The sequence below is a fragment of the Scomber scombrus genome, chromosome 8 (assembly GCF_963691925.1).
Source record: "Scomber scombrus chromosome 8, fScoSco1.1, whole genome shotgun sequence".
Taxonomy (NCBI): Eukaryota; Metazoa; Chordata; class Actinopteri; order Scombriformes; family Scombridae; genus Scomber; species Scomber scombrus.
The window spans coordinates 3,046,313-3,118,401 of record NC_084977.1 but is presented as its reverse complement, the minus strand read 5'-3'; the positions used below and the strand labels follow the sequence as shown (position 1 = coordinate 3,118,401).

General features: G+C 40.2%; 2 protein-coding genes across 2 annotated transcripts; both read right to left on the bottom strand.

The window, feature by feature from the left end:
- Nucleotides 1-28,102: 28,102 nt before the first annotated feature.
- Nucleotides 28,103-48,941, bottom strand: LOC133984709 (desmoglein-2-like protein). Its single transcript, XM_062424165.1, has 12 exons — nucleotides 48,894-48,941; nucleotides 37,277-37,405; nucleotides 34,075-34,227; nucleotides 32,804-32,945; nucleotides 31,634-31,803; nucleotides 31,343-31,477; nucleotides 30,976-31,161; nucleotides 29,694-29,808; nucleotides 29,240-29,408; nucleotides 28,716-28,858; nucleotides 28,322-28,543; nucleotides 28,103-28,164 (listed from the first exon to the last, which is right to left on the bottom strand). Exons 1-12 carry the CDS (start codon nucleotides 48,939-48,941, stop codon nucleotides 28,103-28,105), a joined length of 1,674 nt encoding a protein of 557 aa, XP_062280149.1.
- A 24-nt stretch (nucleotides 48,942-48,965) lies between these two features.
- On the bottom strand, nucleotides 48,966-66,185 carry LOC133984708 (desmoglein-2.1-like). Its single transcript, XM_062424164.1, has 15 exons — nucleotides 66,138-66,185; nucleotides 63,293-63,421; nucleotides 61,936-62,094; nucleotides 61,375-61,516; nucleotides 57,360-57,520; nucleotides 56,739-56,873; nucleotides 56,447-56,632; nucleotides 55,704-55,941; nucleotides 55,284-55,538; nucleotides 55,075-55,233; nucleotides 54,236-54,457; nucleotides 53,676-53,924; nucleotides 51,835-51,965; nucleotides 51,416-51,718; nucleotides 48,966-50,264 (listed from the first exon to the last, which is right to left on the bottom strand). Exons 1-15 carry the CDS (start codon nucleotides 66,183-66,185, stop codon nucleotides 48,966-48,968), a joined length of 3,816 nt encoding a protein of 1,271 aa, XP_062280148.1.
- Between the last annotated feature and the right edge of the window lie 5,904 nt (nucleotides 66,186-72,089).

The window sequence follows — 72,089 nt, the reverse complement described above, 5'->3', positions numbered from 1 at the left end:
AGCCAGACTGAAATTGGTCATAGAGATTATTGTCAGACAGGTGGGTGTGGAGCTGGGCTGCAACAGTTCTTTCTAGTATTTTGGAGAGAAATGGCAGGTTTGAGATGGGTCGGAAGTTGTTCAAATCATTCGGATCAGCGCCAGGTTTCTTGAGTGTTGGTGTTATTGCAGCAGTCTTTAGTGATGATGGGACAACACCAGAAGTCAGTGAGGAATGTATGTGGGTAGGTAGGGGGTCTAACTGGCAGGTAGATGGCTCGGATTTATGAATGAGACCAATTATTTCAGAGACAGTTGGCAATATGAAGCTGGCGAGCGGAGAGCTGAAGGACGATGTAGGCCAAGAGTGCAGAGAAGATGCAGAGTTATTTGAAGCAGTCAGTGTCTGGTGGATATTTTCAATTTTGGCATTGAAGAAGGTCATGAAGGCTGTGTAACTGTGAGTGAGTGAGGTGGTAGAGCGTCAGGAGGTTTCAGAATATTATTGAGACTTGAAAATAAGGCTTTAGTGTTCGCATCAGCTGTCCTGATTAAGGTTGAGTAGTATGTGGTCTTGGCTGAAGAAAGAGCATCCTTGTATTGAAGTATGGGATTATAATACATTTCTTTGTGAACTGCAAGGCCGGTTTTTGCATAGAGGCGCTCCAATCGACGGCCTTTGGTTTTGAGCTGGCATAGTGCTGGTGTGAACCAAGGAGCAGAAATGGGTAAAAGAAACAGACCTATTTTTCAGAGGTGCAAGAGTATTTAGCAGTCCATGAAGTCCATCATTGTAGTGAGATACCAGTTAATCTGTGGTGGATGCATTTTCTCTGCTAGGGAAGTCATCAATTCCATTGGAGAGGGCCGACAAGTCAATATTCTTAATATTTTCGGAATGTGATAGAGCGATATATGTTAGTCTTGGATAATCTTATATTGAGATTGCAGGATATTAACTTGTGGTCTGAGATAGGCAGGTCTGATGCACAACAGTTATGAGGGGTTGCACCAGAACAGCAGATTAGGTCAAGAATGTGTCCTTTGGAGTGTGTCGGAAAGTCAATATATTGCTGTATTCCAAAGCTTTCAAGGCATGAAGTAAAGTCCCTTGTAAAAGCATTGTTGATGCTATCCAAGTGAATATTAAAATCTCCCAGTAGTAGCAAATTTGGGGACACAGAACATAAGGTTGTTAAGAAGGCAGAGAATTCCTGTAGGAAGGCATTATTCGGCTTGGGTGGTCGGTAAATAGTGGCGAGGATGGTAGGAGTTGAGCCCTTGATTTGGAGAGCAATGGACTCAAATGAAGGGTACACAGGCACAGTTATAGAGGACACTTTCCACTTTTCACTGTATAGTATTGCCAAGCCACCCCCTCTGCCAGAGGTACGGGGTTGTGATGTGTAGACAAACCCAGGAAGAATAGTTTGGTTAAGGTGTGAAAAGTCATTAGGTTGCTGCCATATCTCAGTCAAGCAGAAGAAGTCGAACTTACGATCATTCAGTAGATCATAGAGCAGAGGTCCCTTGTTGGTCAGCGAACGGATGTTAAATAACCCAATGGTTAGATTGCTGATGTGAGGTTTGGTGTTAGCTGACCTGGCTGGTTTAACTAGGACACTATGATCAACAGTTCGTATGCTCCTGCACGTGTGCATTGATTTGCGACGTGAAATAACAACAGGAATTGGGAACCACTTAATCACAGCAGTGGCAGTAGCTTTATGACAGCTAGTAGGAGATAGTGGACCATGGTAAGGGCAATGGACCAGGGGAAGTGTCAGTACTTGGGTTGGTCGCCAGGGGGAGCTTGTGAGAGACACAGTACTGTGTGTTACCGGAGTAGGCAGAGAAGAAGAAGGCTCCAGGATGGGGGCGTGGCTGGAGAACAGTCAATCACATGGGGGAGCGGTCTGGACAGCATGCCAGGATTAGGGAAGGACAGTTCCAGAATAGGTTGAAGTTATAAATGAAACCAATATTGTGGCCTCTGCAGGCGTACTGGAGCCAGGTGTTAAGATAGAGGATTCTGGAGAAGCGCCCAGCTCCACGGCCATCAGTTGGCAGAGGTCCGCTGAGCCAGACATCCTTTCCACAGCTGTTTAAGATTCAAAAAAGGGCACTGAAGTCCTTTTTAGTCAGCTCTGACTGCCGGCGAGCCGTGTCATTGGTTCCTACATGAACTAGAGTCCGGTTAATGGATGATGGGAGAGAGCACAGCATGTCAGGAAATTCCAGGAAAGCAGTGTGTGGCTGCGTTGAAGAAGCGCGAGTGTTCCTGATAATTGAGTCTCCTACGATGAGTGTGGTAGGAGTGAAGAGAGGACGAGGAGACAATGGTTGTGGGCTTTCAGTGCTCTGTGCCTGAGCAGGGGAATGCTGTGGCTGGGCCGCGTACGTACCTAGGAGAGGTATCGACAGCTGGCTCGGGGTGAGCAGGAGCCCCGGCAGCAGCTGCGTACCTAGGAGAGGTATTGACAGCCGGCTCGGGGTGAGGAAGAGCCCCTGCAGCAGCTACATACCTAGGGGAGGTATCGATAGCCGGCTCGGTGAGGAAAAGCACCAGATCGGTGCATCACAGCCTCCCTCAGGCTTGAGGGCAGGTCTTGGACCGGGATGAGGGTCGCTGTTTCGCGCCCGGGCGAGGAAGACTCTTGGGCGGTGCTGCAGAGTCAGCAAGCGTCGTCACTGGGCGAGGAGGAGCCGCAGGAGGATCATCTGGGTGAACCAGGTTGTCAGTGGACAGGGCTGTAAAGCGGTTTGAGAGGTTCAGGCAAGGTGGAGAGGCAGTCGAGTCCCTTTTGCGGACCGCAACCTCAGTCCATGGCGGCTGCTTGGGTGTTGAGCAGGAGGAGAGTTGTGGACCGGAGGCAGGGTCCCAAGCAACCGTGTCCCGGAGGATTGTACTGAGCAAGGCGATCTCTTTGGATTGTACAGATGCTACATCCATGAAGTTGGACAGCAGTGACTCTTTGTTCTGGAGTTCATCAGAGAGCCGTCGGATATCTTCCTTGAGGTCAGGTTTATCTGCTCTTTCTGTGGCTCCATCGTGCCTCAGAATAGGGGGATGGCAGCTCAGCTGTCCTGTGTCCGAACCCAGCTTTTACTCCTAAAAGCATCACCAGTTCGTTTAGATCACGAGTGATAACGCTGGAGGGGTTCTTCCCCCCTCCTCACAGATTGGAGGAAGAAGCCATGTCTCATCTTCTCTGTCCAGTGCGTGCGCTATCATGTTATGTAGCGCGCACGGCTTCTTCACGCCGCTCTCGGTTTGAGGTTTGTTGCTCCACACCCTGCTCTCTTGCGCACCTTCAGCGTACTACCTTAAATGCGCTTGATTACCCAGAAACCCGCAAACCCAGGACAGACTAATGGAGCACAGATAGAGCTTACATAAAAGTCGATGCCAGATAAAACGATCGACATTACTTCAAATAATAACCTTACTTACTACTAAATAATAAGACTCAACATGTAGATATTATTAATGTACAATATGGCCTTAACACTTCCCAGATTATGAATTAAAATCCCAGGTGTATGTCCATGGGTGTCCCTGCCATGTCATTCACAATACCGCTAAACGAGCTGGGCAGAGGTTTATGGAAGTAAGTTTGATAAAGATCATGTATGCTTTCAATGATTGTTTAGCCTAATAGTTTATTATGTTGTCATGTAATTAATACGACTAAAATGTAATGTGATTATAAAACGTTATGCATTGCAGGTGGCTGGATTCGATCCAGAGGATCTGACTGTCCGATGTTGGATTCTGGTTTAAGTGTAGCACCAACCACAAGGGTTATCTGTCAGGTTTGTGATTTAACCAGCACAAGTGAATGGTGGATGCATTCTCTGACCCACTAACAGAGGTGTACCTCCTCTTCTATCAGGCAACATTGCCATTCTTCTCCACCTTAAACCTCCTCCTCCAGAGAGAGAAGTCCTCAATCTTCCTTCTACATGATGAGGTAAAATTGGAAATGGAATTTATTTATTTAAAAGTTTCCATCTTAATTTCCATCTTTAGTGCATGCAGTGAGTTGATGCCAACCTCACAAAATCAACAAAACAACAAGTAGAGAGATCAAAAACTATACAATAACCAAGACAGATGACAAAGTTTTAAAGTATATGAGTTCTGCATGAGTGCTAAAAGTGCGTAGGTGCCAAGGTATTAAAGTGCTAGTGTCATTGCATGTTGCTCATATTAAAGAACAGATTTGATTGCACATTGCCCTATTGCACATGTTTGTAAAGTGCTACGTGGATTGCACAATGCTCTATTGCTCGTATTTGACACACAGATGTGTGTGTGGGTGTTATTGCACTAGATTAGCATACATAGATTATTTTATGTAAGCATTGGAGCGTTGAGCTACGCTTCTGCCAATGATGTGTTGTGCTTGGTCACTTTTTCTTTAACCAATACTTCTTTGTTTGAATATAATTTGATAATCTTTTTTTAAACAACATTGCAGATGACAAAGTTCATCCGCAAGTTGTCCGCAAAGTTTCTGAAGCCAAGAGCACTGCAGAGCCGAGATGTGCTTGAAATCCAGACCCATCAAACCAACTGCCAGGTGGAACTTCTGTTTCTTAAACAGATATACATAGTGTCCACCTACTGATAAGAAATACTGTTTGTGAGAGTACTGCTCATTTAGGCTAACACGTTAACAGTTAAAGTGATATTTAGGCTCTAAAATGGAGTAAATGATGTATTTTCAAGTTAACTTTGCATGCCACATGCTAGAAAACTATTAGTGTGAATGTACCTTTTCCTATGGTGAAGTGTTTAATTTACTTCATCTCCCCGGTAGGAGAAAGGCTGAGTATTGGCTTTACTACCCAAGCTACGCTCAACAGGCTTTTTGACGCAGGAGATGTTATACCACTGCAAGTAGAGAGGTTCCAAAAGGCAGCACTGTCATTTCTAGTTAGGGCTGTGGAGTATGCCATGGAGAAACTACCCCTGAAAGAGACTCTTCTAAAACATACCAGATTTGTTGATGTCTAGCAGAGGACAGTGTGTAAGATAATTCCTTGATAACTTAACTTTAGTAACTTTTAAAGTAAGAGACCGAGAACAGAAGTAGTTGAACAGCCAACTGGGATCTTTATTGAAGATGCGATAAACACGGCATACAATCAACGAAGACTATCGAAAACAGCTCCCGCCTCAACCCCTCTCCAGGCTATTTATACCACTGGTTTGGCACATAGGCGTCCTTTTGGCATTTTGTGTGTGCCAGGTCAAGCTGACCTGGCGTGTCCAACTAAGATCGGGTTTCCTGGAAGCCTAACACTCTCTCTCAATGATGACTTCCTAACCTCCTTTTAGGGACATGGATATGGATATGGCAAAAGCTCCCTACACAGGCTTGTTGCGACATCCCAAACTGGTACAACTGTTGACCTTTGTTCTACTTGTTGTCTCCCTTCACCATGATGCACACAAATCTGCCACTACAAGTGCGGAGTGGAAGATGTCTTATACTTTGTTGAAAGGTAAGGGTTTCACAAATTGAATCGTGATGATAACATCTGAAAAACAAACCCTATTTTTTCCCACTGTATCTTAATCAGTTCAGTTCACATTGTGCTGTCCTTTACGTTTGTTGAACTGCTTCCGTACCAAGGACCCCAAGAGCATGATGAGCTCAGTGAGGAGTTCCTCGAATACCAACTGATGGACATCCCTATACCCCAAGACCCAACCACGTTCGACGTGTATTCTGCACCCTTTGACATACACATTCACTTGATAAACTTAATAAATGCAAATATATTTAGGAAAGTAATCAGGCCTCCTTGGTTAATTTGTTCAAAGGTGACTGGAATGAGCAGATTCCAGAGGCTGTCTAAGGTTGCTTTTACACAACGACGATCTGAACACAAGCCGCAAAAGAGGCGTTGCGTTCCCACTTTTTATTTCCCGTTTAGACAAGCCTCTTTGGGTGGAAATCTGCATGCACACTGTGACGCAAAAGTGTGTGAAATTTGATGTTGTATGCATGCCAGGTGGCTAGGTGGTACTGTGAAGCACTGCCATACAACATCACCAAGAGCGCGCGCATGCGTTGAAACTTCCGTCTACTTCCGTCCTTAGTAGCGCGAAATAGCCCACAGTCGAAAACCAAAACATGGCGAAGAAGCGAGGTAAGACAGACAACTTTGTCTGGACAGACGAGGAGGTCGAGCTTTTGCTGCAAACAACTTTGGATTACAAGGCCACGAAGGCAAAAGAGGGAGTGGACTGGGAGTCCTGTCAGTCGAAATATGTGGATATATGGACCGAATTTCTACGTCAGTATCCTGTACCTGGAGGGACAGCATGACAACACCACAATAGAGTCTGGTGTCGAAACATCTGAAGTAAACGACACTGTGGATACTGCTAGCGAGTCGAGCATCATATCGTCTGATCCGCCGGAAGAGTCAATAGTCAGCCGCCAGACCTCAGTCCAGTCCAGTAGAGATCTATTTCAGGTATGTTTACAAGACAATACAAAATACATGGAGTTTATTTGTCACATACTAGAAATACTACTGTATTACATGTAGTTAAATAGCATTTGGATGTTCAACTTTTTGTGCAGGGTTGATAGAAAGAATGTCCGGAAGTAATTTAATAAATAGCAAAAGAGTGGAGTATAGGTTCGAAGTGTTATTAAAAATAGCACCATACACTATGCCATATGATTCATCACTGTCAATACCAAAGATATCATTAGCTAATGAATGCTCTCTGCTCTTCTCAAGATAGATAGATAGAAGATAGAAAGTCTTTATTGTCGTTGTACAAAGCACAACGAAATTGAGATGCTGTCTTTAAGTACAGAAACAAAAAATAAATAAATAATTGCCATTATTTAATGCAGTTTAGTGCATTAATGGCTTTAGCGTAAAAGCTGTTTTGGAATCTATTAGTGCGTACTCTCAATGTCCTGTAGCGTTTGCCTGAGGGCAGCAGCTCAAACAGCGAGTGTCCTGGGTGAGATGAGTCTCTGATAATATGGCGAGCTTTCCTGAAACAGCGGGAACTGTACAGATCTTTCAGGGAGGGGAGAGGGCAGCCGATAATCTTCTGGGCTGTGGTGATGACCCTCTGGAGCGCTATCCTCTCTGCAGCTGTGCAGCTGGAGAACCACACACACATGCAGTAGGTCAAAATGCTCTCAATGGAGCAACAATAAAAGGACACAAGCAGTTTTTGTGAGAGTTGGTTGTTCCTGAGTATTCTCAGGAAGTACAATCTCTGCTGTGCTTTCTTAATAATAGCAGTGGTGTTGATGCTCCAGGTCAGGTCATCCTCCATGTGAACTCCCAGAAACCGGAAGTCTGTGACCCTCTCCACACAGTCCCCGCCGATGAACAGGGGCGGAGTGTCCGTTTTATTTGTCCTGTAGTCTATGACCAGCTCCTTTGTCTTGGTAGTGTTCAGTGCCATGTTATTTTTTGTGCACCACACTGACAACTGCTCCACCTCGTCCCGATATGCAGACTCATCCCCCCCAGAGATGAGCCCCACCACAGTGGTATAATCAGCGAATTTAACGATGCTATTGCTGGAGTGGACGGGGGTGCAGTCGTGGGTGTAGAGGGTGTAGAGTAGGGGGCTCAGCACACAGCCCTGAGGTGATCCAGTATTTAGGCTGAGCGCTGAGGAGATGTGGGGGCCTACTCTCACCCTCTGGGAGCGGTCAGACAGGAAGTCCTTGATCCCAGATATTCCCAGGTCTGACAGCTTGTTCACCAGTCTGTTGGGGATGATGGTGTTAAACGCTGAGCTGAAGTCCACAAAGAGCAGCCGCGCGTAGCTCCCCTGCTGCTCCAGTTGGGACAGAGCAGAGTGGAGAGCTGTGGCTATAGCGTCTTCTGTGGACCTGTTGGCTCTGTATGCGAACTGGTGAGGGTCAAACCTGGGTGGAAGATTTGAAGTGATGTGCTTCCGGACCAGTTTCTCAAAGCACTTCATAATGATAGGTGTAAGAGCTACTGGTCGGTAATCACTCAGGCTGCTGATGTTGTTCTTCTTCGGGAGTGGGACAATTGTGGAGGACTTCAGGCAGGAAGGGACGGCAGACTGAGACAGTGACTGGTTAAAGATCTTGGTAAAGACTCCAGCCAGCTGGTCCGCACAGTCCCTCAGCACCCATCCAGAGACGCCGTCAGGTCCTGCAGCAAGGCAAGGCTCGATGGCCTTAGAAGTGAAAGCCTCCAGAAGAGACTTCGGCCGGATCCAGTGCAGATTGACCTCGACATGAAAAAGAAGATCGTAGACATCATTGAGCAGGCTGAAAGGAGCAACAGAGAGAGACTGGACACCATTGCAGAGGCTCAGATAAGGATAAGCCATAGCTTTGATTTCCTTGTGAGACACATCACCTCTCAGCCACCACCACCCATGTTCCCCGCACATACATACACACCACCACCCATGGCCCCCGCACATACATACACAGCACAGGCCATGGCCCCTGCATATCCATACACACCACAACACATGGGGCCTGCACATCCATACACACCACAACACATGGGGCCTGCACATTCATACACTGCACAGCCCATGGCCCCTATACCCCCATCCTCCTACAGACGACTACTAGAAGAGGAACACTCCGATGAGGAAGACGTTGACCTTTTGTCATTGTCATATACAAAGTGATACCAAGTTTACATTTTGTAATATTATTATTTTTGTTCAGTACCTGCCTACTGTTTAAGCACTTCAATCTTTCTCAACCGCTGGGCAGAGGCCCACGCTCTGTTCTGTTAGGTTTGTTTGTCCTGGAGTGAAAAAACTTGAATATGGCACTTCATTATTCATTGCATCATTTTAATTTTTTTATTGTTGTTGTCTTTTGCAATAAAAACAAAATAAAGAACAACTTTGCAGCCTAAACAAGCAGATGTTGAAACACACATGATATTAAACACTGACCATGTGGACTAAACCAGTGGACTAATAACTAAAGGAAAACAAGTGGCTTGTTAGTAAAGGAAAACAAGTGGCTAGTCCATAGGCCATTAATGGTCAAGGTATTTCGTGAGGATTCTCCTCACTCTCTTTCCTCTCACCTCATTACAGTCAGTCACATAGGTGTTTGCCTGGGCTGTATGGCTTCCTGCTCAACTTGGTGATCAACATTGTCGTTACAGGCCTCACAGTAGTTGTGGAGGACAAAGCAGGCATAAATTACATTAGGCAGATCGCGGAGGTTTATGTCCATGGGATGCCTCAGGGCTGCAAACCTGGCCTTGAGCCGACCAAATGAGCATTCAATTACCATACGGGCCCTACACAAACTGAGTCCAAAGTATTGTTCTGATGGGGTAGAGCCTCCACCTGAGTACTCTTTCATAAGGTAAGGGAGAAGGGGGTAGGCAGGGTACCCCAAGAGAAAGATAGGTATTGGCTCCTCTTCATCCACGATTTGTTTTTCAAGTGAAGGTATCTTCCCATTCTTGAAGTATGTGTTCACTTGAGAATTAGCAAGGACACGGGCATCGTGGACACTTCCAGGCCATTTTATGACCACATCCATGAATCTGTAAGGCAAGCAAACAGCATATTTTAACTCAAAGTGCTTTACCATCTTTAAAACAAATACAATGACAATAGTGGAACTTACATGGGATAGCCTTTAGAAAAAGCACAAGAGAGCTCAAAGACTTTGATTAGGCCTACCTGTATTTGTGGTCCCACACAGCTTGGACGTTCAGGGAGAACCTGTGTTTCCTGTTTATGTAATCCACGGCGTTGACGGCTGGCTGTTTTATTTCAATATGTGTCCCGTCTACCGCTCCCAAACATTGGGGCATTCCATGATCTCGCAGAAATCCAGACACGAGTTCCTCTGCCTCGGGCACAGTAAAAGGCAACTGGATATATTTCGGACCGAGGTGGACAGTTATGGCTTTGCACGTTTGTCTTACGATGACCGACACAGTCGGACGTGATAAGCCAAAGGCGTTCGCTGTCTTCATTATACGTCCCTCGTCGCTTAAATAATATAAAGTGCACGCTACCTTTTTCAGGACCCCCACAGGTGCTCTCATGTTAGTTATTTCGCCCTCTATGTATGGGCGAACTTCCTCACTCAAGGCGACAAGTGAATCTTTGGACATGCGAAAGTTTTCACGCCATGCTCTGTCGTCAACTTCGCCTTGAACAAAGTTGTCCCACCATCGACTGGTTCTCCTGGGTCTTATCCATAGCTGTCTTGTTCGCCTCCGACGAATTGGAGCATCAAACAATTGCCCTAGGTAATTAATGCCTTCTCTGTTCTGTTATGTTATCTATGATAACTCGGCTTAATTGCTGAAATGACTCCTGGAGAGATATCAGAGCAGCTAGGGCAACTTGAATGTCCGACTGATGTAAATAATCTGACATGTTTGTTGTTGTTTGGCTGTACTGCACATGGATCTGACGTCAACGCGTACGCGAGGATAGCCAGCGTGAGCAGCTCAGAGCACACTTTTGCGTTTTCAACCCTTTAGACGGGAACGCGACGGTGGAGCGTTTTTAAGATTTCCACTCTGGAGGGTGGGTTAATTTTTTTGCATTTTTAAGCCCCCAAAACGCTGTCGCCGTCTAAACGAAAGGCACATCTGATAAAATATTTTGTCGGTTTGACCCAGGAGCGTTGTCGTGTAAAGTGGGCCTAAGGTTGCCAAACTGGGGATGACACTCCCACACTCAAATGCCGATGCGGAGAGGGTGTTCTCCATGGTAGGGTTAAACAAAACCAAAACAAAGAACAGTTTGGCTCTGGATGGAACTCTCTCTTCCATTATGACTGTGAAAATGGCTGGCATTGAACCACAGTGCTTTAAATGGGAGCCCCCTACGTCTGCCATCAAGGCATCAAAATCTGCCACAAACACATACAATGCACAACACCATACATAAGCTGAAACACACATGACATGTGGCAGTGGAGAGAGAGAGAGAGAGAGAGAGAGAGAGAGATATCTCATGTTTGAATGTTGAGGTTGAGTGTTTGTTGTTTTTTTTTTTACATGATTTTATCTTGTCTGACCTGAAATCAGAGAGCACTTATAATCTGTTCTCATCTGAGGAAAAAGTACAACAAACTTCACATCTTGTACTGTTCAGGATGTTGGGATAAGTATTGAATCATTTGCCATGTCTTTGAATTTCTGACACTTTATTTCCACAAAAAAAATCATTTACAGTGTTTGTTAAAGACTTGACTTAGGTTATGTTTTTGGTGAATTTATTTGTGTGAGTGACTGCTAGTCAGAAGAAAATTACAAAAACAAATCTGAAGGAAATTTGGCACTTGTAAAGCTCCATGTGGGGCTTTACAGGCTTTTATGTTTGGTGTTCTTTACAGGCCCACTTATTGTCCTGTGTACAAATACTGCTAGGGATAACTGTTAATGGACTGCATTTTTTTATAGCACTTTCGTTGTCTGATTAACCACTCAATGTTCTCTACACTACATTACAGCATTCAGCCATTCACACACAGATTCATACTATACAGATGTAGAGGATGCCATGCAAGGTGCTCTTCTAATCAGGAGAAGTTCTTATCATTCTCTCTCACACACCACACACACAGAGCTGTTTTCTAGGGGCTCATTCGGGGTCAAAGTGTTGTCTGTTCATCTTAAAATGTAAAATAAAAAAATAAAATAAAGTTAATCAGCTGATTCAATTTTTCTTATCAAATTAGCCCATTGTTTTCATTCCTATTTGTGCTTGTCAATTATGAACAGTATGTAAAATTGAACTAGTTTTTAAATAGCAAAAATAATTGGGTGGAGCCTCAGGGGCAAAACTACAACATTTTGAGTCACTTCAGATGAAATCTCACTCTAAACTTTTGTTGAAACTTGAGAGGTCTGATTAAAGGTTATTTACAGCATTACTGTTTTACCTGTTGTTGATGGTTTTTAGTTCTTTTGATTTTATGACATCAACGCACATTGGTAAAAGAGGCTTCCTGTTCTTCACTGTTGGATAAATAAATGTGATGTTCAGATTCAGACAGCTTTATTGATCCCAAGGAGGGTAATTCATTTGCAGCTTAGCCCGTCCACAATTACATAAACAACATCCAATATGTTCCATGTCAAAAACATAGATAAGCAGACAGAGAGAGGTCAGTGAAGGACAGCAAGATACAGTTGTGACCAAAATTATTAGCCCCCCAGGAATTATGGAACATTTTCCTAAAATTCTTCCCAATGTTTGCAGCATTGATGAAATTCGATATAATCAAACATTCACCAGTGCTTTTTAGTAGCTTTTGGTACATTTTCGAATATAAAATAACATTTTAGGCTAGATTTATATCAAATATAGAGAAAAATGGGGATGTCAAAAATATTAGCCCCCATGATGGGGTGGTCAATAATATTTCCCCCAATGTGAATTATTGCCTTCAAAAACACACCTAATTAACCAATCAGCTTTCAAACCACACCTGTGCAGTCAATTGGCTTCCTAACAACACCTGAACATTAAATCAGCATAAAAGGACTCCAAGGAACAGGGCACTTGAACACATTATTGAGAGGGACTACTTTTACTCACCATGCCAAAGACAAAGGAAATCAGTCTTGAGCTCAGAAAGAAGATAGTGGAGGCTCATGATAAGGGGGAAGGCTATACTGCCATTTCCAAGCGTTTCACAGTGTCTAGAACCACTATACGTTGCATCATTGCCAAGTACAAGGAGACAAATTCTATAAGAAACAAACCTGGGCGTGGTCGTAAGCTCAAGATTTCAAGAACTTTAGAGAGGAAAATTGTCAGAGATGTCAGCAAGAATCTCCAGACATCTGCCAAGATGATTGTTGCTGACCTGGCCTCTTCTGGAGTTGATGTTTCAAGGAGCACAGTTGTGAGGGCTCTCCATCGTGGTGGGCTTCAGGGCCATTGTCCAAGAAGAACCCCTTTACTCAAAGAGCGGCACATCAAAGCCAGACTGAGGTTTGCCCTTGAACATTTGAAAGGTAAAGATGAGTTTTGGAAGTCTGTGCTTTAGTCTGATAAGACTAAACTGGAATTGTTTGGGCACATGGATCTTGCTTATGTTTGGCGAAGAAAGGGAGAGGCCTTGAACCCTAAGAACACAGTTCCCACAGTTAAACATGGCGGTGGGAGCATCATGCTGTGGGGCTGTTTTGCAGCCTCAGGCACAGGGAGCCTTGTTCGGGTGCATGGCATCATGAAAAAAGAAAATTATGTTGACATTTTGAGGGATAATATGCAGAAATCTGCTCGTAGTCTATCCTTAGGTCGTCGCTGGGTCTTCCAACAAGACAATGACCCAAAGCACACATCGGAATTGGTCCAACAGTTCCTGAAGGATACCAAAACCAAGGTACTGGAGTGGCCCGCACAGAGCCCAGACCTCAATCCTATTGACAATCTGTGGCGGGTTCTCAAAGTGAATGTCCATGCTCGGAAACCACGCAATTTGGACCAGTTGGAACAATTTGCAATGGAAGAATGGGCCAAAATCCCTCAGGAGACCTGTGCCAACCTAGTAAAGAACTACTCTAAGAGGTTGTTGTCAGTTGTGGCTCAGAAAGGGTACACTATTGACTATTAATGGCCAGGGGGCTAATAATTTTGGATTTCTCATTTTTGCCCTTTTTTGTTTCAACTCATTGTATCAATAACATATCCTAATCAAACTTGTCAACTTTTGTCTTTGTAGTGTCTTTGTTTCCACAATAACAAACACGTGTTGTTAATGGACATTTCCATGGAGAAATCAAGAATTTTGACTAATTTCACAAGGGGGGCTAATAATTTTGGTCACAACTGTAACTAAGGTAAAATAAATAGCATGAAAATAATAAACAAATAGACATTTGTTACATCGTTATCAAGTAAAAGGCACAATCATTCAAAATATTGAATATAACAAACTAATAGTTACATAAAAACTGCCCCAAGGTACTAGAATTGCTATGGTACCTAATGAGAACTGCCTGGAAGAAGCAACTCATTCCATCTGAGTGGCAAAGAGCTGTAGCGGTCTTCATCCCCAAGGAAGTAAACTCCAAAGACATCGATCAATTTAGAAACATCGCCTTACTGAATGTAGAGGGAAAGATCTTCTTCTCAGTGCTAGTCAGAAGGATGACCAGCTACCTGTTACAGAATGGCTACATTGACACAAACTGTCAGAAGGCGGGGGTCCCAGGTTTCTCAGGGTGCATAGAGCACGCTACGATGATTTGGGACCAGATACAGAACGCCAAGCGTGAGAAGAAAGATCTGCACGTCATCTGGCTTGACCTTGCCAATGCGTATGGCTCAGTCCCACACCAACTGATCAGCTACGCCATGGAGTTCTTCCACATGCCCTCCTGTATCAAGATGCTGGTAGAACGTTACTTCAGCGACCTGCAGATGAGCTTTGCCCTTTAAGACTTCACAACTGGGTGGCAGCGGCTAGAGGTAGGAATCACTATGGGGTGTGCCATTTCTCCGATCCTGTTTGTGGCTGCCTTTGAAATAATTCTCATCGGAGCAAGACAAATGGTTGGAGGGATCAAACTACCATCCGGACAGAGGCTACCCCCAGTGAGAAGCTACATGGACGATGTCACCAGTCTCCTCCAAACAGCAGCATGTACATCAAGATTGCTGAAAAGGATGGATGAGCTGATGTCGTGGGCAAGAATGAAGATCAAGCCCTCCAAATCGCGTAGCCTGTCTCTCAGAAAAGGAGTCAGAAGCGACAGCACCACCTTCATCGCAGGGGGAGAGAAAATCCTACTCCTGTCCGAGCAACCCATTAAGAGCCTGGGGAGGCAATATACTGCAGATCTCTCTGACAAGCAGATGGGGAGAACCGTAATGAAACAGCTCTCGGAAGGCTTTGCAAGGATTGACCAAAGCCAACTCCCTGGGAAGTACAAAGTCTGGTGCTACCAGTTCACGCTCTACAGAAGAGTGATGTGGCCACTGAAAATGAGCGAGATCCCCTCATCCACCGCAAGTAAGATGGATGGAAAAGCCAATTCATTCATCCAAAAGTGGCTGGGGCTGCCACGGTGCCTCTCGGAAACGGGCCTCTTCGGGAAGAACACCCTGCAGTTGCCACTGCAATCGATCAGTTTGGGCTACATGCAAGAGAAGACCAGATTGGTTCTCGAACTAAGAGAGTCCACTGACCAGTCCGTAAGGAACACAAATGCCAAGGTTCCCACCGGCCGGAAGTTGAATGCCCAAACGGAGGTGGATCAAGTGATCGGTAGGCTACAACACCAGGAGATCATCGGCAGAGTCCAAACAGGAAGAGCAGGGCTAGGGTGGGGAGAAGCACCACGGTTTTGGTCCAAGGCCAACCGTAAAGAAAGGAGGGAGATGGTGGTGGCAGAGGTGACAAGGATGGAGGAAGAGCGCTATAGGATCAAGGCTGTGTCACAGGGCCGACAAGGAAGCTGGACAACCTGGGAAGGAGCTGCTAACCGAAACATCAGTTGGTCAGACCTGTGGAAGATCCCACAAGCAAGGCTCAGCTTCCTCATCCGCTCAACCTACGACACGCTTCCCTATCCTCGGAACCTTCACCAGTGGTTTGGGAGTGAGGAATCTTGCTCACTATGCAATGCTCCCAATGCAAGCCTCCAGCACATCCTCTCAAACTGTAAGACTGCACTCTCCCAGGGGCGCTACAGATGGCGCCATGACCAGGTCTTGAGAAAGCTAGCCGAGGTGCTGGAGGGGCGTCGACAGGGCAGCAAAGGAACACCACCAGTAGAGGACCACATCAACTTTGTCACAGAAGGCGGGGAAAAAAGAAACATCAGGCCAAGAGAAACACCAAGGAAGGACAAGTGCTGGGGAAAGAACACCTAACCCAAAAAACAGCCGCAGGGTGTTAACACCTATCAGCTGCAGGGGGTGACAGGGAGACTTCCCTGTCACTGCTCCGCCACCAGGAGACGTTCCAGTGATTAAAGGAGCGAAACGTTGGTGAATGGTGGTTCCTGGCTGATGACCCTGCAGCTGACCCATGGGCACCGGAGGAGGTGCGACAGGCAGCAATGCCCAGCAGGTTAACTCCATCTACCTGTACATTTATTTATTGACATCTATTACAAAACTGAAATATGAATGCTTGACAGAGTGGAACAAGTTGAATTTCATGTTTATTCATCATTCCAATCTTATCCATGAAAATACACATACTGTGGGGCTGAATGAGACGTTGTTTCTCACAGGACCAGGTAATAATACAAAGAAGTACAAAGATAATAAAACACATGAACCAGTTATATAATGTTTGATAAAAGTTTCATAATTTTACATCATGCAAGTTCTCCACAGGTTGCAAAAAGTCTTAACCTTTACATACTGTTCATATTCTGACTCATAAATAGTCTCTTCACCAATTCATATTCATAAATTCCACATCAGACATTAATACATGTTTGATTAATCCTTTAGTTATGGAAACAAAAAACATTTACAATCACTATTTTATTGTCCAGGAGAACATAAGAATATGATGAATACAACATGTTAGAATGCTGATTTTTGAATTTTTTTAATAAACACAGGTCAAATTTGTACATTTGCCAATTTAAAAATGTGCGCAAAAAGAGAATAAAGACATTTTTTTTAAATCAGTATCATGACAAAACAGTGAGAGAGGTTTAAATCCTAACGTGCATAGTCTGGAAAGCATTTTGACAGACTAATGGCTTCAAAGTGTGTCACATTCTAGTTTCTTTCCTGTGGCATTACTGACAAACACCTGAACTGTCTTCAGCTTTCTGACATTCCTTTGTGACTTTGACCCCAAACCAGGACACCTCAAATATTTCACAGTTCAAAACAACTTGACACAGAATTCTTCTTTACTTTTTTGGTCGCTGCAAAATTCAAAACAAACAATTCATGGTGTACTGTTCTTAATGTGTGTGACGGGTGGTGGTAACATTCTTCTTTGTCTCTGTGTGTACTGTTGAATCTTAACAGGTAACACATCAGACTATAGGGTTTTTACTTTACATCATTTTTCATGGTGTGTTTCATTATCAAAAGATATGATAATAAAGAGATTCTAAATATACAGGCTAAAGAAATATGTGCTATTTTTGAGGAAGTTTGGTTACAATATATGTATAGTAATAATTGATCATGTTGTATAACCACAATTAAAACAAAGCTACTTGTTGTATTTGAGGCAAAATGGTTAAATGATATTTTGTTAAAGCCCAAATGACTATATATAATATATAATATTAATAATATATATTCAAATCAAGCACAGTGATGGCCCTGAATCCTATGTCACAGCAAACTGAACAAGAGGTCAAAGGTCCTCAGTAGCACAGCTGAGAACAGGAATACTTCCCTTGAACCCTGATGTCAGCAGATTTAAAAAATATTAAAAAAGAGGATAACCGGTTATGTGAAGTTGAAAATGAATCACATCTTCATCTGTATTGTTCTTTTTATGATGAGTTAAGAACACTGATATTTAGATATTTAAATGCCCCTAACGGAAACCTTTCTGCTTCGCCACAGCCCGACGTGTGCAAGGGTGCGAGGTCCCGCCCAATGCTGCTTGCAGCTTTAATTTCTTTTTGTTTTTACTTATTATTGTTGTATTATGGGTGTGTGTTTTATTGTTTTTGTATTAGAATGGAAAACCTCAATAAATATATTTGTGGGGGGGAAAAAAGAAAATAAAAAGTCAATAAAAAGAAGAGTGATAAAATCCCACATTAATGCAACTGTTGACCACTATTATATACTCATTAACCCTGTTTTGGTGGTGCCGTGTGTTGCGTCCCCGAATTGAAATACAGGGGGTGAAGGGAGTAGCAGTGATGTTACCCAGGGAAAGACAAAAACAAGGTACACAGAGTAAACCAAGTTTTATTTAACAGATAAATAAGGTTCACAATAAGGCCAAAAGAAAAAAATACTTCTTCAAACATCTAATTAACCAAAATAAGGATATGCCACAAAGCAAAATGAAAGCAATAACAATAACTTAAAAATGGCATCCACAAGGGGGGTGCCAGTGTGTTCAGCCACATACATCACCGTACAGAGCGGGGAAGCCTTATCGAGAAAACATAACAGGTGAGAAAAAAGGAAGACACGCCTACTTAGCCCATAACACCACGTCTTTACCTTGATCAGACACTTATGTGACAGCTTTATTGGAAATTAGTAATAAAACCTGAGAGCAAAATACTGGTTTCACATGAAATATTTGGAACAGTGAAACTTGGCCAACTGAGTGTCATCAGATATTCTGTGCAAACATGTCACTTGGTGTCACTCAAACATCCAAATGTGGAGTAAACAAAAACCCGGTTTATGCTTTGATGGCCTCTGGGTTTTCATGACCCTTTAAAACATGGGTGTGGATATCTATCTATCTATCTATCTATCTATCTATCTATCTATCTATCTATCTATCTATCTATCTATCTATCTATCTATCTATCTATCTATCTATCTATCTATCTATCTATCTATCTCTCTCTCGCAAATGTTCTTCTCAAAGCAGTGTTGCAGACAGGGTATGGTGCACGTCAAACACCATCATGTTGGGCGTTAGGCCAATTGTGACACCCTGGACATTTCTCAAGCTAGGATTGTTTCCAAAATTGTGTTTATATTAGTTTCTGTTATTACCTTGGTAACCCCACCATTATTTTTCTGGTAACTATTATTGTAAATGCTTTGTGTAAATAGGATGAAACTCACCTGCTATCAGTTAAGTTTGCTTAGCTATACTTGTTTTCGACAATAGATGGCGGTAGCAGCCTTGTGATATGAATGACTGGCGCTGTAATCCTTGGTTAAAGGAAGTCAGCCCAGTCATAAAGACAATCACAGTCTCAGCAGTGTGATTGAACACTCACACTGGACTGTCTTTTTGTTTTGTTACAAGTGAGATAAGCACACAAGCACCATATATATATATATATATATATATATATATATATATATATATATATATATATATATATATATATATATATATATATATATATATTTATACTTCTGCTAAGTTTATTTGCAGTTGTGTTCTTATATTTTATGTTTGTTACACTCACACAAGATCAATCAATCAATCAATCTCAATCAATCAATCTTTATTTGTATAGCGCCAAATCACAACAAAGTTATCTCAAGGCACTTTACACATAGAGCAGGTTCTAAACCGTACTCTTCAAGTTTTAATTTAGACTGTCTTTTTGTTTTGTTGCAGTTGTGTTTCAGTACAAATCAAATCATCTGACACCTGGATGAACACTTTTTTACCCCAGTCTTTACATAGAATATAACCTGGTTTGCTGTATGCTGTTTTTTTTGGATCAAACACTGCAGATGCATCAGTTAAAGAATGATTTTGCTCAACTCTGCCTATTCCGAAATGTCCCCAAACCCCCTCAAAAACACGTGTGTCAGTGAAGTTGTTTAGCCCACTGTGTGTTTGTATGCTCTCAATATGACACATTAACCAATGCTAATGTAATGCAAGTGTTTCATCATTCCTGAAACACACCATTATATGAAAGGAGTTTCAGGTGTTTTAATAATCAACTGGCATAAACCAGCTTGAGATCTGAAGGCAACCCTTTCCCTTTCTGTTCCACTCATCCAAATAATTATCGGCTGGAGGATGAAGACAGGCTGAACGCTCCTGATTCAGGAGTGACAAATGACAAACCATAAGCAGAGTTTGTTAGATATTGTTCACTAACAACCTTTGTGATTTTCACAAATCCTGTTCCATGAAATAAATCACAGGATCTTTGCTGCTCTTTATGCGTTGTGATGTCGACATGACTGGTGACAGTCAGTAGTTGTTTAATATCTGAGGTTTAATTTTTCATGATTCATAATGACCTGAAATGAAAAAAAGACTCATTCCAACTAAAGAAAGCTCCCCAAACTGTCACGTATGAGGCAGAAGATGGCATAAAATCAATGCTACGTACTGTAATACAATTCTTGTTTATTTTGTATTAAATCACACAACAAATCACAACTTGCATACATTAAAAAATAAGAATACTTATCACCAGTACATATTTTGCAATATAATATATTTTTTGCGTTGGAAAGAGGAGACCGCTCCGACTTGTCATTTATTTCTTGATCTAACAGCTTATTTTCTCCCTCTAAAGAAGCTGTTATGGAAAACAAACACTGTGGAAAACCCTTTTATGACTTATGTTCTCCTTTAATCTCATATTTGGAAAATGCAAAATACCAAAAAGAGTAGAGAGTATATAAATATAAATGATTGTGAATTATATAAATGTTTAATGGACTTTTGGTAAAGACATCATTTTGGCTTATACTGTATGTTGAATATATACATTTAAAGTACTATTTGTGCTTGTTTGTTTTTGTTTTCAATGTCTGCTTGTTTGTTTCAGTTGATGATTACTTTCATGCACTTGTGACTCTCATGTCCTTCTTAATATAACATACGTCTAAGGAAATGTATAATTGTGTCACCCTCACTGTTAAACAAGTGGTGATCTATAGTGATCTGTGTGTTCCATGTTCCTGTGTTTTTGTCATTTCGTCTTTTATGGTTTAGTTGGTCTATGGACAATATGCTCTTAAGCCTTTTCTTGCTGCAGTATCCTATGGTGTTGCTTCTTTTAATGGTATTTACACTGTATGTATCACTATCTGAATTTGGCATGTCAGCATTTCATACTTAGGAGATCAGGAATGTCTGTATATATTTCTTGTGGTGCTTGATGAAAAGATTCAAAATTGCATGGCAATCCATTTAAAGTCTGTGTAAAGTAAGAATAAATATGTGTTCTGAGTTTGACATACCACAGAAAAGTGTGTTGTTAACCACCCTGCCAAATTTGAATGATTAAAAAGATTGCCAAATATATGAAATTAGGCTTCAAAGTTGTGTAAAAATCAGCTTCTTTCTCTGCTCCCAAACGCTGTGGGTGTGCCCACCAAGTTCACTGAAACCCTGCCCCCTACCAAGTGTCACCTGTCAATCAAAGTCACCACCTCTACCCGAAACATGGACGCTAGGTCTGAGAGCTTTCTGCGGCAAACTGGCTAACTGTAGACTGTAGTAGTAGTAGTGTTAGATATTAACAATAACTCGCCACTAGGCAGGTTAACCCCTGAGGAGAGCGGACTCTGGGTCTTATATAGTAGGTGAGGGACCACGGTCACGCGGGTACCCCACTGCGTCACAGGGTTCCCCTTTTTTGCAGAAAATCAGGAAAAATGAGAGAGTGAGAAACAGTTTAAGGCTCAATCTCCACAATTCAGTACTGCATAGTTATCAGCCTTTTCACATATTTTCTGTAACCATTTTCCAACATGTATAATATGTTTAGAAGTAAATCAATGAATTGAATTTACACAGGCTTTAATAACTGTTGCGATAGTCCAGTCTGGACCTAAGTGATGGATTGTCAACAGACTGCCATTGTGAGAGCCACGGCACAAACATGGCTACAAGTCTAATGACTACATGGCTGAAAAGTTTCATAACTTTAGCACAAGAAAAATTCTGTTTTTTCGTTAGATTCTATAAAAAACATTCTATAAAAACATATTAACTAATTAACCAATTGTTGACAGGTGCCTGCAGCAGCACTGCTTTGAAGCTGCGCCTGGATCATGTAGTACATATTCTGCAGCATGGGGGTGGTAGTGTAGTAGACAGTCTGTTGTTGCAGTATAAACTGCTGACCAGTAGAGGGCAGTATAGCTGTGCTACTACAGCTGCTGGGAGTTGAACGAGACATAATGATGGAGCTGTGTGATGTCTGGCCATGCATGAAGCTGGTGGTTGTTCTGTTAAAGCCCATGGGGCTGGTGGATGACTGGCTGATGCTGACATTTAGGTGATCTTTTCCTTAGATTCTATAAAAACATATATTAACCAATTCGGCAGCATATTACATGGCAAGGCATTTTGTAAGGCTTTCAGAGTGATGTGAAACCTGTCGGCTGAGGGCTGCTCTCCTCAGTTATTTCTGTGAACACTACTGGCCCTACGTCATATCCTGCTGCTCCCACACTGATGTGTCCACCTGTTTCAGCTGATGCAATTGACTGATTGCTGCTCTTCTCAGCTATTTCTGTGACCACTACCTGCCCTACTCCATATCCTGCTGCTCCCACACCGATTTGTCCACCTGTGGTGTCTGATGCAATCGACTGATTGTGGCTCTTCTCAGCTATTTCTGTGACCACCACTTGCCCTACTCCATATCCTGCTGCTCCTACACTGAATTGTGTACCTGTCTCAGTTGATGCAGTTGACTGATTGATGCTCTTCTCAGTTATTTCTGTGAACACTACCGGCCCTACGTCATATCCTGCTGCTCCCACACTGATGTGTCCGCCTGTTTCAGCTGATGCAATTGACTGATTGCTGCTCTTCTCAGCTATTTCTGTGACCACTACCTGCCCTACTCCATATCCTGCTGCTCCCACACTGATTTGTCCACCTATGCCATCTGATGCATTCGAGTGATTGCGGCTCTTCTCAGCTATTTCTGTGCCCACTACCTGCCCTACTCCATATCCTGCTGCTCCTACACTGAATTGTCTACCTGTCTCAGTTGATGCAGTTGACTGATTGATGCTCTTCTCAGTTATTTCTGTGAACACTACCGGCCCTACGTCATATCCTGCTGCTCCCACACTGATGTGTCCGCCTGTTTCAGCTGATGCAATTGACTGATTGCTGCTCTTCTCAGCTATTTCTGTGACCACTACCTGCCCTACTCCATATCCTGCTGCTCCCACACCGATTTGTCCACCTGTGGTGTCTGATGCAATCGACTGATTGTGGCTCTTCTCAGCTATTTCTATGACCACCACTTGCCCTACTCCATATCCTGCTGCTCCTACACTGAATTGTCTACCTGTCTCAGTTGATGCAGTTGACTGATTGATGCTCTTCTCAGTTATTTCTGTGAACACTACCGGCCCTACGTCATATCCTGCTGCTCCCACACTGATGTGTCCGCCTGTTTCAGCTGATGCAATTGACTGATTGCTGTTCTTCTCAGCTATTTCTGTGACCACTACCTGCCCTACTCCATATCCTGCTGCTCCCACACTGATTTGTCCACCTATGCCATCTGATGCATTCGAGTGATTGCGGCTCTTCTCAGCTATTTCTGTGCCCACTACCTGCCCTACTCCATATCCTGCTGCTCCTACACTGAATTGTCTACCTGTCTCAGTTGATGCAGTTGACTGATTGATGCTCTTCTCAGTTATTTCTGTGAACACTACCGGCCCTACGTCATATCCTGCTGCTCCCACACTGATGTGTCCGCCTGTTTCAGCTGATGCAATTGACTGATTGCTGCTCTTCTCAGCTATTACTGTGACCACTACCTGCCCTACTCCATATCCTGCTGCTCCCACACTGATTTGTCCACCTATGCCATCTGATGCAATCGAGTGATTGCGGCTCTTCTCAGCTATTTCTGTGACCACTACCTGCCCTACTCCATATCCTGCTGCTCCCACACTGATGTGTCCACCTGTCTGTGCTGGTGCAACTGGCAGAGTTTTTTTCTTCTTAGCTCTCTCTGTGATCACTACCTGCCCGACTCCATATCCTGCTGCTCCCACACCAACTTGTCCACCTGTTTCAGCTGATAGAATCGGCAGAGTGCTGCTCTTCTCAGCTCCCTCTGTGAACACTACCTGCCTTACTCCATATCCTGCTGTTCCCAAACCAATTTGTCCACCTATCAGTGTGATGTTCTTTGCAGCTGGCAGCATCCCTATGTTAGTATGACACCACTCAGCCTTAGCTCCACCTTCTGACTTGATTTGACTGCTCTTCTTGACACCCTTTGCCGCACCTGAGCCCTCAGACCTTGAGCATATCCCCACTCTCTGGTTCCCCTCTGACAATCTCCCCAACCTGGTTCCAATGACAGTTGAAGTCCCAGACGTGTTTCCCCCTTGCAGGATGTGCTCAGCGTATCCCGAGTGTCCATTAACCAGAATCATACCCTGAAGGTTGTTGACAGGCGCTTGCAGCATCACTGTGCTTTGAAGCTGTGGCTGGACCATATAGTGCATCTGCTGCACCACAGGGGTGGCAGTGTAGTAGACAGGCTGCTGCTGCTGCTGCAGTACAATAGTCTGAACAGCAGAGGGAATCACAGGTGTGCTTATAGACTGGCCATGCATGTGGCTGGTGGATGACTGGGTGACGCTGACGTTTAGGTGATCCTCAAGGGTCTCACTATGGATGTTGAGCTGTTTAGTCTCCAGTGAGGGCACAACAATATTGTCAACTGTATCTACTTGTTGAATGACAATACTCTCAGCTGCCAAAGGCATTGGAGGCCTAGGAGGAGAACAGAGGTCAGCTAGGGTCTTGAACTTTGGCCCGAGGTCATCAAGGAACTGGAGGTCATCATCAAACTCCATGAGGTTGTAGGTGTCCAATGAGCCATCAGAGGAGCCCTCGTATTCAAAACCCAACAGACAATCGCTTGCTGCCTGCTTCTCCACTGCACAGTTCACCTTCTGCAGAGAGATCAACATTAAAGTGAAAAAAATTAAAGGCATGTTACTCTTGTCACTCCCAGTTCTTCAGAAATGATTACAATGAGCACAACCTGACAGGCGGTACTTGAACAATCTGTACTCCAAAACCTTAAATACTAGGACTAATGTGCTCAAGGTGTTTTAATACAGTATTTAACATATTCCCCTGATAAGATGGTTTAAAACATTGAAACAATGGAGTCCATTGTCTCCATATTAAATAATACTGAAAGGGGACATATTCTACAGCTCTATATTTATATTCTGGGGCTCAACTTGAATATCTTTAGCTTTAGCATTTTCTGCATCTGTACATATGGGAGCTGGACAATGCAAACATCCTCAGCAACAAAGAACCAACCAAATTTGCGGCCATTTATTGACATGTAAACAAGCTCATGTCTTTTTGTTGGGAAATTCAAAAACTCAACATTGCAAACCATCGGGGCAGCTGAAACGTGCGCTTTATCTTACAGAGAGAATTTTTACACATGTTCACCACAGCCATTTGGGACTTTGAACCTCCAACATTATAAAAGTATCTAAATGACAGAAAATCACCTTGGGAGTTGTAGTTAACTTATACCCTAGAGTTTTTATGTCTACGGTCTTGTACTTTTGACTTTTAATGAAAGAACCAGGTACAGAACATGCTCTGCTGTGTTCTATAGAGGCCCCTTACCTGTGAGTAGTACTGATACAGAAACATATCAGGTAGAGAAATGTCATACTGCGCATCATGTTCCTCCAGTGCAGAAAAGTAGATGTCTCTCTCTCTGGACTCTTCATAACCGAGCTCCTGGATCATGCCGTTGGACGTGCAAGTGTTGCCATAGTTAAGCGTCATGAGGGAAGGGATGTTTTCTCTGGGGATGGCACCTGCTTTGCTGAGTTTGACAGAGGCCATGACAGGATGTGTCATCTGGACTGGTGAACTGAGTAGAGGGACATCCTGAAGCAAACAAGGACACAGGTAGAGAAAAGACACAATCATTTTAAATTGAATTCTAATATTATTTTCTTATTTCATTAATTATTATTAGCTTTTGTTGTATTTTTACACTTCTGCATTGTGTTCATGGGAGCAAACACCAAGACTCTTTCTTTGTACAGTATGCTGCACACTTGGCTAATAAAACAAAGTATGATGTCTTTGTGGGTCCTGTTTTCATGAATGTATCATTTATGTACAGAAATGCACTTGAAATGTTCTTTTGCAGGTATCACTTCATGCATGTGTGCTCTCATAAACATAGAATGAAGTTGATATGATATATGCAGGACAAGACAAATAATCTCCTCACCAAGTCCCATACCTGGAACAAAATGCTTGTTGCAGCATGGGCTACTGTGCTGCTTACAACCTGACATTCTTAAACTATGTGGACATAATGGACTACCTACTTCACTGAATTTTTACAGCATAAACTTGAAAAATGTGTAGAATACACAGAAATTAATGACCAGTTGACGCAAGAAATGCCACAGAGGTTTGATGGATTATTTTACCAACACCCTGGTGCTATTTTAGATTTTGCCATGGTACACAGACTGATGAGTCAAGCATAATTACATTGCTTCCCTGTAATAACAGAGTGTAGATGGAGCCCATCACCTCCACATGTATGTAAAGAACCAGTCTAGTAAGAGTGAAAACTTTAGCAGGTGTGAATTACAGATACTGTTTAGAATGAGCAAACTCTGCTTTTTCATTACTGCTATAATTATTAATCATATTAGGTTTGGATCTAAATGTGTCTACTTGCTGATGATCATACGGCAATATCATGTTTACTCTGTCTACCTTGTGCAACCTGATATTCAAGCAACTGTTGTGTCTTAGCACATGCTATCCCTTCTTATGTAATATTCAACCTACAGGACACAATGATACCAAAAACATCCTGTCTTGCTCATAGTATATATGTTACCTTGTCCTCTCCTCGTCCCTCTGTGTGATAGATCATCAAGTGATCGATGGTGTCAAAAGGGAGCTCAGAGAAACCCATTGGCACTGCTCCACATGAACAGGTTATCAGTAAGAGAACTATGACTGAAATACACAACCGTAACACAGGACAAAAAAATCATTAATGAACAAAGACAGTTGAAAACATTTCAAACACAGCAAGGAAAATGAGCTTGATTTTTAGTTTTCCGGATATTACAGCGTTTTAATCCAAAACTACAGCGTCTCTCAGAATGAATGGTTCAAACAGAAGTGATAGAACATAGGGTATTTTTGAGGTTGTAAGTCATACTAAGTTAACTCATACGCACCCAGCAGTGTCAGAAGTCCCAGGATCACTGCCCCTATTCCCACTCCTGACAATGTGGATGATGCTTTCCTGAGAACACCTTCTGAGAAACCATTCAAAGTACCATTTGAAACTTCCAAGGCGGTGTCCTTGTCCTCACAGGGGAACACGTGTAGTTTCAAGACCTGGTCAGAGCAGGCGAAACCCTGCTGGTCCTTGATGATCAGGGGAACCTCGTAGTAGCCAGGCCACAGTGGTTCCAAAGCCCTAAGGGATATGCTGGTACCTAAGAGCAAGAAAAGAGAGGAGTCTTACCATTCCACTGCAGGAAAAGATAGTATATTAGATAATGCTTCATTTTTTCTACTGTTAATGTGACCTGTGGTCTGTTTGGTCAATTTGCATCTGTTGTGCTCCAGGGCTAACATCCTTATCAGTCATAACAACTTATTTTCTAGTCAAACTGTTAGCCTGATAAACTCACTCTTTCTGTGTAGTATGAAAATGTGATATGGTTCCAAGAAGATGATAGATATACATTTTATAATCACACCCTTTAATTTTAGTCAGGTCAAACCTTCCCTTTGATCAACGCTTATTTACTCACGGTAAGGGTTGTTTTTTTGTAGGTGGGCATACTGGAAATAATGTAGTTAGATACCTCACAATTATACTTAAGTGCAAGGGTGGAGTTAGGGTGTGGCTTCTAGGCCTTCAGCCTCCAATGTTTTCTCAAACAACTGCTATTTCTATGCTATCCCTTTTGATTTAATGCCTTATTACTATTTATCATTGTGCATTCTTTTGGGAAAATTGTTAATAAAAAACAAAATAAATCACTACTACTATTAGTGTTTGCAGTAGTCATACAATGCAGTCAAAATTCTGTAAATTCTGTGCATGTGAACCATCCAAAGAAAACTGGCCCTGGTTCTGGGTGTTCTGGGCTTAGCCCTGGATCTCCTCAACTCCTAGATCCGCCCCTGCTGAAGTGCAGTACTTGAGTAAATTTACATATTTTCCTTGAAAGGCATTTCTCAGAGCCAAACAGAGAGGACAGCTGCTTGTTGGTTTGCTGGAATGCTTTGGACTGTGTACTGATGTCTAACCTGTGGTTATGTAACAGAGTAAAGTGAGTAACTCTACAGATTACCAAGCCTATGTGCAGTTACTACAGTGCAGGCAGCAATACAAAACCAGATTTTTTTACATTTGTGGTTGATTCTATTTCATGATCATTTTCTTTATTGTCTTAATTCAATTGTAAATTTTATTTAATTACTTTTTTTTCTCCTTAGTTCATCATGAAGGCAACTTCTCCCAGTGGCGTTACACTGCTATGTGAAGGCACCCAGTCTTAAAGACAAAAATTTAGGAACAAAAGGCTATTGTGCACATGTCATAATGCACATACTGTATTCTTTACATTAACCACTCTTTATTACTGCTGATTCCTGAAGGCTATCCCAGTAGGCTAACTGTCAATACAAAAAAAATAAAAAGGTATCCATACCATTTAAAGGTTCAACCCTCCACTTCTTCATGCTCTTCTCATCCACAAAGTTGAAGGTTAAAGGGGCAGAGTTTGGGTCTCCATCTTCATCCTCTGCTATGATGTTAACCACTTCAGTGTATGAGCAGTGTTTCTGTATAGGGTCGATCAGTGTGGGGCAGTTATCATTTGTGTCTCCCACCTGCAACGCTAATGTTCCTGTGGCTGTCTTTGAAGGCATGTCTGGGAGAATCAGAAAACATAAGCAGTCAAGAAGAGAAAGCACAAGAAATATCTAAGCAGTGGTCAAAAGTATTCACTTTCTCACCAACTCCAAAAAGCTCAGAAAACCCCAAACCTTTAGATCAGCTCTCTAGATTTAAGGCTACACCTACTGTCAATGAACAGAACTTACCATTGGACAGACTCAGTATTTCAGCGTAGTAGGTTCCATTAACCAAAAATGGTGACTCTCTGTCTGGGGTCTTTTGAAGTCTGACTTCTGCTGTTTCTGGGTTGATCACCAGCCAGTTGTCAGGATCGTAGCCTTTAGCATATCTGTGGGAACAGGGTGCAATGACATGACAATGACAATTTACCTAATAAAAATGACATTCAATTGAAAAGTAAAGGTGTTATATTATATAGATTTCTGTATATATTTTTGTTAAGACATCTCATGGATAGGCCCAAATATACAATAGTTTCATCAAAAACAACTTCCAAAAGCAGATGGTCATTGTTGGTTTTAGCACACAGGAAGAAATAGTGCATTTGATAGGTACTTTTTTCAGTGGTGGATGAATACACATTTGGTGTTCTAGTGAGTATTTCTGTTAGCAGGACAGTTTGTGTGCAACTGTTAGTAAGATCAACTTTTTGTTAGTTAGTGCATTAATGCAGCTTTTTAGTTACAAAGAGAATATGAACTCATCTCACCGAACATTTTCTGCAGGCTCTCCAGTGTCTCCATCACTGGCTCTGAAGACAGTGATCACCTTGTTTTTGGGATTGTCCTTTGGATTCTCTGAAACAGGCACGGGCTTCACTGGAGGTCTAAAGACAGCCCCCTCAGGCTCATTCAGCACTGCGATAGTCACTGAATATACTTTTTTGTAAGTCTTTATAACAGTCCATCCAACTACTCCTCCACCTCCTCCACCTGGCCCTCCACCTCCTCCTCCACCTGGTCCTCCACCACCTCCTCCACCTGGTCTACCTGGTCCTCCAACTCCACCTGGTCCTCCACCTCCACCTGGTCCTCCACCTCCACCTGGTCCTCCCGCTCCTCCACCGCCTCCTCCTCCACCGCCTCCTCCTCCTCCACCGCCTCCTCCTCCTCCTCCTCCTCCTCCTCCTCCTCCTCCACCTCCACCGCCTCCTCCTCCTCCACCTCCACCGCCTCCTCCACCTGGACCTCCATCTCCACCGTCACCCCCTGCAGGAGGGGCAACATTGGCTACTACCACTCCAAGTTGGATATTAGGGTTTTCTTCAAAATCAGCAGGCTGGAATATAAAACAAAATTGAATTGTGTGTGTGTGTGTGTGTATATATATATGTGTGTGTGTATATATATGTGTTTATGTATATATAGTGTTTCAACTATTGGTCAACGAAACCAGGTGTCCCATATGTTAGGGCAGTTTTTCTACAATTAATAATGATATAATAAATAATACTTAAATTGACTAAAGTATAGCTCAATAACAGAATCAGATCATTAGGGCTATAGAGGTATATGACCATAAATGGAAGAGACTTAGTATCTGAAATGAATTGAAGGAAAAATGTTATTTGAACTTGGTTAGGTTTCTCTGATGATGTCAATACTAATTTCTCCAGGCCTATACAACAATAACTGCCATTTCAAGTCTTCACTCTAGCCTCTAATTATTGCATGCTGTAGAGGGGAAGGGCCCAATTTCTGTTTTCATCCATCAGTAGAGAGACACAAAGCTCACGCAACGTTTGACACTTGTTGTGCAAGAGGGGAGCAGAGAGAGAAAGAGAGTGTGTGCTTAAAACAATTATGATAGCAAAGTTCATTCACAGGCTTGTTTCGCTAGAGAAGCCTCAGATAACCTTGGCACGATACATTTTCACGCATCATTTAATGTTGTAACAGATCAACAGAATGTCTCGCATAAACAAGCTTGGAATGACAGTATGTTAAGTTGCAACACACGTGTAGTTTCTATTTGCTTTTGCTTAATACTTATTTATTCAGGAGTTGTGCATGAGTGCTGGTCGGATTATTATTGTGTAACGTTTTTTAACCTCTTCTTCTCCAGTTGCTCCAAAAGGAGAATAAGATTTGATATTGACCTGATATGATAAGATTGATCTTCTCAACACTTTAAAATGAGCTCTGAGATATTCAGTTTATTAAAGTGATGTTAGACGGTGAAACAAGACTCTCTGTACATGTTTCAGCTTTATGTTTTATACATGTCGAACCGCCGTCAGGCTAGCGTAAAGGGGTGCATGTCTGTAAGGTGCTACAGTTTTTTGCCAGTGAGTTATGCACTCTTTTGAAGACAATTGACATCTTAAGATTAGACTGTGAGACATGTTCAAGTTGGTTTTTCCATTTTTAGACTTTTATAATAATATTATTTCCAAATGCACTCTGGTTCTGGCCATTCAGATGCTGCAGAAATAGACAGGTTTACCTTCACAAGCATGAGAACACCTTCGTTGGTTTTGGGGTCCGTCCTTACGCTAAATATCCCTTCTTCATTTCCACTAACGATATTAAAAACAGCCATCCAGTTTATATTGTAGTCCTCATCAGCATCAAGCACTTTGAACCTCAGGACCTCCACGTTGGCTATGTTCTCCTTAATACTTGCTGAATACTACAATGACACATGCAAGAAAAAAAATACATTTAAAAAACAGCAGTATGAATTGTATGTTCAGGCAGATGGGCGAAGAAAGCAGAGAATGTACATATGTAGGCAAAGGTAGAGAGATTAAAGAAATAATTAGACATGGCTGTTCACATACAGAGTGTTCTATTCAACAATAGATTGATACCTCATCTTTGTCCAATGAGGGTGTGTTATCATTGATGTCCAATAGTTTGACAAGTATTGTCCCGTTGCCTGTTTTGCCTCCAGGATCTCCGCCCATATCGGTTCCTTTAATTGTTAAGATGTAGGAACTGTGTTTCTGTGGACAACAGTAGGACCGACCAAACATTTAGTTCATTATGATGAGTGTGACATGAAATCAACTATCCTATTAAACATCTACATATATTTTATGATGTAGAGCAGATACAACTTTAAATGAATCATATCTCAAACACAACACATGTTTTTTCACCTCTCTGTCTAAGGTTTCCTCTTTGACGTAAATGGATCCAGTGGTTTTGTCTATATAGAAGAGGTGTTCCCCATGAAATGGCTCCTGTTTCGCAATGCTGTAGGCGATCCTGGTATGGTTAGTACCAGTTTTGTCAGCATCAGTAGCTGTAACCCTCCCAACCAGAGTCCCTGGAAAATAAAACATCTCTTATAATTGAACTGATTTTAACAGTTTAATATTATTGTAATGCTCTGTTGTTTTGCCACATAAGAAATCATGTTACATTTAAAGAGAGTACACTTGCACTTATACAGACATTAATTCCATTGCTGTACTGTTTCACACTTAGTGTAAATTCTATGAATTTCAGATGTCACAATGGATATTTATTCAGTCATAAATCTACTGGGCCACATGACAGGTAACACTGTTCTCTAACCCTTGCCCTGATGTACCTTTGAGCAGCCTACACCCAAGAGGTTATGCAGCTGTATTACTTAATTGATCCAGCAAGAAGAGTATGGTTCATTTCTTAAATTATTTTAGACTGGTGGAATTTTGTAATGTGATCTGGTGAACGATTCCAACAGATAAGACCTCTGTATCTAACTGAACATCTAGAAAAAGTTGTCCTGGGAAAGGTGGGGTGGAGATAATTAGCTGACCTTGTATTGTAATTATGAATTTGGAAGTTGAAATTAAATACCTTTTTTAAAACATGCTTGAAGTAGGTTATGAATAGATTGAAAATCAAAAGAGCAAATTAAAAAAATGGTTTTAATCAAAGATACTTTGGGATTTGAATAAAGGAGTGGAACTGACAAATCTGTTAGAAAATGTTATTTTGCTTTTGAAGAGTGAAAATACCTTTAATGTTGCTTTTAAAAGCCCAAACAGTATTGCAGAATGACATGAAAGGATATATCAATGTATAATATAAGCTAAGAAGGACTCTTCTGATGATTCCAATATTTTTTGCTATCTTGTTAGAAACCAATGTTATATGATTTTTCCAACAGAGATTTTCATTTATAAAAATGCCAAGAAATGTTGTGACCTGTTCTAAAATATTATTTGCTGAATGTACATTAGGGTAAGTGTTTATTGTTTGATGGGTTGTACACATAAACAATGAACTTTTCTTTATATTTAGTAAGAGCTTGTTGGCTGCAAGAAAAATGTTTTTACCTGCTGGACTGGACTCATAGACTTCAGCCGGAGGTGCAGGGGCAAAAACAGGTGGATTATCATTCTCATCCTCCACAGCAAATGTTATTTCTATTTTTTCTTCAGCTATAGAGCCATTATCAAACCTGGCCAATCCTATCAGCTGTTGGGCAGAAGAAAACACACAAACAAAAACATCTTCAACTGATAGTCCACATGTTTCCATGGTTGCATGTGTGCGTGTGGCATCTTTGTAATATCACTAGACTATTTAATTACACTTTATTTTCATTTATTGTCATTTTTTAGGTCGATGGAAGTTTTGGTCATTAATCTATTAATCCACAACTAGTTTAATCAATAATTTTTGTCAGTTGTAAAGAAAACAAAAATATGTATTTGCAGCTTCTCATCAGTAAACCAATCGTGTTGGATTTCTTATAGAAAGAGCAATTCATTGATTGAATCAATCAATTGATTGAATTTAAAAAAAAATGTTTGGGGGGGATTAATATATATTTAAAGACACCAAAAAACATATTTATTTCAAACAGAAAATGTTTTGATTTACATGGGTCAGTGACAAATAAAGGTTGCCAAGATGAGCAATTCAAAAATATATTTTAAGTTTTAAAAGCAGCATCAGGCTTGATAAAATGTACATTTTGTATTTTTGTTGGTTTTATGTCATTTGAAATGAAATGTGCACCATTTTTTACCAAAAGTAAGACTGAATGTTTCTGAAAATGTCAAATGGTGTAACCACAAAAGAATGAAAAATATTAAAGTGTACTTTAAGATCATGCAAACTAGTAGATATGGGGTTTTATTGAGAATTTAGCATTTAGATTAATTATTTGTTACAAAGTTTTTATGGTTATACCAATTAGACATTTTTACCATAATCCTCTAATATATTCTCTCATAATGGATTAAAATCAGAAATGTTATGCAGGCTCTATAAAAAAAAGACTGTGCGCAAGTTATTCATATGTTTTTTTGTCACATTTTAACCCTTTAAATTTGACTAAACCACATGGACACAAAAACCTCATTGACCCACATACCATCAATTGTACAAGTTTTGCATTGTAACACATTTCTTATTTAAGGCTCTGACTGTTTCACATCTGGTCATCTAACTCTGCCATCAACTCACTTATATTTCATATTATACATTATATTATATAGTATTTAGTTAGTTAGTTGGTTATTTGTGGGTAAATAAATGCATAATAAGGTTCTTTACACTGTATGGCTACATAACAGAGTGTGTTTTGTTGAGTACTCACAGTATAACTTTCCTGCTTCTCCCGGTCCAGTATTCCTCGCACATATACCAGTCCAATCGTATCCACAACAAACAGGTTAATTGGGTCCTTATTGGCCCCGTGGCCCAGCAGAGAGTAGTGCAGTTTGTGTTTTTTATCCATGTCCGACCTGATCTAAATAAAATAGGAAAACATCACTGAAGGAGCTCTGCTTTGGTTGTCTCATTCCCCCGACTGAGCTGCTGCACCCTGCAGGTACTCCCATCTCAATGCAGTGGCCCTCTGCAAAGAATATTTTGCCTCTGTAACTCAATCAAGAGTTTGTTTCAATATCAACAAAGTTCTTGCACAAAGAGTCCCAGTCACTGTCCATCACTTGGTAAATGGACTATACTTATATAGCACTTTTCTAGTCTTTTGACCACTCTAAGTGCTTTTAAACTACATGTCACATTCACTCATTCACACACATTCATACACTGATGTCAAGGGCTACCATGCAGGGTGCCAACCTGCTCATCAGGAGGGATACTAACATTCACACACATTCATACATCGTTGGCACAGCCATTGGGAGCCATTTGGGCTTAAGTATCTTTTCCAAGCATACATTAACATGTGGACTGGAGGAACTGGGAAATGAAACGCTGATCTTCCAATTGGTGGACAACCGCTCTACATCCTGAGCCACAGCCATTTGTACTAATATAATCCTTCTATATGATCTTAAATGATGAAGGACTGCCGATAGAAACATTTTCAGTAAAATGCAAGTGATGGATAGTTCTTTGTTTCTTTTCCAATAAATGTTTGTCTACCATCTTAGGCCATCTTATGCGTCATGGAATTTTACAGTGTAACAACAGTGAGACATTTTTGAGCAAAGACTGGAATGTAAACAGAGACATCCATTTCCTTGGAAGACGTGACATGTCACAGCAGGAAAGCTATAAATAATCAAATGAATGATTACTAAATTCCTTTGAGCTGTATCAGTTTTCTTAGCATCATGTGTATGTCTTGCTGTCATTCTGCCATGATTTACTAGCACACTTCAATAGAACAGAGACATTTCTATGAGTGATGCTTGTGCTTCTCCTGTCATGACAAGTCAAACTGTCTGTGTTGAGAACTGTCTGTTACTATGGTATGTGCCAAGTATTTAGTTTGCATTTTAGATCTGTATGGATGTCCTCACACCAAGCTACAAGACAAGTAGCTGGATGCAGTTTCATAATGCATGATGAATGGCCGGATGAGCAGCCACCTTGGGCAATTAAGCACAAGTAAAACCAGTCAGCTAATGGCATGAATAGAAATAAAGGACTCAGATTTTCAATTTTTGAAATAAAAAAACAAAACATAACAGTAAAACAACCTTCAACCACTGAAGGTTGGTGTTGAAATTTTTCTTTGCCCCTGTATACTTTAATTACTTACTGAGAGCAGCCTCACATGTTGTCGTCATGCCAACTAAGTGTCTCCAACAGCAAGTTCTTTTAAGCAAATGGAGACTCTTTAAATCTAAATGTTTCCATTTAGATCTATCTGTAATGTTTGTGTTGATTCAGCATAATAACCTTATGTTTATTGAGCTTGTAATCTCTAGAGGTTAGGTTCACAATTTTTCAATTGGTCTTAAATATGGCAGTAAGGTACCCAAATGAACAACGTAATCATTCTTCCTGTTCATACTGACTATTTAAAGATCTCCTTCAAATGTGCTTTCAATGGAAGTGATGGAGGACAAAATCCACAGTGTGTCCACACAGTCATTATAAAGTAGATGATCAGCTTCTATTGAGCTTCAGCAGTGTGAGTTAGTCATATCAAGTGATATCTGACACATTTACAGTCTTTTTAGGATCAGATTCCCTCTTAGTGTTTCCCTGTGGAGCTGTGGTGGAAGTATAGTAACATAGAGAGGAACTTTGCCACTAAAAACACTGTAACGTTGAAACATAGAAGATGAAGATTTGACTCATTTGGACGACTGAAGCTTCATATTAGCTTCACATCAACTTTTAAATACATGTTCACACAGAAGGAGGACTGTGGATTTCACTTCATCACTTCCATTGTAAGTACATTATGAAAGGATCTTCTAATGGTCAGTATGATGGTAAATGGACTGTACTTATATAGCGACTTTACACTTTAAACCCCATTCACAAACATTCATACACTGATGGCAGGAGCTACCACGCAGGGTGCCAACCTGCACATCAGGAGAAGCTAACCATTCGTACACATTCATACACTGTTGGCACAGTGTCTTGCCCAAGGCAAGAAGGAGCTGGGAATCGAACCGCCAATCTTCCGCCAATCTTCCGATTGGAGGACGACCGCTCTACCTCCTGAGCCACAGCCGTCCTATGAACAGGAAGAATGATTACAGCAAGAAAAACAGGTTGTTCATTTGGGCTCCTGACTGTTGCTTAAAAACTGAACCTGTCCATTAACTTACATTTTTAAGGAAGCTCAGAAAATTATGTTTCCAAGTTGAACCAGCAATATTTCACAATGTATGTACTTTCAAATAGTTTGAGTAGGAACAACCCCACTGACAAACAAGAATGTTGACATATCTGCAAAACTCCAAATAAGGTTTAATGACATATTTGTCCTGTGGGATGTACCTCAGCCTCATGCTAGAGGCCAACTCATTATATTTTCCGTCCTAGTACGGGAACAACATCAAACGGAGCAGATTTAACAGGGATAATCATACTATATCACATTAGTCATATCTTACTAATGGAAGAGTTTGAAAACTAAAGAGGTCAGTCCGGAACAGAGACAATAAATTACCACATCGCAACTTTTATCTCTCTTGTAAATCATTTTTATTTTCTGTGGAACTGTTTCCATTCTATGTCCCAAGGCTTGATGCATTCATGAGTCAGATCAAAAAATGTATTCATGCTTTAACCATATAATCTCTTCTCTAGAAGACTGCAATAGATCTGAAGACTCCTGTTGAATTATAACAAATAAAGACCTCATGGTGGATCATGGTGGTATTAGGTATTATTTTTTCTCTCTCATTTGACTCTTTCACTGATTGAGTGTAAGTACTTTACATTCATATGTATACACATTCAAGCTTTCAGTAATAGGGTATATGTGAACTGCTTTCTATGACTTTATGTCAATGATTTTTTCACTGAAAACTTCAGCTTGTTGAAAAAAACAGATTTGCAACAAATACGGAACTTCTTACCTTGGCAATATAGCTATGTTTTCTGTAGTCATAGTTCTCCTTAAGATTTGTTGTGGGGACAACCCAGTCCCTCTTCTGGCGTCTCAGCTGTGTACCACTGGCTGAACTGTCTCCCAAACTGCCACACAGCTGCAGAAAGAAGAACATGCTCATGTCATGCCACTGTATGGACAGTGAATGTAACATGGGAGGAGTGTTTATGCTGACTAGGCAACGCAATACAATTTTGGTGCTCATTTTGTCATGAAACCCCAATTGTTGTAAACCTGTTCAGCAATGTTTTTTTCATTTGGACTTGTTAATGTTCATTGGCCTTTAAACACATGAATGAGCCTGAGAATGAGAAGGAGGGGTACCACAGAGTTTTATAACTAGCCCTTATTAACGGTTTTAGCAGCCAATGCCAGCAGCTGTGGCACTAATATACTGTTTTGCTATTATCCATTACAGACTATTTTCATTTCTGATTGGCTGAAAGGTAGCAATATCTTTCTGGGACACCTCTGCTGAAGATGTTTGTCCTACCCATGAATGAGCCAGAATTCAACTATAGGTACTGAAAACAACAGCAGACTTGCATTAACCCTGACTGCAAAGAAGGATATGACTAAATGTGATTTCAGTTGAACTTTAAAGATCATGCAAACCACGTGGCATATTAGGCCTTGGCTCAGGTTTAAACTGGCCAGATTTTTGCTGATTTACAGTGTTTGTTTTTTTTTCTTTTTTCCCAGCAGGTTTGCTTTAGAGGATATGGAAGATATAGATAATGCAGAATAGTTACATATCATAGCTTTAAATATTAAGATTTAAAATGTTCTATAGATTTTCCATATAGATATTCAGATTGCAATGACTGACCATTAGTGTGTCAGTCCTGTGTTCCATTCAGAGATCCCCCCCCCCTCCCTCTACCCCAACCAGTCAAGACAGCTGGTCGTCCACTTAGAGACCGGTTCTGTCCGAGGTTTCTTCCCGTTAAAAGGGAGTTTTTCCTTACCGCTGTAACCAAGTGCTGCTCATGTGGGAATGTTGGGTCTCTTTGAATTAAATTAAAGAGTACAGTCTAGACCTGCCTTTAGATCATTTTTGTTGTGATTTGGCGCTATATAAATAAAGATTGATAGATTGCTTGCTTGCTTGATTGTTATTCCATACAAACTTAACTGTTATACAGATAGACTCCTGTGTTAGACTTATGCAGTAATGTACCTAGTCAGCTCATAACATGCATGACATATATGATTATCATTGTGCATGCAAGCCTTGAGGGTATGAAGGGAGATGTACAGTACAGTATGTACTGTATGCGATAAGGAACTTAAATCACGTAAAGATCACAATATAGTAAGTGCATGAACAAATATATATAATAACAGGATACAGAAAAAAATGTACAGTAGTTGCAAATAATGTCAGAAAATGAAAATTGTTTAATGTGCAGTAAAGCACAGAGAGGAAAGTATGTTTATTCCATGTCTGCCAAGGTATGTGGGCTTGCTTGTTATCCTCACTATAAATCAGTAACAACAATAAAAAGAAGGAGTCCTTTTCTGAACAGACATCTCCCAAACAGCTGTTTACAAGATTTACACTTGTGGTATGCAATAATTGAAGGCAACATTATGCAAATTTATCATAATGTAATTTTATCATGTTCAAAGTGACACAGATCTTATTAAAGAAATCATTCCCCTACTTGTTTTCTTTCCTTTTTTTACAGTCATAAAAAAGCATATCCAAGGCAAAATCAGGACCTAAACAATGATCATCATCTAATTTTTTAAAATAATTTTGCACAGTAATCACTGAATCAGTTGTCCTTGAATACACTGCAGTGAAAAAAGTTAATAGCAACATTCGTTTAGTACATGAAATAATACAGCGTGTCTCAATCTGCAGAAACACCAGAAGTCATTATCATTCAAATATTTTTTCTTAAGTACACCATACCCCATCAGCAGCAGAAACATTATGTTGCACCATGTTTCAGCCATGGGAATACAGATTTAATATATTAAGGGCCTGATTTACTAAAGGTTTGCGTGTGTAAAAACGTGTGCGAACTTGACATCACCCCATCTAATACGTTTGCCATAATGAATATGTAATATGAGACGTTTCAACCCCAGTGTGCAAAATACAGGGAGGAGAACATGCAAATATGTTATTTAGCACACGCATTGTGATTTAGCAAACCTGAAGATATTATTTCTGACAGTAACTGCGTCTATAAATAATATGTTTGAAGGGCAGGTATTAACCAGCTGCACTGCACTCAGGTGACTTCTGTTACTGTGGAGAGGAGGAGACGGAGGCACAATGAAAGAATACGCAAAGGACGGAGTTTTTCCATCTGTGTTAATAATTTTGGAATATTTTTGGTTTTACTAACAGCATCGACTTCGTCACAAATACTCTCCCATATGTCGGTTTTTCTGGTAATATTATTTTTTGTTATAACTCAATATATTAGTTAACCTCTTCCACTAGAACCTGATCACATTTCATTTTGTTCTTGCAGCTTTCTGCTCGTCCAAACTCTCCATAAAGACACAAAACCCTCATTTAAATACTGCTGTCTCCACCCTGTTGCACCTGTTTTCATTTAAGCAGTTATTCTTAGTAGATCACTCTAGCAATCTATTGCACTGTGCACGCAATTTAGAACCCTTTATTTGGGATCTTAGTAAATCAGGCCCAAAGGATCCTAAGGGCCCTAAGGGCCTGATTTACAATAGATAGCGTGTTTCATTTGCATTTGAGTACTAGTGGAATGTAAATGGGGAGACCTGGTAGAGACGCTTGGATGTGAGTCACAGTTAGTTCAGCAGTCTGAAAGCCTGGGGAAGAAACTGTTGCACAACCTGGTAGTTTGTGTGCTGATGCTTCTGTACCTCCTGACAGATAACAGTGGACCAAAAAGCATTGTGTGAGAGGTGAGGAGGGGTCTTTCCGAACAGAGTGAGTGTGGAAAATGTGAGACGGCAATGATTTTCTCAGCTGCCTGTATGAGTCTCTGCAGAGCTTTGCAGTCTGCGGTATAGAAGGTCCTGTGCCAGACGGTAATGAAGCTGGTAAGGACACATCCTCATCACCTCTGTAGAAGTGGATGAATGGGGTTAGGTTAACCTTCCTCAGCCACCGTCAGAAATGTATTCTCTGCTGGGAGGGTCTTAACCATGGAATTTGTGTTGGCGGTCCAGGAAAGGTCCTCTGTGATGTTTACACCAAGAAGTTGGGTGCTTACCCTTTCCACTGTGTTGCGTATGTAATTGTCTCTCATCCAGATGAGTCAGGACCAGATGGAGAGCATGTGCGATAGCATGTTGTGTGGACCAATTTGACGTAAACTCCAGTGGATCCAGTGAGGCAGGGACCGGAATTGATGTGTTTAAGGACTAGTCGATCGAAGCACTTCATTACTACTAATGCTACAGAGTGATAGTTGCGGTTGAGGTTAGACAGCACAGTCTTTTTTGGCAATGGACGGATTGAGACAGTTTTTGAAGCACTGTGGAATGACTGCTTGCCTCACGGAAATTGTCTGTAAAGACCTCTGCTAGTTGGACCTAATCTCTCTTAGCCAAGTTAATGTCACGGGACAAGTTGGATCTTGATATGATAAAGAATAATGATAATATAATGTACTGTACTGTTTTGAAATAAATGAATTGTATTATTACATTACATTATCTACAAGTATGATCTCACACATTTTTGTGTTTAATGAGTGGTCAGAACATTTTGAATATTTTCTGAAAATGATGGAAATGACAGGGATGCTGCGGATTGTAAATGTGTCAGATATCACTTGATATGACTAACTCGGACTGCTGAAGCAGAATAGAAGCTGATCATCTACTTTTAAATGACTGTGTAGACACACTGTGGATTTTATCCGTCACTTCCATTGAAAGCACATTTGATATTTTAATAGTCAGAATGATTACAGTGATGAAAACCTCTTCCACTGTTCATTTGACACCTGACTAATCAGACTTTAAAAATTGTGAATCATTCCTTCAACCTGATTTAACACATTACTTTGAAAGGTGATTTTAACAGGTTTTAGTCATTTTCTTTTTAGTTGTTATGTAATCAGGCGAACATAAGAACACGGGATGTCAAATTTACAGAAAGTTTCAAATCAACATGTTAGAACCTAAACTTTTAAATTTCCAAAACTGCCGGTGAGACAAATATCCTCTTTAAAGTTTGTATTACACTTTCGAAGTGGATTTCAAAAAACTGATTAAAAAATGCTCGGGGTAGAAAAAAGAGGTTTGGCTATGTGGCAGAGAGGTGGTGAAAGGGAACAAAAAGTGCAGAAAGTGTTGAGGATAGGTAAGGTACAGTATGTACAGTAGTAGAGCTGAGTAACAGTTTTAAATGAAATACTGTCGAGTTCATGAACTTCAAAAATGTTTGAACTTTTAAGCTTTTTTTCACACTCAATACATACATCAAATGAACCGATCAGAATAATATTTCAATTTAAAAGCCTTTCTTTAGCATTTCATGTTTGTGGCTTCCACCATTCAAATATGCAGACACACAAGTATGAACTCACCATAAGAGTCAGGTGCAGTATCAAAACAACAGATATCATCTCCATGTCTGGCACGTAGCAGCAGGAGTCTGGGCTCCCTGCTGCCGCTCACTGGGTGAACACTGTTCCTCGAAGCAGAGTGAAGTTTGATGTAATGTTACAAACGCTCCTGATGTCAACGAGGACTGAGACTATAAAGAATCCTACACAACATTGTCTCCTCTCTCCCTGCAGCAGCCTCTCCCTCTCCTCTTATATGTCAGTGCCCTTAACTACCTCCACCCCTCCCACCTCACAACTCCTCCCGCCACTCTGACTACTGTGTTTACAGATTATGTAAATTATTATTATACCTTCTCTCACCGAATGAAAATGGTTCCAATGGAAGTTGATGAACTAGTCATCCTTGTATACACTGTAGTAACAAAACAATCTTCTAGCATATCAAATCATACAGCATGTCTCAATCAGTAGAAAATAGTACAGAAGTCATTATCATTGAAGTTACTCTTACATAACTCAACATCAGCATATTAGTATTGTAATTGTGAGCATGTTGCGATGCTGGTATAAGCATTTCACGAGCAAGGACCACACCACCAATGAGATACGTTTGACATATTTATTAACAAGATTTTAATTAATCGTTTGTGCTCTTGATGCGGTGTGGAGAGGCCATATGAAAGATCCCCTGCTGCGCCCAGGCAGCGAGGACCCCCTTGGAACCTATGAGAAAGGAGAGAAGAACAGAAAGAGAGGGCGGGGGGGGTGGGGGAACTCGAATAGTCGGAAGGGGTGTAATTGGGGTGTGTTCCCGCTCCTGAAACTGCGCTTCACAAGCTTCAATTAAATTCAGATTAAGCTAGACTACTGCATAGATTGATATTAGATATATTGGATCCTTTCACCAAGTACCACACGATAGAATATGTTGCCCTTAAGGGGACAAAAAAAAGGGGAAAGAAAACAATCCACTAAATATAACCCTCTCCCGGTCCTTCGTTTTTGTAATTTAGATAAGACAGATCAGAGAGCCAGCAAAACAGATCAACCTTTCTCCCTGGAGCATGAAGTACATTGCACCTGCAGCCCTTTATTAAATTTTAATATTTATTCAGGCAAGAAAATAACCAAGTATATTACCAGTTTGTGTTCAATTTGTCCAAATAACGTGTATTTGTAATTCTGCTTTGACGTTTTTAGAGATGTGAGGAGACTCTGGCCAGGTAAGACCAGCTGGTCATCTCAGATACTAGCAGCCAGAGTCCTGCATAGGAACTAATTATATCTTGTGTGCACATTATAGCATTTTAAATGCTATAATGTGCACACCTATAAGCTATTGGTCACCTTAAAAAGTCTGGTTCAGCATTTGGCTGTGGTAAAAGACCCTCTGAGGGGTTGGATGTTCAGTCCAGTTTTATTTTGTTTTATTGGTTTTAAGCCTGTTTTTCGCTAGAAGAAATGTGCGTTAGCATTATCACAGTTAACCATAGACTGTAAGTGCACAGTGCTAACCTAGCTAGTATATAGCGCTAGGGTCAGTTCCACCCTCTCGTCCAGATATGGTCGTCCAGATAAAGCTATAATGCTATAATGTCCCCTTAAGGGCTCGGTAGTATACAGCGTAATGTATCTATTTGTATTCCTATAAACCACTGGATCAATTCATACAGATTATTTTTAAATAAAAATAATTAAAATCCCACAAACAAAGTCAATAATACCTATAAAATACAATACCAGTGTGTTTATATTAGATTGTTAAAAATTGGTGGGAGAATTACAATACATTTTCTTAAGAATTAACTTCATAGGTAAGTTTTATAGGCATACATTTGAGCTGAGCGTGCCTAAGCAAGAAAGAACTGCTGGAGGGTGAAAAGCTTGTGGGGGAATTTCAGTGTAACAAGACAGAAATCATAGGTTCTAACTAAAAGACTGGTAAAGGAATGAAAAGTCTTAGTATTCACTGTGTGTCAATATTCACCTTAGTATTTCTAATTAAGATTCTTCCATTTGTTATACCTTTGCTAACCTTTACATTTAAAGACCCCTTCCAGTTTGACAATATGTAAAATACTTAGAATAATAATTCGATTACCTTGTTTAAATGCTTAACATTAAAATAGTTTCCTTCTTACTCATAAAAAAAAAATCCAGAATCTATTACCATACAAATAATGTTAATTTCAAAATTTGAACTTCTAGACACCAGAAAATCCCTTTCTCAGTTTATGTGCACTGTGTTCTGGACCAGAAATGGATCCAAACCTGTAACATGCTTGTACATGTTAAACTGACATTTAAGATGAGCAGAGAAAGTTTCAGGCTTTGGCAGTTGAATGTGGAATCAAATAAATATGTCAGTCTGCACAATGAAGAGAACAACATCCAACCAAAGAACAGAAATTTGTTTTTGAGTGGAGTGGAAGCTTTTATTCTCAGTTTATGTCTTAGATTCTTTGATTTACAACATTAAACAGTGTTTATACTCCATAAAAGGTTGATAAAACTGGAGGCAGAATTGGTCGGCGTATGTCCCATCTCATACCATGGAACAATACAAGTTTAATTGAATAGCTGACTAACTGACTACCAAAACCATATAGTCGAAACTATGCATCATTGTACCTTAATTATTTATCTGTGGGTTTAGCATGGTGCACTAACATAGACTATGAAAAATAGTCTTCTGTGACTTAACTCACTGGTTTGAGGACTGCCATTTTGAAGCTTTGAGTTTAGCGATTTGACCATCGCCATCTTTGAGTTTTGGAGCCAGATGTGACCATATCTGGACGAGAGGGTGGAACTGACCCTAGCGCTATATACTAGCTAGGTTAGCACTGTGCACTTACAGTCTATGGTTAACTGTGATAATGCTAACGCACATTTCTTCTAGCGAAAAACAGGCTTAAAACCAATAAAACAAAATAAAACTGGACTGAACATCCAACCCCTCAGAGGGTCTTTTACCACAGCCAAATGCTGAACCAGACTTTTTAAGGTGACCAAAATGTTATAAATAACTTTAATGAAGTGAAAACATACTAGAGACTAGCAATATATACTCACGCCTGCCAACAGGAGGGGACAATAGGGTCAGTTGTCCCGAGACCTGGGTTGGAAGAAAGCCTGGCAAAGGCAAGTACAATTATGTGTGGGGAAATACACATCGGGTTCTTATCCTCAACCTGATGGAGGATGAGGTGCTGAGAGTTGAAGAGCTCAATGTAGTGGCCGGCCAAAACTTTAAGAATGTGGTATGAAGACAGCTGAAAACCAAGTTCAAATTGGATACTGAAGTTGACTTTGCAGAGTTGGTAACTATCAAGTACTGCATACTAGATCCCAAGTTTAAATACTTCCTGCTGGAGAGCACCAGAGGGGGGTAAATGAGTTATATTATGGTTATATTCATTATTTTAATTGTTGCTAATATTATTTACATGTCACACAGGAGTGTGTTGACATGACATGCTAGGTGAGGCCCCATGTTGGAGGTGCATGTCCAGCAAACCCAAAAGACTTGCAATCATCATCAACATTTGACTCTTAATATATTATATAATTGGAGATCTAAATTTTAATTGACTGAAACCTAAGACTTAAACGCAGGGCCGGCTCTAGCTATTTTGGTGCCCTAGGCGAGATTTGTTTGGTCCCCCCCTCCGTCAAACACAAAAGGTGGAGAATAAAAATAAGGTGGACTACTCTGTATTCTGTTAGGAGGTGGGTGGTGTGCTGGACGTGGTGCTGCTGCTGCATGTTCCCTGACCTGTAGCTGAGGAAATGTTTGGTCCCAGATCACATGTTAGAAGATAATAAAAACAAGTATAGAATTTGATGTGTTGTGACATAGGGATTAATTTAATAATTAGAGTAATATACAGGTGATACAATCAATCGCAAATTCTGATTTTTTTTGGGTGGTCTATGCCTTTACAAATAAATGACAATGAATTTAAGGGTCCATTGTTGATTTACAGTTTGAAAGTGAGCCAAGCATAAGATGGTTCACCTGGGAATAGTATAATATTAAGTTATCACATTTTCAAATATGTGATACTGTTCTGACTTTATTGGTCATACAGGACACCTTGACTGAAATGTTTTACATTTATTATTCCTATTGACAAATTATTCTAAACTGTTAAATCCCACTCACCATATAGGCTGTCACTTAGGGCGACCGCCTATATCACCTATGCCAGGGGCCGGCCCTGCTTAAATGCATTATCATGGCTAAGCTTGCCAAAAACTACCTAGCTATCCCAGCTGCCAATACCCCATGTGAGACAGTTTTCTTCTTGGCTGGGAATGACGGTGTATAAGACGCACCTTTAACGCATGTGAAATGAATAGTTACTGGTGCATTCAAATAAACCAGTGTTTAATAGAAAAGTGTTTTTTCCCAGCATGAGAACCTCCAAAATAACTGTGTCTTATACATTGGTTTTTATGGTACCACAATTACCTGGCAGTAAGCAAACATACAACCAGCTCCAGGAATGCCCTTACCTTTTGGAACGCCAATCTCGAGTGCAGCACAAGGACAATGAATAAGGTTGTTGGCAAGAGCGAGTCGCCTAGGTGTGTTTAGGCATATTTTCAAGTTGGTGAGGTTGCTCCACTAGTTTTACTAGTTATATGGAAACTGATCTTGTATTTCAAACGGTTGGAGCATGTAATCATAGTGCATCATGGTAGGCTGTTTAGAGCTTTTGATGTCGACGATAATGAAGGTGGACATAACATTGATTTGTTTGAACAATCATTTCCCACATTATGCTATGTTAAATAAACATAATTTAAGGTATTCAGAGAAGGAAAGACCCCTGCTATCCCTGCAAAAAGGCAGTTGCACTTTCTGACAAGAATTTACCATTGTTATTGGGTGAAAAAATATGATATGAATAGAAATATGATTAACTATACTTAACCGTGATTAACTGTCTACTTGACTACTTTTTAGGAAAAAGTTGATGACTTCTAAAACACAGCAGTACTGAATGCCGTAATAAGTAAGACACAACTTTGTTTCCCTTGTTCAGATTAATTTTAAGAATTCTTACCTTTTTTTTTTTTTTTTTTTTTACAATGTAAACAATCTTAGAATGAATCTGAACAAGGGAAAATCATTAGTTGTACTTTTTAACTTAAAGATTTGCTTTACAGGGAAAATAAAAACATAAAAAAAAATAAATGCCAGTAAAAATGAGAGACGGAATCTAAAAACACTATGACACATTATGATCACAGGTACAAACATGTTGCATCTGAGGTCAAAGACCTGATGCCACACCTGCAAATGTGGTCAGGCCAATCTGACATTCTGATCATTGTGTTCTGTGTTCATTAATGTTTTTTCTTTATCCGGATGACATATCCATATACAGATGACATTTTAGTGCCAGGTGTAAATCAGGTCATTAAATATTCACAATAGCTTTCCTACAAAGAAATGATTTGATAAGCGAGTTAAAGTATGTTAGAGATATAGCCTGTCTAATCTCAGTGAGTGTTCCAAAGTGTGGGGCTTAAACTGCAAAGGCCCATTCTCCTGTTGTCATTAGCTGTATTACCAGAATAGCCAGCAGGGCCCAATCTACTGACCTAAGGGAATGAGCAGGTATGAAACGGTAAACAGATCTGTGAGTCATTTTAGTAAACGCGACTTAATTCTTTTGATCTCTAAGTGAAACCTACTAGAGAGCCAATTATAACTGGTTGGGAAACATTTCTTGAGAATCTTTTTTCCTTAAGGGTGTGTTCTCTCAGTCAGACATTGAAAGTACTAATGAGATTTTACTGAGTGAGTTTCTGCCAAAAATTGCCAATTGCCAAGTCACATGTACTAAAGTGACACACTGCTTTGCTCGAATGTTGACACAGATAAACATAAAATGATTATTCGCTTTAAGTACAAACTGACTTTATTTAAGTAAGCATGAATGAAATAATTGACGTAACTGTGACAAACACATTATGCCACAATGTATATCAGCACATAAGAATCCGCCTGCATGTTAATAATTGAATCCACATGAACATGTACCCACAGAAAAAAAATCCAAGTATAATTCACCAAAAACAGGAAAACAATTAACTTTTTTCATGCAATAAAAAAGGGCTTAATTGCTCAACTGACTTAGGTTTTAGCTACATTTACAGTTTACATTGGTTTGAACAGCATAATTCATTTTTTGGCTCATGTGATTTGGCTAGAAATTCACGACATCTTGACACCAACTTGTTAACAGAAACAAATAATTTGTCAAACATAGGAGCTCTGTAAAAGTAGATCAAAACCAAGCCAAATCACAAGAAACTGCATTGTGAGCAGAAATGGATGTTGGATTCAAATCAAGACTCAGACATCAATAAAAATAAAACTGGAATATATAGAAATATGTACAGCAGCAGACCATAGCAGGTTTGCTGAGCTTGTCATGATTGACAATTTGGTTGTTGGTCTATTTTCCCCGAGATGTGGTGGATGTTTTCTGCCTGGCCATTACATAGACATTAAACATTGACAGACATCCCAACTCTCCCGAAAGTTCTGGGAGTCACCCGCATATTGATAGCGTCACCCTGACGCCTGCAAATGAGATATAATCTCCCAGAATCTGCAGCGAGCGAGCAAGAGTGCGCGCTAGATAGTATCTGCGCACGCGTGTGTGTTTGTGTGACTATCAATGCAGCGCGTGTGAGAGCAAAGTGTCCTGATAGCTGTTTTGCTGCTTATTGGACCCCCCCCCCCCAACTGATCGCAACAGAAGTTGTTTAAGTGCATGTGTTGCTTTTGAGTAAATGATAAGCTGTAAAATGGACATGCAACCACATGTAGAATATTTCCTAGTAAAACTACTGCAGCACAATACCACAACCTCCACCAATAAACTGACATGCACATGCAGAGTGCCTCTCACTAAAATACTTGAGATGTTGCCCTGACATTTGTTTGCCATGTGTTAAAAAAAAGTGTCTTTTCCCACATCACTATTCTGTGAATTTCTCCTGCACTGCCATCTTGCAGTAGGTGCAGGATGTGCTCACTGTGGTGGCAGAGGAACCCATCACGCAGCTCTGAGAACCAGTGGACATGTTGTCCTGGCTGTAGAGCAGTATTTAAGAGTTAGAGACACTGGTCTTCTGGAACAGACCCCCTGCCTTCTGGACCAGGTGCCTTCCGCTGCTTGTTGGTGAACCAACCACCAGGACTCTCTGAGATCCTGAAAGCTGTCCTGGCTGTAGAGAACCAAGGGACATGTTGTCCTGGCTGTAGAGTACTCTCTGACAGTCAAAGACATTGCTCTTCTGGAACAGACCTCCTGCCTCCTGGACCAGGTGCCCTCCATTGCTTGTTGGTGAACCGACCAACAAGACTCCCTGAGATCCTGAAAGCTCTCCTTGCTGTAGAGTAGCTGGCTGTAGAGAACCAGGGGACATGTTATCCTGGCTGTAGAGGACTCTCTGGGAGTCTAAGACATTGCTCTTCTGGAACAAACCTCCTGCCTCCTGGACCAGCTGCCCTCCACTGCTTGTTGGTGAACCGACCACCAGGACACTCTGAGATCTTGAACGCCCTCCTGACTGTAGAGTGCCCCCCTGCACAGCTTGGGTCTTGTTGCCTGTAAGAACTTGCATTGATCCTGCTGGGACCTTGCCCTCCATGACCATCATGGTCTGAAAGCCAGACGGGTTGCCAGCGTGGATCAGGTTGGCACCACCACCTTGGACCCCACCCCTCTCAACCAGCACTAAGCCAGAGCCCTGGGCTTGTCCACTGGACATCACTGTCTGCCCCTGAACTACCATGCCTTGGCCAGGTCCAGTCTGGGTCCCGTTGACTAGGACCATGCCCTGCAGGTTGGTAACTGGTGCCTCAGCCAGCAGCATGGTGTTTTGAACTTGTGGCTGGACTACGTAATGCATTGGCTGCATCACAGGGGTGGTGGTGTAGAAGACAGGCTGCTGTTGCTGTAGCAGGAGCATCTGGCTTTGATTTGACACCCCTTTCTTCACTGTGGTCATCCCTTCTCTCAATGTGGCCGTGCTTTCTTTCTTGACCTTAGAATGCTGAGATTTCTCCGTGACAACAGTCTGTTCTATTTTGGGGACAGTTGGCTGCAGCTTGGGTAGAGGGGGCAGCTGTGTGGCAGTTGTCAAATTTGATACTGAGGTTTGAGTTTTGATGGAGGCACTGGGCAGTGGAGTGAACACCTGCTTGACTTCAGTTTGGATCTTCTTGCCCCCACACACCTCTGCCAGGGTCTTGAACTTTGGTCCGAGGTCATCGAGAAACTGCAGGTCATTGTCAGCCTCCAGGAGGCTGCAACAGCCCACTGAACCAGCAGGGGAGCCCTGACCTTCAAAGTCGTACACCAACAGACCGTCCTTCACTCCAAGGTTTTCGCCAGATGCCTTCTGTTTAAAAAATAAATTAAAAAAACGAAATCTTCACCAAAAGAGCACAGTCAATTTTTGCTTTCATAATGCAAATTGTTTTAACGTACTTTCTAACAAGTGCAGTGTACCCATATTAAGAACATTTCTCATAATTAGACAGTTTAAACACCAGAAACATGTGTCTCATTACATCACAAGTTCAGCTCAGCAGCCATATTAAGACAATTACAAAGTCATCCTACTATCACCTGAGGAATATATCAAAGATTAAAGGTCAGCAGGATTTGGAAAAATGTGTCCATACATTTATCTTCAGTAGACTGATCTACTGTAACATTATCTTAACAGGTCTCCCTAAGAAATCAATCAGACAGCTGCAGCTGATTCAGACTGCTGGTGTTTGAGTCCTCTCTAAGACAAAGAAAGTGATTGATTATACTCCAGTTTTCAGACCTTTACACTGAGTTTCTGTCTGTCAAACAATTGATTTTTAAAATATTTGACTGTTGGTTTATAAAGCACTGAATGGTTTAGGGCCAAAACACATTTCTGATCTGTTTCTATATTATGAACCATCCAGACCTCTCAGATCATCTGGGACAGGTCTACTTTCTGTTCTAGTCAGTCAAAACTAAACATTCTATTTTAGCTTGTTTTTGCTTTCTATTGTCTTGTTTTTAATTGTATTTAATTGTCCTTTTCTTATGTGTTTCTTTTGCACTTTGTCTCAATCTTTTTAATGCTTTATGTAAAGCATCTTGAATTACATTGTTGCTGAAATGTGCTATATAAATACACTTGCATTGCCTTGGTGTAGAACAATGGTTGTGCACAGGGTGATGTTCTATTAAGCTTTTAAATTTTGGGTTCATGCGCTGTCCATGAACACTGTGTGACTTAGTTAGTTAAAATGGCTCTTTAAAAGTGTTTTTTTTTTTTTTTGGAAGAAAGTTGATCTTTATTTATAGTGAGAGGACAAGTACACATAATGATTTGAACTGTTTTGAGCAAGGAATTGAGCCTTTTTCAGTCATTCTACTTTTATCTTATTTGAATTGTTCTCCCAATGGTCCCAACAAAACTATTAAAACGAGGAATGTCCAGGACAACAAAAGCCCACTATGGGTTACAGAAAGTAATGGGTAGGAATATTTACTAAAATTCCTCACCTGAGTGTAGTACTGTCCCAGGAAGTTGCCTGGCAGAGTCATGCCGTCATAAATTTCACCACCTCCTGCCTCTCTGCTTTCAAACTCAGAGTAGAAGCCAGTGTGGCTCATCTGGTTCATCATCCCCCATGTTCCTTCTCTGTGGCCATCCAGATTGATGTTCCCATTTATCCCATCGATGGAAGTAACAGATTTCTGGAAATCGAAGTCTGCCATAGGTGCCATTGCCGAAGATTTGGCAGCCATACCTATCTGGACCATATCTCCATACACTGGTGATGGCATGTTAAGTAGCGGCACCTCCTATAACATGGCAAGGATCAAAATGTTAGAATAGAAAGCAACCTGTGTCTATGTCAGTATTTCTGTCTTCAAAAATTAAATTCACGCAAAAGTTCAATTAAATATAGTAGTCCTACCGTGTTCTCTCCTTGGCCCTCAGTGTGGTAGTTGATGAGGTGTGATTTAGTGTCGAAAGGCATCTTAGTAAACCCCCCTGGCAGACTTGCAGCGTCCCCACATTGGCACAAGAGCAGCAGCAGAGGGATGACTGTGGAAACAAGTTTTAGTCTGATTGTTGGCTTTGGCAAAGGAGTTTTCCTCAAGAAAGATCAGTTTAACTATATTTGAATTAACCTGGCACAGAACATTGCTGTTAGATGTGCTTATATAATGAGCAATAATTATTAATAAGACTAGAGGCGTTGCCATAACCATTCACATGTGAGACAACCAAGGTGGATTGGCGTCATTAGTCCGGTAGTGGATGCACAGTAAATGATGTGAAAGGAAATAGTCGAAGAAATCTGGGGCCTTGAGTCCTCTGTATTGTTTAGCTTTTTTGCTTTTTGCTTTTTGCTTTTTGATTTGTGGTTTTTGTTTTTTCCAGTAGAATCTAGTGACTGCACTTTTAAGAGACGGGAACCAACCCATGGATTGAGTGACAGGTGTCATAACAAAGATGTAATTTATTACACGCTGCAGTTTTTGTCAGACAATTTACAGCAGAGAACAAATATAATTGCTTAACCTTTATGCCCCACCTGTTGTCTTTTATACCTATTGAAATAGGTGAGGGTGTGGTTGCAATATTTGCCAAATATATTATTATACCTTGGAATGTTGGGTCTCTTTAAATCAAATTAAAGAGTACGGTCTAGACCAGGGGTGTCAAACTTATTTTCATTGAAGGGCCACACACAGCCCAATTTGATTTCATGTGGGCCGGACCATTAAAAAGATGGAGGAAAGGAAAGAAGGAAGGAAGGAAAAATGGAAGGAAGAAAGGGAGGAAGGACAGATTGAAGGAAGAAAAGGAGGAGCAACAGACTGAAGGGAGGAAGGGAGGAAGGACAGATTGAAGGAAGAAAGAGAAAAAGGACAGATTGAAGGAAGGAAGGAAAAGAAGACAGGATGGAAAGATTGAAGAAAGGGAAGAAGGACAGATTGAAGGAAGAAAAAAAGGGAGCAAGGATAGATGGAAGGAAAGAAGGAAAGAAGGAAGAAGCAAAGTGGGCCAGATTGGACCCCTTGTCGGGCCACATCTGGCCCATGGGTCGCATATTTGACACCCCTGGTCTAGACCTACAGACCTAAAGTGCCTTGAGATGACTTTTGTTGTGATTTGGCGCTATATAAATAAAGATTGATTGATTGATTGATTGACCTTGCAATTGCTTCACTTGAGCCTGTAGTCCTAATTGAAACTCTATCAATACTGAATATTTGAAGCTGATACTGATGTCATGTTCGATATTCATCTTTTAACATAAAAAACAAAACAAACATTTATTTAAGGTTTAAGTTATTTAAAAATGTATTTATGATTTGTATTGAGGACACTTGAGTTGAAAGATAAACGTTTAAGTGCTCTCTAGTGGACGAAAGTAAGAAAACACTTTAATGATCCCCAGAGGAGAAATCCATGTTACAGGCCTAACAAAATCATTCTTAGGTAGAAAAGAGAAACAACCATTCAAAATAAGAAAATAATAAGAACAATAATCAGAAAATCGTGCAAATATATAATTGCTGAAGTAATGAGTCTAGTTTGTATGTGTGTGATATGTGCATGTCTTCACATCCTAAAATGAATTACTTAACAATTAATAATTTGCTTTGCCATTATCATTGCCTCTCTGGACCTAAACTGGAACTTAAATGTAACTAAACCTGTCTTTGGATAGTCTTGAGCATATCAAAGGTGTTAAGTGTTTGATCACATGATCCTTCATCAGAATGACCATCACATAATACTTACGTAGTAACAGCAGCAAGCCTAGTAGTATCAGGCCGATGCCTGCAGCTCCTAACTCTGCTGTTCCCTGCTGTCCCAGTTTACCATTGTTGCCTCGTTTTCCACACAACCCTCCATCCTCACAGGTGCAGACCTGGACCTTCATCTTTTGTGGTTCTGTACAGGCCTCTCCCTGATCGTCCTTCACCAAAAATTCCACCTCGTACACACCAGGCCACAAGGATTCCTGGGATCTCAAGATAGCTGCAGTGTCTGCCAACAACATATGAAAGGTGTAATAGATCAGTATGGTTTCATAAAAAGTACAAAGTAAAGACTCATGGTTAAATATACCTTTTCACTTTTAAATGTAAAAACAAGAGGTTCTGGACATTCTGGTTGTCAACTGGTCGTAGATGCATACCAGGCTTCCCAGTGAAAACACGGTTAGGTCATAAGTTTTGTTTTTTTCCTTTCATCAATTTAGGGATAAAATCAGATGTATATATATATATGTACACATATGCATATACATATGTAGGTGTCTTGCATATCTTCTAGATAATTTAGAGTATGTTCCTCACCATTAAGATATTCCACCTGCCATTTGCCCTCAGTGCCCTCTGGGACAATGGAAAAGTGTAAAGGAGGTCCGTTAGGGAATGCATCATCATCCTCAGCGCTGACGATAACAGCATCATCCGTGGTACAAATGGTGTGGATTTTACTGGTCAGGGTGGGGCATTGGTCATTAAAATCTTCCACCTGGATGGCTATGGTGCCAGTGGCTGTTTTAGCGGGTGTGTCTGGGATGGAAAAAACAGAAATAAGGACAGATCATTGAGCATTTCTCTCATTTTTATTTCCTATTTTCAGAGACACCTTCAGGGACAAATGCTTCTCTTCCCTGCTGGTGGAGAACAATCATCACAACTGTTAGCCCCTGTTTGTGTGCGGACTATGTCAGGATACATGTTTGAGTTTCAGTTAAAATCTTAAACCAGAAACAACTTCTATTCTTTTTTTCTGAAATGTCTTCTTGTTTTCTTCTTGTCTTTCTATATTCATGAAATGGAGTCACACAGCCTCAGCATCGGCACTAATATTTACCACATTACAAGCTGCAAAAGACCAGATTTGCACTCGTCCACTTTTATTATATTTCCAGTATATTTATGTCCCCCCATGACCCATTTTGTTTCAACTACCCCAAAGCTTTTGGAAACTCTGGTGAAAAGGGTCAACAGTCCATATAAAGTGTCATAATCTAATGGCATGATTGACCTGACATTCTTTATTCACACTTCCAAAATAGTATGTTTTTACTCGGATTTTACTGAGCGCAAACTTTTAACTGTCATCAAAGCTACTATGAAATCTATAACATCTAGAGCTGGAGCAGATGTTTAGAGGAAAAGTGTACCTTCTGTCATGCAGAGTATTTCAGCAAAGTATGTTCCATTGACCAAGAGTGGAGATTCTCTGTCAGGCATCTTGTTCAGTTTGATCTCAGCTGTCTTTGGGTCAATGATTAGCCAGTTGCCAGGATCTGAACCTTTGGCATACCTACAGCACAAATAATCTCTGTTAGTTACTATTGAGTATAGAATTTATTGACATTGTATTTTTAACTGTAGGGGGATTCATGTCTGCATGTTTGTGTATGCACTGACCTGACATTCTCAGCTGGTTCCCCTGTGTCTCCATCTATAGCAGGGTAGTGGGAAATAACATCTTTAGGTTTAATGGACGTGTCTCCCTCTGAGATGGGAATAGCTTTGACTTTGGGGTCAAAGCGTGGCCCTTCAGGCTGGTTCTTCACATTGATTTTGATTGGATAGGTTTTAAATGTGGTCCCGCTTTGCCATGATGATCCTCCGGACCCACCTCCCGTACCACTGGCACCACTGGCACCACTGGCTCCACCAGATCCGCCACCTGGTCCCCCTCCTGCTCCCCCTCCTGATCCCCCTCCGCCTCCTGATCCTCCTCCCCCACCTGATCCCCCTCCACCTCCTGATCCCCCTCCGCCTCCTGATCCTCCTCCCCCACCTGATCCCCCTCCACCTCCTGATCCCCCTCCACCTCCGGATCCCCCTCCGCCTCCTGATCCTCCTCCCCCTCCTCCCCCTCCTCCCCCTCCTCCCCCTCCCCCACCTGATCCTCCTCCGCCTCCTGATCCCCCTCCCCCACCAGCTCCTGCATTTGCCCCCGAACCATCATGTGGTGGAGCCTTGTTCCTCACAGCTAGTCCTAGTTCAAGGTCCTTCACATTCTCATAATCAACAGCCTGTGAAATGACACAAAGATCAATTATAACAATAACAAATATTAGCATTCGTTAATACACGCTTACAGAATTGAGAAAAATCAGGACTGGTTTTCAGAGGCTTTGTAAATCCATGTTAAGGTAATGTTTTATACAGGCATCATTTATTGATTAACTGGAGCCTCTTGGTGGTCAAGTGGTTAGAGCACATGCCACATAATCACAGCGTCCCTGGTTCAAATCCAGCCAGGGACCTATGCTGCAGGTCATGCCCCTATCTCTTTCTCCCTGATTCCTGTCAGCCTCTTTGCTAGTTACTTACTAAAAAGGCATGAAAAGCAAAAAGAAATGTATTAACCACACTTAATAATTTAATCAATTAAAAAGATTAACCAATAATACAGAGAGCAATGGAAATGCAGTGCAACTGCCAGAACATGCTCTGTAGTTTTGCTCTATTACACGGTTGCACCATGAAATGTAATTTATTCTAAACTGAAATGCAGAAACACTGCTGTGGTTGTACCTTGTCGAGCATGAGGATGCCTTCATTAGTCTTTGGGTCTGTTTTGATGCTGAAGTACCCGGCCTCGTTGCCTTTGACAATATCAAACACGGCTTCCCAGTTGTCTGTGTCCTTCACGTCCAGGTCCTCTGCTTTGATTCTCATCACTTCCACACCGTCTGTGTTCTCCTCAATACTGCCCTCATACTGCAAGCAAAAGACATTATGAGACGACAGTAAGAGAGTTCTTATGTAATATTAAACAATCGTAAAAATAAAAAAAGTCAGAAAAAACCCCTAAATAAAACCCTACCATCTCTTTTTCCAGAGTGGGAAGGTGGTCATTCACATCTCGGATATTAATGGTAACAGTGCCGGTTGCTGTGTTTCCCCCTGGTTGACCGTTTAAGTCTCGACCTATCACCGTCAGAATGTACTGATCCGTTTCCTGAAATATAAAAGACATAAATTACTAACAAAGACTGTATCACACATTGATGTGAGATTATATCAGTGTAAGAGGTGTTGAAATCTGAGAGTTGAACTATGACCTATATTATAATTATACTATAAAGTGTAGTGTGGTTGCTCTTTGGACAAAACAGCAATACCTGTGCACCACACTTCCACTTTGTCACCTTTTCAAACTTTGATTCATTCAGGGAAGTCTCACCGAGAAACGCTCTTATTTCCAGGATCGCCCTGATCACACTCACACATTCATACACAGATGCTGCCATGTATGTTGGGTTTAAGGGCCTTGCTCTAGTGTACATCAAATACTTTTTGCCTCATGTGCTACATTAAATCAATAATTTTGACTTACACCTTGATGTTATCCAATGACTTAGTTACTATCATAGTTGTTTTACTGACTATCTTAAAGGATAACATAAATACGCTGACCCTGTGAATGTATTGGTGTAGTCCATACCTCTCTGTCAAGCTTTGGACTTTTGACGTAGACGGTTCCATCAGTAGTCATGTAGAACATGTCATGAGGTGGATTCTGACTCCCAATTGAATAAGCTATCTTAGAGTTCGGATTATTGGGTTCATCAGCATCAGTTGCAACGACTTTCATAACTGACGTCCCTGTAATAATACAGCAACAAATACAACAGTCATCAAATATAATATAGGAGACAGTGTATCAAAAAGTGAGAAAACATTTGACATTGATGTCGATAGTGTACAATGACATGCCCCATTAAGCTGCTTGGTGGACTAGAATATGTGCTCTCCCTGCTCTTTGTGAATTAGTAGTAATCAGTCTACAGACATGTTAACACATTGTATAGCCGACAATAACTTTTGCACTTAAGTTCTCTTTGTAAAATTTGTGCATAAGACATCCTTAAACTACTGCTGAAGATAACTAGGACACCACAGTCTAGCAAACTATCTCCATTTACAGAAAGAGAAGGGCGACGGCGTCAAGACTTTAAACAAAGGTTAGGGAAGCAGGGAGGCTTGGGGCTAACTTCCCACCACCATTTCTGCCTAGCATCTTCATTTGGTGTCAGGTGACTGAATTGGACAAACCACAACATCGGATTCACTTACACAAACGTTTATATAGACTGTAACATCATGATTTTCACAGAAACTGACTGAATATCAGCATTCCGCACAATGCTATTGAGCTACAGAGTAGTGTGTAGTGTAGTAGTAGTGTATTTGTGTTTTGTCCTTGCTAGAGAACCTTATCCTTTCTAAGTGCAACACAATAATAATCAGCTCTCTTTTCCACATAAGATATGTTGGTGCGTTATCTGACTTCCACATAAGTAGAATAAGTTTTCTCGCTACAACCATACCATATACAATAGCCTGACTTTCATACTTATTTATCATAGGTAACACACTCATGGCTCCTAACACATCAGCTACTGGGTTAGGTTCCCAGTTGTTATTAAAGGCTTTAGAGAAACATTCAAATATATTTCCCCAATAAGTAAACAATTTCCAACATGTCCAAAGAGAGTGCGTCAACGACCCCTCTGTCTCCTTATACCTGCTACAAAGGGGGGACACCTCGGGGAAAATCCTGTGTAATCTGTCTTTGCAATAGTACAATCGATGTATTGTTTTGAACTGTATCAGATTGTATCTGGAGTTAATTGAACATTTATGTACACTTTCAAGACATTCCTCCCAGGTCTCCTCATCCATCACCTCACCTAGTTCAGCCTCCCAATTTTGCTTAAAAACACCTGTAGCAACATCTGTGTATTCTTGTATGGTTTGATAAAAGTAAGATACTGCCCCTTTGCTGTGTGGGTCAAATTTACTAACCTTCTCAAGAAAGTTATGGGAGCTGACCCTTTCATAGTTAGTTATATTCTTCCCTACATAGTCGCAAATTTGCAAGTACCTGAAGAAGTTAGAAATTGGGATATTATACGCTCTCTGCAGCTGCTCAAATGACATAAAGTGCCCGTCCAGATACAAAGCCCCAATATCTTTGATCCCCTTAAGTTTCCATTCTGTGAAGACATTGTCACTCAAGCCAGGAACAAATGCATGGTTTTCACATATGGGAATATCAAGGGAAGTCTTATTACAAAGTGTCCGCTCTAAAGACAGCCAGGCCGGACAGTCATCTGAGTCATTGGCTAGGCCATGTTTCCACCACGCTATGATGTTTAAGTGAGCTGCCCAATAGTATGTTTTAAAGTGAGGAAGACCGAAGCCGCCAGTCGTTTTTGGCTTGATCAAATGTTTTTTGGTGATTCGGACAGCTTTATAGCACCATAGGAAGGGCACAATATTTGAGTCAAGCTGTTTAAAGTACGGGAGTGGAATGAAAGAGGGAATGGCCTGAAAAAGGGAAAGAAAGCAAGGGAGAGCAACCATTTTGATGGCATTGATTCTCCCATCCATAGAGATGCAGAGCGTTTTCCAAAATTCTATATTTTGCTTCAGTTGATTGATTCTCTTCTTCTAGTTGACCTGAAGAAGATTTTCTGCCTTTTTAGTTATTGGGATTCCAAGATATGTAAAACTGTTGTAAGCTTTTTTGAAGGGGGAAGTTTGTAAAAATTGCTCGCTGACATTTGTGGAAATGGGCATTAACTCACTTTTCTCCCAGTTGATTGTAAATCCTGAAAACGAGCTGAAATGGTTAATTAGCAAGAGGAGCGGAGGTGTTGATGTCTCTGGGTTTGATAGGCATATATGAGGATGTCGTCGGCATAAAGAGAAAGTTGTTGTGGCGTTCCTTGTAAGACTATTGGGGTTATTTCTGGGTTCTGTCTAATGCTGATTGCTAATGGCTCCACCATAACTGCAAATAGGAATGGGGAGAGGAGACAACCCTGTCTTGTTCCACGGTTTATCCGAAACGGGTGAGAGGCGTTTTGATTGGTAATGATAGAAGCAACAGGGTGTGAGTAAATAACTTCTATCCATTGTCTGAATGAGGGACCAAAGCCAAATTCTTCCAAAGTGTAATGCATATATTGCCATTCGTCCTGATCAAAAGCACGTTGGGCGTCTAGCGAGATAATAATTGCATCTGATGTATGTTTTGCATATAGGATATTAAACAGGCGACATAGGTTAAAGAACATGTGTCTCCCTGGTATAAATCCAGTTTGATCGGAATGAACAATTGTGCATATAAATGCTTTGAGTCTGTTGGCTAGTATCTTACCGATGATCTTAGTTTCTGTTGGCAGCAGTGAAATAGGACGATACGATGAAACTTCCATCGCATCCCGGCCCGGCTTTAAGATCACAGAAACATTTGCTTTATACAAAGATGGGGGGAGTACGGAAGTGTCTTTTGAGTGGTTGAACATATGGAGAAGCAGTGGTGTAACTGTAGAATTATATTTTTTAAAGAATTCAATGCCAAAACCATCAGGGCCTGGGGCCTTATTGGATGGAAAGGAGGAGATAGCACTACTTATCTATTTTGGGGTAATTTCTTCATCCATTGCTTTAGCAGCTTCTTTAGACAGTTTTGGCATATCTAAATTGGTGAAATATACCCTCATAGAAGTCTGCAAAGCACTTGTTGATTTTTTTAACTGTCAATATGCTGCCATTTCTAGATGTAATACTATGAATAGCTCTTGCAGCTTGTGCCTGCCTCAGCTGTCTGGCTAACAATCTATGCGGCTTGTCTCCTAGTTCAAAGTATTGTTGTCTGACTAGTGTAAGTCATTTTTCAACAGTCCTTGAGATTATCTAAATGAAGTTTTATGAATATGTTTAGGAATAAAGAACACGCCTCATACCTCCCGAATTTCAAGCAGTACTTAAGTAACACCTTCTCCTCTCTTCTCCCCATCTTCTCATTTCTAACATCCCAGCCCCCCAAAACCCTTTCTAATGTTCTCTCTTTTGATCAATTTCAGGATGGGTCTTCAACCTGGGCCAGATGAAGAGACAGCTCCCCCAACTAGAGTCTCACCCCACATCAGTTCCCTACCCACACCCACCTAGAGACCGCTATTGCAACCTAACCCTAACCCTAACCCTAACCCTGACTTCAACCTCATCCCTTCATACTTCACTCTACACCTCTATCTCTTCTTACCCCTCCCTTTACCCCTCATCCCTTCATCCCAAACACTTCAACCCTCAACCCTCATCCCTCTTCTTCCATCGTAATAAATCTTTATATTCATATCTAAGTTGCCGTGGTCTGTTAGTGAAATCTCCAGCATTGTTTTCATTTAATTTTTAGATAACTTCTATATGCCTTACCAATTGCATCTTATCTTTGTCAGCACCTTCTTTTTATTATCTGTATATATTTCATATTTATATAAGACTATATCAGATATAATCTCACGTGTAAATATTGCCTCATTAGCACTTAATTCTATTATTGCATTTTGCTGTACATGTACAATGTGACTACTCTAATCTAAATTTTCCATCACTCATCAGTGTGGAAATTTGTGAGAGACATTCACAAAAGTAGACATACTAACCTGCAGGGCTGTTCTCATCTACAGCCCCAGGGCTGATGGTACCAAACACTGGAGGGTTGTCATTCTCATCTACAACCTTGAACCGTAGCAAAACATCTTCCTCTGCCTTGGTGCCATCAATGTATGTAGCAATACCTGTCAGCTGAAGCAACAGAAGACACAAATCCAATCATCTTTATCATCTGTCTTAGCAAGATTAATTTCCTTTCAGAGATTGACTTTTAAAATATATCACTTAGACTTACAAACATTAACCCTTACATATAGTCTAGTCTATTGTCTTAGGTAAAATAGGACATGATATTGTGTGATAGTAGCTCTCTCTCTGCTCTCTGAAACATTTGTGGTTCAAAATGTGGTATAGACACTTTTTTATGAGGGGAACATACTACAAGGGTATAGAATATGAACAGTATGTAAGGGTTAACAGTGTGTGACATGAATGTGTAACAAAATCAATGCCAAATAAGTATATCAAATATCAAATAAGTATGAAAAGCAGCCATTACTAAATCTTCTCAATCCAACAACATAGAATAGAACCTGTTATGCATCACTCACGTTGTATAAATCGATGTTCTCCCTGTCAAGCGTTTTCTTCAGATGAATCAGTCCTGTGTTACTTTCGACTACAAACACATTGAAGGGAAACTTGCTTGCACCAACACCATCCAGGGAGTAGACAATATTCCCTTTGCCATTAGTGTTGTCTGAATGAATCTGATACACAGAGTGGAGGACTAGATTCAGCTTAACACAGTCTCATTCAAATGAATTTTAGTGTATCAGAAGGAAACAACAACACATTTACACCAGAAAAACAAGAAAAGCACGTTGCAGGGTTAGAAAACGATTTATTTTAAAGTGTCCTTTTACTGAAGTCTTCAAACTAAAAAATGTTACTCACTTATTATTATTATTATTGTTAATCAATCAATCAGACTTGATTTATATATCATTTTCATACAGTAAGTAACGTGCTTTACATAATAAAGGCAAACAAGCACAAAACAAAAGCAAAACCAAAAGCCACACACTTGAAAGAAGGCAACTGAAAACTGCGGATGCACTCTCAGCAATTAGCAGTGAGGAGACACCAGAAACGGATTAAAACCAAATAAATAAAAGGAGCTAAAAAATAAATAAATAAATACATGAATAAAATTACAAAGTTCCTTTAATAAAAATAAATTCAAACTAGAATTAAAAAGTTAATATTAATATCAGGACATAATAATATAAACAACTAAAATTATATAATAAATAAGCTAAATACACTTATAGACTAAACAGTTTAAATAGATAAACAAAAGGATAGAATATAATAAAACAATGAATACAATTTAGTAAAAAGCCAGGCTAAAAAGGTAAGTCTTAAGTTTGCTTTCATAATAATAATAATAATAATAATAATAATAATAATAATAATAATAATAATAATAATAATAATATTATTATTATTATTATTATTATTATTATTATTATTATTATTATTATTATTATTATTATTATTATTATTATTATTATTATTATTATCATCATATTTATTCTAATGTTTTTTTAAATTGTTTTCAACAAGTGTGTGACAGTATAGTGCTATGAAGATGTTTTCTCAGTAATGGGCTATTGGAGCCCAGATATGACCAGATTGCTCTAATTTTTTTTGGCTTTAATGTCAATGTCAGCTTTATTTATATAGCACATTGAAAACAGCCAATGGCCTACCAAACTGTCACTACATGAAGCCAAACTGCATTTCTTACACCATGTTCTGATGTACACAAGCATTGACAAACTCATACAATTCTTAAGAATAATAATGCAAATACTCTTTAAACTGCTTTTTAAAGCATTAAATGTGTTGTGATTCAAAGTTGTCAGGAAGCAATAAAGAAATGGAAAAAAAACAGTGACTCACCTTGGCAACATAAGCCTCTTTAGTGTAGTCTTTATTTTCTGTCAGATTTTTTTGTGGAGGAAGCCATAATCTTTTTTTTCTTATCAGATTGCCTCCAGAGTTGGCCGCCAACAGAGCAACAACCTGGATCTGTAATGCGATAGATGTGATTACTCTCAATTACTTGTCAGATTCATTTACACCACATTTTTAAATCAGCTGTATTTTATTTTATTTTGGGGCATCTTTTGCCTTTATTTGAAATTACATGGCATAGAGAGAGAGAGAGAGAGAGAGAGAGAGAGAGAGAGAGAGAGAGAGAGAGAGAGAGAGAGAGAGAGAGAGAGAGAGGAATGACCTGCAGCAAAGCTCCCTTGCTGGAATCGGACCAGGGATACTGCCACTATGTGGCATGAACAGTAACCACTTAGCTACCCAGGTGCTGCAGCTGTATTTTATTTAAGGTTGGAATATAGTCGCACCAGAAAATTACCAAAAGTAACCTTGGAGAGGAACCTTAAAAAAATTTGAAAAAAGTGTCTTTCTTTACATTTTCCTTGACAACTTCCCTGAGTGAAGCCTGAATGTGTTTGTTACAATAAGAAGGGTGGTATAGCAAGAACATCCCCGGCTTTTTTTTATGTACAATTTAGTGGAAATACTTAGTAGGACAGCTGAAGTGTGTCATGTGTCAAAAGTCTTCTGACTCAGCCTAATTAAATCGCATGTAGAATAAACCACAGTTTGCACTGTCGGGGTAACCAGTGTTCAAGAACTCCTCGGTGCAGGTTTGATGGCCAACCTAGTTACCTGCATCTGATTTTTCAATATGACTGTGTTGTAATTAGCTCACCCTATTTAAATGGGTCTCTGTGCCTTAGTGACATGCAGCTTAGATAGTGTGACCTGTGATTGCAACAGTCATAAGAATAAGAATGAAATCTATATTTATATAACACATTTCATACAAAAGGACATAATATAATGTACTTCACAAAATGTAAAAAAAAAATAGGAACATAAAACATGAACGTGATATCGAGGATCGAAAAAGTGACAGATTAAAGATTTAAAATGGAATTATTTGCACTTTGTACACTTCTTTTGTTCTGACGGGAAAAACATGTTTCTTAATAAAGATAATCCAATATCTGTCTTCTTAGGGTGGAAATAAAATAAAACAGAAAAAATAGAAATAATAATATAAGTATAATATAAATATTTAAGTATTGGTGATGCTGAATTAGTGACAAACTCTGTGGGACTTTCTGACATCTAAATGAGTTTCGGTTGTTGTGAATCACACAATGCAGGTACTGTTTACACACCTTCATCGCCTCTGTTTTCAATAAAACATTAAAGCATTCACTGTCTTTCAGTTATTCTGATAGACCTATGCTTAGAATAAACGGAGCTCCGCATATTTAAATGAAATGTTTTTCAGTCAGTGAGATGTGACATGGAGCACAGTCTGCTCTACACAGGTAGGAGGCAGTGCAGTTATATCACATTTAGTATTCATATCTATATTATCTATTTTAACTGAACTGAGGCAATTTGATTGTCAGTTTCTTGACACGTTTGCTGTTCCTCTGCCAAGATAGGAGATGTCATAGCTGTCAGAAATGAACAATTAAAGAGGCTGATTGAACCCTCATTATGAATTAAGGTACTGGGAGGCCCACTGGGTAAAATCATCCACCTGTTATTGTTTAGTGCATGGGAGAGGCTGACACACCCTATCACACCCTTTAATGCCCTGAAGATAACTGAGCATACATTGTAGTTAATGTATGGGCATGTCAGGATAACACGAGGTAATAATAATGAGGGGCAGCCTCACAATGTTTCAGTGTTAAAAGAAGAGCTCAGTCTGACTCAGCATGTACATGACATGCATGAGTAAATCTAAAAAAAAACGTTCCATCAAATCACTGCTGTCACTTCTTCACTAAATAGTCATTTCTTATTGTTTTGAGTCTGCACCCTAAAGAGTTCCAACACCCTCCCAACTATTTCATGTGAACAGTATGAATATGAATTAGAATCATCAACAAGCAACAGTGAAATGAAATAAAATAAGTGTGGGTTTGATCAATCAATCAAATTAAAACAGGCTCTGTTAAGACATTATATCGCCCACGGAAACAACAGCAGCTTTGTTAACTTGTTAATAATAACGTTTTATTTTCATATTGCTCATAAATGAATGGTTGTCTGAAAAACATGCAGCAAACTTTCTACATACAATCATACCCACATATAGTCATCAGCACATTGTGTTTAATGCTTGTCTCAAATACAAATAACCTGACTTGTTTTTCTGCATTCAAGTGGCATCATTTTCTTTCAGTGTCTTAATGCATTTTTAAGACAATTAAGACTATGTGCTTATGAAAGTAAGATTAACTGCCAAATCTAAACACAAGCACATGTGGTTAGGGTAATGGTTAAGGGGTTAGGAATGGTGTTGTTTTTTGAGAAATGATGCCAAGCCTCTCCCTGTCTTATGAAAGCAATCACATAACTCTCTCACCCCATCCTTCATCTATGTTGCCATGGCAGCCACGTGTTAAGACAGGTGGTCCAGTCAATGGTTTACAAAGTGAGTATTGTTTGGACTGATTTTAACCTGATTTAACTGAATTAAAAAAGTTATGTAATACAAACAAGTGAGTCTATTAAGTATTTTGTTAAAGCTTGTATGAATTATATAATAATATAGCTAATGTGTCCACCATTTACACTATTAAAAACACTTTTTCTATGTTTATAGTCCAGATCTCCAGAGAAACTAAATATAGTCTGTCATGCATAAAAAACAAAAAACAACAGTTATAAGATATGCTGGGTCTACTGTACTCACCAAAAACAGCAGCAGTGACATAAACACGGGTGAAGTAACCCGAGTCATGACTGCAAAAAAAGTCCTTGTATCCGTATGAAGTAAAGCAATACAGTCCCAATGAAGCCGACAAGAGTTCCTGACTGATGGTCTGATGGAGCTGAGGAGGAGGCTTAAGAAAGAGGAGTGCTTCCTCAAACTCACACCCACCCCTCAAGCAGGGACAAAGCAGATAGCTGGCCAACATTCACACCTTGATACATGTTTATAGTCAGATACATTGCTGAGCTACACATATTTTTAAACATATTCTAACTTACTAAGAAAAGTGTAACTTCACATTATGGCAATATTACCCAAAGTAAAAATAATCACATTTAAGGTGTTCTAATAACTTATGTAGGTGAGTCACTGTGTGTAATATCAAAAACAGCTGGAACATCTAATAAAAATCCAGTCATCATGAAAAACCCCACAGCCAGCCAACCAGCACTGACATTGCAGGCCAGCACTGACCTGTTTATGTCTGTAGACTACACTTGTTGTTATACTTGTTATTTTTTAAGATTTCATTAAAAAAATATTTAAGGATAAATCACTAACTGAAGATGACATTTATTCTTTTTACTGCTATACTATACTGTTTGGGATGTATTTGTCATTGTCACTATTAACCCTTAGATACTTTTCAGGGTCAAATTTGACACATATTTGACCCAAAATTTCAAAAAAATGTTCATTCTTTACATTTAATATAATTCATTGAAATAGTTTTGTTCTCATATTTTATGTAACACTGGATTCAAAATAAACTCTTTCTGCTCTCCTGAATGATTTGTGAGGAAATACTGTGACTGTGGGTCAGAATATGGGTCTATCTAATAGAAGCAAATGTAAGGTTGATAAGTGATTTACAGGACCATTTTCCATGTTTTTATATTACTTACTGAGGCCTTAGCAAAAAGTAGTTTATTCAAGTGTACTACGAGTATACTTATTTTATACTAAAACTGAGGCAGTATACTTGAAGTTGACTTTTTATATACTATATTTTATATACTTAAGAATAGTATAGTGAAGTATACTTGGCTTATACTGAAAAGCATAAAGAAAAGTCTAAGACTAAGTACATTAATACTAAGACTTACACTTCTACTTTAATACTAAAGCTTCTACTTGTACTTTAGTATACTTTTGACTTCTTTCTGCCACAAAGTTCTAATACTTAGTAAATCTTGATCCAAGTACAGAATAAGGTCAAGTCATTGACTCGTGCTTACATTTCATTTAGCAGAATAAAAATGTTTTTCACTACACACATTAGCTTTGAGGTATTACCCCTGTTATAAACTTATATGTTCAACATCATATACTGTAGTATATAACTAGTACAATGGCAGTATATAGAAGAGTGGACTTGTGCTATACTTTAAGTATACTTCAATAAACTAAAATGTGGACTAGAAGTATATACCTAAATATACCTAAATCATCAAATGGGACAAAATGGTCAGTTTTTCTTCGCTTCTTAGCCATGTTTTGATTTTGGTTTTCCATTTGGCGCTACTGGGGAAAGAAGTAGAGGGAAGGTTCTACACAGGCGCGCGGACTTTGTGGTGTTGTGTGCATACAACATTGAATTCCACAAACTTTTGCGTCACCGAATGCACGAAGATTTCCCCCAAAAAACGCTCGTCTAAACGCGGCATAAAAAGTGAGAACGCAACGCCACTTTGCGTTTTCTGTTTGATCGTTTCCGTGTAAACATAGCCGCAATCAGAATGCATTGTGATCGGAATATGATTGGATCAGTCAGACCACATTTGGAGGTGTAAATGCAATCCATACAATGTAACCATATTTATAAGAAGAAAATCATAACGCAAAAACTACAAGCAGCAGCGAGAAGTGAATGTCAGCTAAGTTGGTAAAAAGTCCTCCAGCTGCTCATACTTCCTTTGCAAATTGAGATCCGATCACAATGTGGGTATAGCTGAGAAAATGAGAACTCATTTTAATACCAGGTGTAAATGGGGACTTCCACTGAATTTTGATATTATTATCTTAATATGAAGCATTTGTATTTTTGTTACTGATACGTTTGGAAAAATAAACCCTGCGTCCAAAATCACGTCTTCCCATGTTCATTCACCAGAGATTTATTATGAATCACTTAGTGCAATTATTGGCAGGTATCACAGGAGTGTCTCACACCTGTAATTTACTTTTATGATGTGGAGAGAAAGGGCGGAAGGTTTTACAGTTTGATCCATTTTTACATTTAAGAGCTGTAAAAACATCATATACACATTTCTGTTAGCCAGACCGTTACTAATGTGACCAACTGTATACAAAAATAGAAATAATGCATCTAACTTTAACATTTTTGTGCAGCTGATACACATAAATTTGACCTGTGTTTATTTAAAAACTTAAAAAATCAGTATTCAAATATCATATTCTATAAAATGTTCTCCTGGATCATAAAATAGTGATTGTGAATGTCTTTTATCCATAAGATTAATCCAACATTTATTAATGACTGATAGGGAATTTATGAATGTGAATTGGTGTAGAGATTAACTATGAGTCAGAATATGAACAGTATGTAAGGGATAAATATAAGGATAATATGGGGTACATTGTCAGTCTCACCAAGAAGGCAGTCAAGTTGTTAAACTAATGTATTCACATGAAAAGTGACATAAATAGTTGTGTGTGAAATGAAAAAAAGACCCTGCTTACTTTCTTTCCCCCCACTTCATACGTCAGAAAGGAGTTGGGGGGTAGGGGGCCTATGACTATATCACATACAGTTGTGGTGAACTATACTGGTCCCAAACACTCTTTAGACAGTAAGTACATTGCAGTGTGCTGTATTGTATATTGAATAGGTCATACTGTAAGCCAAGATAACTTGACCTCTTCAGTCACCTGTAGTTCAGTTCATTCAGTCAAAATGATACTTCATTAACTGAGATTTAACTTTTGAATATGTCTAATGCTGCAATGAATTATATTAGAAATACTTCAAATCCAATTAAAGTCTGTTATCTGTCATTTTAAATGTGCGTGATTTCATCTGGTCATTCATTGTTACCATGGCTGACGGACATACTCGTGGTGTGCTGCTTCAGTTCAGTGTAGTGTTGCTGTGCATTAAAACTGAGTATCAGCATGCAGTCAAGACTTTACTGCTCCTCGCTTTCACACACCTTTGTCAAGCAGGTTTCTCCTTTATGTAAATTTTTTTTTTTTTTCAGAGTTAAGGTATGTAGGACACTCACTCTCATAGCAGTTTTTCCCCCATGAAATTAAAAATAAGTCATGTAGAAACAGGCCCAAATGTTTCACTGAGTTTGTGGTGATGATAGCCTTATATCTTTTATAGCATCTTTCAAAGCCCCAAACAAATGGCAAAAACTACCACCAACACCGCCAGCAACAACAAAACATCAGTGACAATAATATAGCAAAATGATTGGTACACATAATGTAGTAACGTTTATAAAAAAAGACTATTCCAGAGTTTGGGGCCCTGGCAGTTAATGAACAACATGCTCTAAGTTCAAGTCTAGATTGGAGAACAGTTAGCTTTGTGTTTTTTTGTGCAAGATCTAAGGTTGAGTGCATTTATGTATGAGCACAAAAGCTCACAAATGTATGCTGGAGCCAAACCATGAAGGGCTTTAAAAAGTATTGACATCCAGGGGCCTGTTTCAGAAAGCAGGTTTAGTGAAAACTCTGAGTTAGTTGACTCAGAGTTCAAGGAAACTCTGTTTTTCCCGTTTCACAAAGCCAGTTCAGCATAACTCTGAGTCAGTTACCATGGCAACATACTCCGTGAACCTAACCTGCTCGCTGGCAGGTTTTCTTCAACTAACCCTGAGTTTCTCTTCCTTTTTAGTTGAAGCCTGCAGACTGAAGGAGCTGTCAGACATGGTGTATCCTTATGAGTCAGTATATATTGAAGCACAAATACGAAGCAGAAATCTCCGTCAGAGGGTGATCAGACCCCACTGGGATGTTGTATCATTCTCTGATGATGTTCTGTTTGAGTGTTTCCGTTTTTCTGTACAATTGATCATTTTATCTGAACAATATTCTCAGCCCTCGTATCGTCTGTACGACACATGGTGGACATGCTCTCAGTTCAGAGCAAGTGTTGCACTTTGTATTTTACTTTGCCAATGGCAGTTTTATATGTAACATCTGTGACGCTGAGCATGTTACCAAGGCGACCCTCTGTCGGGCGGTCAGAAATACAAAATTTGAAGGGTGTTGATAGCCCAGTGGTTACTGCGCATGCTTCATTATGACAGTGTTGCTGGTTCGATACCAGCAAGGAACTTTTGCTGCAGGTCCCCCCCCCCTATCTCTCAATCAATCAATCAATCAATCTTTATTTGTATAGCGCCAAATCACAACAAAGTTATCTCAAGGCACTTTACACATAGAGCAGGTTCTAAACCGAACTTTTCAGGTTTTAACTTTAAAGAGACCCAACATTCCCACATGAGCAAGCACTTAGCGACAATGGCAAGAAAAAACTCCCTTTTAACAGGAAGAAACCTCAGGCAGAACCAGGCTCAAAGTGGGCGGCCATCTGCCTCGACCGGTTGGGGTAGAGGGGAGAGAGAGCAAGAATAGGAGAGAGAGAGAAGCACATAGAAAATAAACATTGAAGCTAGAAGGTCCGGGACTGGAATCTGTCATCCGGACGTCTACAGGCCCAGATTACCTGTGAGACGATAAAGCACAGACAACTCCGGGGAAGAAGTGTAGGTTACTGAATGCATTAATAGTACATGAATGTTAATGGATATAGATGGATGGATAGAGAGAGAGAGAGGAGGAGAGAGGGGCTCAGTGCATCATGGAGGTAGGAGTCCCCCGGCAGTCTAAGCCTATAGCAGCATAAACTAGGAGCTGGCTAACTATAAGCTTTATCAAAAAGGAAAGTTTTAAGCCTACTCTTAAAAGTAGAGAGGGTGTCTGCCCTCCGGACCGAATCTGGGAGATGGTTCCACAGGAGAGGAGCCTGATAACTGAAGGCTCTGCCTCCCATTCTACTTTTAGAGATACTCTCCATGTTTCCTGTCGGCCTCTATACCAGCTACTGTTAAATTAAGGTGAAAGTGCCAAAACACAAATCTTAAAAAAAAACTAAATGTGACTCTTGCACTGAAACGTTTACACTTTTGTAGTGTTGTGTGTATAAAGGCTTTTAAGTGTTGCTTTCAAATATACAATATTAAATACTGGCAGTGTTGGGATTGCTGAAAAATTGACTTTCTTTTTTGCTTAGAAGATTTCACTAACTACTGAAATATATCACATGTTGAATGTAGCCTCTGAATGCTGTTTAATGAGGGCAGGCTAAACAACATCACAATAGCTTGTAATAAAATGATACCTGACTTGTTTGAGCTATATTTTTATATTTCATATTCAGTTGCTGCCAAGTAGGCCTACGTTTTGTACCTGTTGGGGTCTGCATGAATATTAAATGTGCCACACACAAACACATACACAGAATATAAATGTTGAATAAGTGGAACACTCGAGACAAAACTTTTTTTCATTAATACTCACACATTGACTCGGTTGGTAATTTTCTGCCACGTCAGCTCATGTTCTTTTGCTGCTGCTACTGTATTTCTTTTTTTCTTAAGTATATACTCATCATCTGCATGCATTCATTAATATTTCTAACTCCACTGGGTAGAAGTAGGAGGACTGAGCCCTTTGTTTCACCTGTTGCCATGGTGAATCATGCTATCTGTGCTCCATTGATGAGGGCTTGGTATCTCCTCATGCACAAGCTTCACTCAGAGTTACTTTGACTCAGAGTTGATTGAACCAACTGTTATGACCTGTTCTGAAACCGAAAACTCAGAGTTTGACAGCTCAGAGTCGGTCAACCTAGAGTTAAGGTTTTAACTCAGAGTTAGTTAAACCTGCTTCCTGAAA

What these genes read in the sequence shown, in the direction of transcription:
- LOC133984709 (XM_062424165.1), bottom strand. Translation starts at nt 48,941, where the DNA reads ATGTCCACTGGTTCTCAGAGCTGCGTGATGGGTTCCTCTGCCACCACA. An exon ending in AGGAAACCTTAGACAGAGAG is followed by an intron (nt 31,478 to 31,633) that starts GTGAAAAAACAT and finishes TGTTGTCCACAG; the next exon opens with AAACACAGTTCCTACATCTT. An exon ending in CCTCATTGGACAAAGATGAG is followed by an intron (nt 31,162 to 31,342) that starts GTATCAATCTAT and finishes GTGTCATTGTAG; the next exon opens with TATTCAGCAAGTATTAAGGA.
- LOC133984708 (XM_062424164.1), bottom strand. Translation starts at nt 66,185, where the DNA reads ATGACTCGGGTTACTTCACCCGTGTTTATGTCACTGCTGCTGTTTTTG. An exon ending in GCATCCTCATGCTCGACAAG is followed by an intron (nt 55,942 to 56,446) that starts GTACAACCACAG and finishes GTCATTTCACAG; the next exon opens with GCTGTTGATTATGAGAATGT. An exon ending in AGGCTTGCTGCTGTTACTAC is followed by an intron (nt 51,966 to 53,675) that starts GTAAGTATTATG and finishes TTGTTTCCACAG; the next exon opens with TCATCCCTCTGCTGCTGCTC.